Here is a 72,089-nt window from a genome sequence, read left to right as displayed (position 1 = left end):
CACAGCAACAAACACCCAAAGCAGCAAAAACAAAACAAAAACACAATAAAATAAAAAATAATAAAATAAAATAAAATTAAATATAGAGAAGAAAGACCGCTCTAACATTGAAAATCATGTTGCACATGAACCATTAATGGAATGGAAAATGATCACAGTGCATTGTTGGGTGAAAAACAATTGGTTATAAATAGTATGTTCAGAGGCTTCCCTGGTGGTCCAGTGGTTAAGGCTCTGCACTCCCAATGCAAGGCCAAAGTTCAGTCCCTGGTCAGGGAACTAGATCCTGGATGCTAGATCCTGGATGCCACAACTAAAAGATCCCACATGCCACAACTAAGAAATAGTGCAGCCAAATTAAAAAAAAAACATTTCCAATTTTAGGGAAAAAATATAGAAAGACAACACTGTGTAGTTTCCAGAATGAACATGCATTATTTTATAACTGAAACAAACCCTGTGTATTATTTGTAGCAGACACACGTAAGGTTTCGAATGTCTGGCATCATCCCACTTCCTTATAACATCTCAGTTTTCTTGTGGGGAATAATCTTTCTCCCTCTGGGAGGAGTCTTGGCAGGAGAACAGTGAGTAGCTCCCATAACCACCTCCCACTTATGGAAGCCAAAAGGACTTTGGCCACAGGGCTGGTGCTACAGGAAGTGTGCATCTCTGGGAAGATGGTCCTAGTGCGGTGAGGGCACTGGGGGTGCGGAAGTGGGTGGGGCTGGGGTTTGCCAGATCCCTGCCTTTTCCTCCTTCTATTGTGTTCCTGAGCTCCTCTTAGGCTTCCAATAAATTTGTTTCTGCTTAAGTTGGCCAGAATCTATTTCTACTGCTTGCAATTAAGAATTCTTACTAGTAGGTTATTTGTAATAACTGGAAAATGAATAAGACAAACTGCACTTAATGTAACAGCAGCTACAGGACCATTCTTTGCAGGAATAGTCTAGACCCAGGTGGGGCTGAGAGGGTAAGGAGAAAAGGCTAAACCACCTGGCTGTGCCCACCGGACGCCAAACATCTGGCTGGAGACAAAAATTCATGAAAAAACTTAGATGTTCTGACATATTCAGATGTTTGGCATCATGAGACAGCTGATTGTTATTCATTGATCTTTGTGGTTTGGGTTGACTTGGAATTTAGAACAGTAAGCTAAAATGAACAAAGCCCTTAAGCACGATGCTAATTACCCTCACATATTAGTAGGTACGAAACCTACGCCTGTATAACGCGTCATGAAACCACAGACCTGTAGCTAATATGCTCTCAAATTTGACCCCAGGAGGATGATCTGAATGACAGCGTTGCTGTTCTGCTTTAATATAGCAAACACTGTATATATTCATCTGCACTTAATTTTGGTAGCATGACACCATTTGTTTTTGAAAGATTTCGAAGTCATCTGCTATTAACATGATTACTGCCCTTGATACAGTGAGTTTACTAGGTATTAGTCACACATCCTCAGCGCTCATCTTGACAACATTTCAGGACTGTCGGCCTCTAAAATTTCTTGGCTTGCCTCAACTATTTTGCCAGTTTTTTCTCCCTTTCGTGGAGAAGATGCCCTCCAACTGTGAGTCTGACCCGTGCTTTGGACAAGTTCTAACACCTAGAGAACACAGTAGGTTTAACAGAAAATCATTATCTAGCTTTCTGGGAATATTTACTCTAAATATGATTTTCACTCATTATGAAGCTTTTCATAATTTTCAGTCAGTGCTGTTGAGGGCAATAGGAAAATTCATGTTACACAATTTTACTTAAACCAATACTTCTCACGTTGTAATGTACATATGAATTGCTGAGGGATCTTGTAAAAACGCGGACACCGATTCAGTGGGTATTCTGGTTACCTGTCGCTGGACAGCTGATCATCCCAAACGCAGTGGCTTACAACAGCCATTAAACAATTAATCATTTATTTTGCTCACAGACCTGTACTTTGGGCGGGGCTGAGTGGGGAGGGCTAGTTCCCATACCTGCTCAGGTGGGAAAGTTGGATGCTGAAGGTGGGAACTGAACTGAATCATCTCACTCTCAGTCTGGGGGTTGATGCTGGCTATTTTGGGGGGGGGTGCTGCACGGTGCGGCATGTGGGATCTTAGCTCCCCCACTAGGGATTGAACCTGTGCCCCCTGGAGTGGAAGCACGGAGTCTTAACCACTGGATTGCCAGGGAAGTCCAATGCTGGCTATGGCTGAGACCCCAGGTCCGGCATTGATCGGGAAACCCACACATATCCCTTCTACGTGGATGCTTGTCTTCCTCACAGCATGGGTGGCTGGGTTTCACCAAATGTCCCAACAACGCAAGGCGGAAGTGCACGGCCTGTTGATGACCTAGCCTCAGAAATCATACAGTGTCACTTCTGTTAGACTCGATTGGTGGAGGTTGTCCTAAAGGTCTTCCCAGGTTTAAGGGAAAAAGACATTGCCCCCGTCACTTGATGAGAGGAGGGTCAACCTTACAGCATATGGGATAGGACGTATCGTAGTGGCTGGATCTGGACAATACCTTGCCCAGTAGGTCTGCTGGGGCCTGAGATTCTTCATTTCTAACTTCCAGGTGATCCCAGAGCCACTGATGCTGAGCCATCACTTTGGGTTGCAAGGGTCCAAACCATCTGCATGAGGCCAGATCTTATTATACACAGTAGACACTTTGTACTGCTTTAGGAGTAGACAGAAGACACTGACATGTATATGTGAATATTATGGATATTCTTAAAAGATGCCTTGTAATTTTTCTTCCTTTTTTTGTTTCATCTTTTTTTTTCACACTATTCCTTTAGCCTAATTTCATGTATTCTTCTTTCTCCATAATCCCCTTAAAGAAAGAAGAATTGCTTCATAAAAATTTAGTTAGAGAGATAGATTCCTCAGATGTAGAATATTGTACCACATATTTCATAAAGGGTACCTGACATTATACTATACTGTGTTTTATTGAATGTTTATGGAAATAAATATTTATTATCGAAAGTCACAATTTGTTTCTTTTTTTACAATCTGTTTCTTAACAGCAAAATTTGTGATTTCTACAGCTACTTAGTTTTAAATTAATTTCTTTATAACATTGATTTTAAAAATCCTGGGGGAATAAATTAATGTAATCTCAAGGTTATGGAGAAACATGAACCAGCCCTGTGAAGTGATAAGAAAACTTTATGGGACGCCTCTCTATGGAATTGCTCAGATCCATTCATTGAGCTAACGGTTACCATGTAGCCTCAATGAGCTGGACATTGTTCCAAGTGCAGGAGATACAGGATAAACAAGATTCCTTTCTAGAGGGTAGGGCTGGGAAGAGCAAACTATGAACAAGTAAATAAATAAATCTCTTTTCAAAGTGTGGTCCATGGACCTTTGGGGATCCCCAAGACCCTTTCAGGGGTCTGTAAGATCAATGTCACGCATGTGTAAAATATTTATCCGAAGTACAAATGAATGATGGATTTTATTTTTTATAGTAAATATATATATATCTAATTTATTGGCTGTGATGCATCTTCATTGCTGCCCACAGGCTTTCTGTACTTGCAGAGAGTGGGGGCTACTCTTCATTGTGGTGCGCAGGCTTCTCATTGCAGTGGCTTCTCTTGTTGCAGAGCACAGGCTCTAAGTGCGTGGGCTTCAGCAGCCGTGGAGCGTGGGCTCATTAGCTGTGGCTCGCGGGCTCAATAGTTGTGGCACATGGGGTTAGTTGCTCCGAGGCATGTGGGATCTTCCTGGACTGGGGATCGAACCCGTGTCCCCTGAATTAGCAGGTGGATTCTTAACCACTGTGCTACCAGGAAGCCCAGAATGATGGATTTTAATAGAATGGAATACAAAGAGTTCATTGATATGATTTCAGATTCCACATTGCAATTAACTTCTCATAAACTGCTACTTGTCAAATTTTGGTATCATATCAAACATCCAGGGAATTCCCTGGTGGTCCAGTGGTTAGGACTCGGCACTTTCACTGCTATGGCCCAAGTTCAATCCCTGATCAGGGAACTAAGATCCTGCAAGCCTCCCAGCATAGTCAAAAAAAAAAAAAAAAGAACATCCAGTGACCTGAAAATCTATGTCTCCTTTTTCCAACTACACCACTGTATGGAGCCAGACTATCCTCACAAGCTTAAACCGAAATAAGATACTGCCACAGATTGGATGCAGAGCAGAGAGAACTGAGCTTTTTGTTAAACCAGGTACTACACAGACCCGCAAAGTGTAAAGCAATACCACCCTTCTTGCTTAATTTTTTTTAATTTTGGAAAATATGTTTGTTTTCATATAAAATATGCTCTTTATGTTTGCATGTCATGAACTTTTGCTGACATTTAAAACCACTGTAAATACTTTGTTTTCTTACTATTCATTTCTTTTTTTTTAAGCTCTTTATTGGAGTATAATTGCTTTACACTATTGTGCCAGTTTCTGCTGTACAACAAAGTGAATCCACTATATTCATACATATATCCCCATACCCCCTCCCTCCCCGAGACTCCTTCCCACACTCCCCATCTCACCCCTCCAAGTCATCACCCATCATCAAGTTGATCTCCATGTATTATGCAGCAGCTTCCAACCAGCTATCTATTTTACATTTGGTAGTGTATTTATGTCAGTGCTACTCTCTCACTACGTCCCGGCTTCCCCTTCGCAACGCCCCCTGCCCTTGTCCTCAAGTCTGTTCTCTACATCTGCATCTTTGTTCTTGCCCTGTCATTGGGTTCATCAGTACCATTTTTTTACATTCCATGTATATGAGTTAGCATACGGTATTTGTTTTCCTCTTTCTGGCTTACTTTGCTCTGTATGACAGATTCTAGGTCCATTTACCTCACTACAAATAATTCAATTTCATTCCTTTTAATGGCTGAGTAATATTCCATTGTATATTTGTGCCATATCTTCTTTATCCATTCATCTGTTGATGGGCATTTAGGTTGCTTCCATGTCTTGGCTATTGTAAATAGTGCTGCAGTGAACATTGTGGTACATGTTTCTTTTTGGATTATGGTTTTCTCTGGGTATATGCCCAATAGTGGGATTGCTGGGTCATATGGTAGTTCTATTTTTATTTTTTTGAGGAACTTCCATACTGTTTTCCATAGTGGCTGCACCAATTTACATTCCCACCAACAGTGCAGGAGGGTTCCCTTCTCTTCGCACCCTATTCAACATTTATTGTTTCTAGGTTTTTTGAAGATGGCCATTCTGACCGGTGTGAGGTGATACCTCATTGTGTCTTTGACTTGCATTTCTCTAATGATTAGTCATGTTGAGCATCTTTTCATGTGTTTGTTAGCCATCTGCATGTCTTCTTTGGAGAAATGTCTATTTAGGTCTTCTGCCCTTTTGTGGGTTGGGTTATTTGCTTTTTTGATATTGAGCTGCACGAGCTGCTTATATATTTTGGAGATTAATTCTGTGACAGTTGCTTCATTGGCAAATACTTTCTCCCATTCTGAGGGTTGTCTTCTTGTCTTGTTTATGGTTTCTTTTGCTGTGCAAATGCTTTTAAGTTTCATTAGGTCCCATTTGTTTTTTTGTTTTTTTTAAGAACTTTTATTGAGATACAGTTAACAGACAATAAACTGCATATATTTAGACTGTACAATTTGATTTCCCAATCTCCCAATCACTATTCATTTCTAATAAGATAAATATGAATAGATGTAAGTCACATCAAGAAAAGCTTCCTGGGGACTTCCCTTGTGGTCCAGTGGTTGACTCCCCTCTTCCACAGCTGGGGGCAGGGGATCCATCATGGTCGGGGAACTAAGATCCCACAGGGTGCACAGTGTGGCTGGAAAAAAGACAAAGAAAGAAAGGAAGGAAGGAAGGAAAGAAGGAAGGAAGAAGGAAAGAAAGAAAGAAAAAGAAGAAAGAGAAAGAAAGAAAGAAAGAAAGAAAGAGAAAGATAAAGAAAGAAGAAAGAAGAAAGAAAAAAGAAGAAAGAAAATAAAAAAAAGAAAGAAAGAAAAAGAGAAAAAGAAAAAGAGAGAAAGAAAGAAAGGAGAAAGAGAGGGGAGAAAATCTTTCTGCAGTACTCAATAAGGGCAAAAATTTCCCATGGGGTGGCAACCCCCCCATTTCCCAATTGCATCACCTGTCCTCGCATGTGGCATGTAAGATGTCAGGACAAATTCCATGCTGTGTGGTTTTACTCAAGTCGAGAAGTAGCAGGAGAAGGAGAAACTCCTGCGGTTGGCCTGTCTACGTAGTGGCGTCAGAAGGAGACAGTCCAGCTCTCCCAGGGACAGGTTGGACCCAGCAGGCAGAACCATGTGCCGAAGTGAAGCAAGAAGCTGAGGGTCTGGGGGTGGGTGGTACCCAGGGAACCAGGATGGCCTATGTTCTTGGGTCATCTTTCCCTGGCGGTACATATAGGTCTACCTCATCCTTCAAAACAGAAGTATGGCCTTTTATTATAAAGAGGACTCATAATTTTTTATAACTAACTCCTACTCTTGGGCACTCGGGTTATTTCTAACTCTTTGGCTTTGTAAACAATGCCGAAATGATGCGCAAAGAAATAAACACTGAGAAAATGAACACGATGATGGCAGTGGTGATTAGCGCTGTGAAAACCGTGACTGGAACGTAAAGCCCACAGTAGTACGGTTTTGGTCTGTTTTGTTCGCCACTTTATCCCCAGCACTTACCGGAGTAAAGCATCAAAGGTCTGAAACAAGATCCGACAGTGATGGGGAGGAGCACTCGAGGAAACTCCTGCATTTAAGCTGGGAATTGAGTGAGCAGAAAGAGCCGGCCTCAGGCCGCTGTGGGCTGCGGGGATCTCAGGCAGGCGGCAGAGGGTGTGCAAAGGCTCAGAGATGGAAACCCCTTGGCCGGAGGGTAGTGAGCAAAGGGAGAGTGGGGGAGGGGAGGGCAGGGCCCCATCAATAGGGCTTCTTCTTACCGCTGAGTCTTAGTTCGCACAATGGACTAGGACTCAGCCTTGAAAAAGAAGGAAATCCTGTCATTTGCGACAAGGATGAACCTGGAGGACATTATGCTGAGTGAAAGAAGCCAGACACAGAAAGGGAAAAACTGCATGATTTCACTTATACGTGGATTCTAAAGAAGTCAAATAGGGACTGCCCTGGCCGTCCAGTGGTTAGGACTCTGTGCTTCCACTGCAGGGGGCACAGATTCAATCCCTGGTAGGGGAACTAAGATCCTACATGCCCCACCACACAGCCAAAACAAAAAATTTTTTTTAAAAGTCACATACACAGAAGCAGAGAGTAGAATGGTGGTTGCTGGGGAGGTGGGGAAAATGCGGAGGTGTTACTCAAAGGGACAGAGGTGAGGGTGTGCAGGATGAGTAGGTATAGAGATCCAAATACAGCATGGTGACTGCAGGTAATAATACTGTATGGAATCCTAGGCATGTGCTAGGAGAGTAGATGTCAGGTGCTCTCATCATTCACGCCCCCGTGCGTGCATGCGCACACACACACACACACACAGAAGGTAACTATATGAGAAGATATCTTGCCTGTAGTCACATTTCACTAGATATACAGGTGTCAAATCTGCACCTTAAATATACACATTTTTATTTAAAAAATGCTTTTGCTTTGGAAAATAGAGCTATATTAGCTTATACTAAAATGTAATGGATTTATTGTTGCTATTATTTAATGAATAAATAATTATTTAGAAATTGTCCTGATTGATATAGCTCATAAACAAAAGCTCTTTGGAGGAGAAAAGGTGGGGAAGAGAGATAAGAAGTTTGGGATGAACATACACACACTACTATATATAAAATAGAGAATCAACAAAGACCTACCGTATAGCACAGGGAACTCTACTCAATATTCTATAATAAGCTATACGGGAAAAGAATCTGAAAAAGACTAGATATATGTATATGTATAACTGAATCACTTTGCTATACTCCTGAAACTAACACAACATTGTAAATCAACTATACAATATAAAATAAAAGTGAAATTTAAAAAAATAAAACATTTTAGCTAAGCCAAGGGAGGAATAAAAGCTCTTTTGGATTTTTATTAATTTTTAAGAACCCAAATTTGTCCCAAGATAGAGTAGTGCCATTCCCTTTGGCTTGAGAATGTTTATGTAGCCCAGGTCTGTCCAATGGGTGGGAGAGAAAGTCTGCTGGGAAGCTTCGGGGAAAAGTTTTTCCACTCCAAGAGTCACAGGAAGACATTGTCTTCTTCCTCTGGATATTGATGTGTCTGAGTTTGATGCTGAGATCTTCCTACTAGCTCTGTCACGCAGAAACACACCACTGAAGACAGGGGTGTTGTTTCCAAATTTCATCACTGCAGTGATTCAGCACACATCTTTCTACACAATATATCTTTGCACATTGGTGTATTTTAATAGAATAAATTCTTAGAACTGGAAGTTCTGGAGGACCGACATTTAAATTTTTAACAGATGACGATTTTTGATGTTGTCTTTGAAAAAGTTTGTATCAATAAGAACTTCTAGCAATGTTTATTTAACAAGCACTTATATAAAGCTTGTTGTGTGCGTACTAGGCAAGTATCCTAAGGTTTTCCCAAATATCGACTCACTGATATATGTGAGTGCCTATTTCTCTATACTTTTGCTAACTTAAAAAAAAAATTATTTATTTATTTATTGCTTGCATGCTGTCAAGTCTTAGTTGTGGCATGCAGGATCTTTCGTCGCAGCTCTCAGGCTCTTCAATGCAGTGCATGAGTCCTCTAGTTGTGGCGTGCGGGCTCAGTAGTTGTGGCAGGTGGGCTCAGTTGCCCCACGGCATGCGTGATCTTAGTTCCCCCACCAGAGATCGAACTTGTGTCCCCTGCATTACAAGATGGATTCTTAACCACTGGACCACCAGGGAAGTCCCATAACTTATTTTTCATCACTGCTCATCTGATAAGCAGAAAACATCTTCCTAATGCAAGTTGCATTTCCTTGCAAGTTACAATTAGTATGGTTGAACATTTAAAAATGTTTTCTTTGAATGATCTATTCATATTCTTGGTCTATTTTCCTTCTAGGTTTTCATCTTTCTTTTTCTTAATTTCTAAGAGATCCATGTATATTAGGGATATTAGCCCTTTAATATCATATGTGACAAAGTTCAATAATCACTTATTCACAACTCCAATAGCTCAGAGGCTCTGAAAATTAAGTTTTTTGTAAGTTTGGTGCAACTCTTTTGATAGCAGAACATGACCTCAACTGACATGACATTTTCCAGCCTCTGCATATTCCACTGAATGTGCATAGTGGTATATTTTGCTGAGGAGGAAAACCATGTTTGATTACAGGGTACTGGCCTAGGCCTCACTGGTGCTCGTATCTATATACTATGTATTATCTTTTCTGAATCCTTAGAAACTCGAAATTCCACAAAGCAATTGTGAACTTTATTCATGCACATAATGTCTCGGGCTTTTTCATTCACTTTTGGACATTTGAACTGCAGGTGCCTGTGGGGTCTTCAAGTGCAAATGGCCTGCAAGCAGTTGCATATATGAGTTAGGAATTTAACGGAGAAATTGGGGTTGGAAAAGTAGATTTTGGTTTTATGAGCATATAGATAATAAATTAAAATCATGAGGGAACCTGTCAAAAGGCATGCTTTGTATCCAGAAAAGCAATGGGAACATCCAAGTCCAAGAGATGGATGAAGGAGTCCCCTGGGGGAAAGGGACGAAGGGAAGAGTGAAGAAGAAAGCGTGAATTAGACAGGGCAGAGGTGCCATTGTTCTGGGCTGGGACCAAGGCTGCAGCCATGAGAACACGGTGGTGGAGCTGTGGGCTGCAGAGTTCTCAATGGAGCGATTGTCGGACATCAGATTGAACCCAACCCCTGGAGTGTGTGTGGGGGGCAGAGTAGGAAGGCTCTTTCATGGTTGCTTCTGTGTCCAGGCTCAGGAACCAGGACCCCAACATTCCTGAATAAGGAAGCATCTTTTCATCAGGCCTCCTAAGCAGGGATCTCCAGCCCTCCTTCCTCTCCTGTGAAAGTCCTTTTAAAGGGTCTGCAGCAGCAACATGGATAGACCTAGAGATCATCATACTAAGTGAAGTAAGTCAGAAAGAGAAAGACAAATATATGATATCACTTATATGTGGAACCTAAAATATGACACAAATGAATAATGAAACAGAAACAGACTCACAGACATAGAGAACAAACAGACTTGAGGTTGCCAAGGGTGGCTGGGGGGAGGGATAGAGTGGGAGTTTGGGATTAGCAGATGCAAACTATTATATAGAGAATGGATAAACAACAAGGTCCTACTGTATAGCACAGGGAACTATATTCAAGATCCTGTAATAAACCATAATGAAAAAGAATATGAAAAAGAATATATATATGTATAACGGAGTCACTTTGCTGTACAGCAGAAATTAACACAACACTGTAAATCAACTATACTTCAATAAAATAATTTTTTTTAAAAAAAGAGTCTGGGGACTTCCCTGGTGGCGCAATGGTTAAGAATCCGCCTGCCAATTCAGGGGACATGGGTTTGATCCCTGGACCAGGAAGATCCCACATGCCTTGGAGCAACTAAGCGCACTGAGCCTTTGTGCTGCAACTACTGAAGCGCACTTGCCAAGAGCCCATGCTCCACAACAAGAGGAGCCTGTGCACTGCCACGAAGAGTAGCCCCCACTTACCACAACTAGAGAAAGCCTGCGCGCAGCAATGAAGGTGCAATGCAGCCAAAAAATAAATAAAAGAAAATGCTATCTCCGAAAAAGAAAAAAAAAACCAAAAACAGATCTGTAGCAGTTTCCCAGCCGGGTCAGACCTCTGTGGGCCCCGCCCTGCAGCAGGCGGCTCAGAGCTTGGGGTGAGCAGGTGGTTCTGGTAGTGGGTGTGGGAGAAGCTCTGGCCCTCACCTCCCCCATGGGGCTGGAGCAACCAGAGAGAGGGCTCAGCTTCTTCCTGTTTATTCCTGCAGAGGGGCCACGTCGGCACCCTTGACAGGGGCATTGAGAAAGTCCTTGCCAATGGGCAGCCGCTTACAAAAGAGGGACTCCTGAGAGGCCTCAGGTCTGCCCGCAACTGGCCTGCTGCGAAATTTTTCCAGTTGGTCTAACAGAAGAAAAATCCATTTTTCATTTTCAGCTGAATGTTCTCAGCCTTAAAATGTGCGCCTTTTGTTCATTCTAATTCGCCTACATTTGCAGAAAACAAAAGTTCATTTTCAGAGCAGTGTGGAGGGGGGCTGTGTACAATTCCAGTTATTGTATAGAAAAGCTGGGTGCCTAACTTTTTATTCAGCAAGAAAAGAATATATCTAAGATGGTAACGTGGGTGTTTCCTGGAGCTCATACTGGTGATGTCTTGTCTGTCTCTCAAGAAACAATGGGCACTTATTTGGGATTTCTCAGATAGTTACAGTACTTTGATTTTTTCATTTCCAATGGCTCTCCACTGTTAAGTGGGTGAAAAAAATGAGTTCATTGCTTGAATATTTTAAATAGTTGGCATCTGTTCTGATTTTACCTAGAGTGGAAACATTTGAAAGTTTATAATGTTAATATCCTTCCATCAAGTTAATACTAACTGAAGAACATTAAATATTTCTGTGTGGATCATGACACAAATACTTCCAGTCCTGAGCTAATTTGTGTACACTAAAAACAAAAACAAAACTCCAAACCAAATACTTTTCTTCCAACACTACTGAACTGTACACTTAAAAACACTTGATAAATTTTACTTTATGCATATTTTACAATAAAAAAAAAACCCACTTCTAAATCTTCAAAATTTGTGTTCATTTAATGAAGAAAGCACTTTTAAGAACTGCTTATTTCAGTTTGAGAGAACTGTGGATTTGTTTTCATATAAAGTCTGATTATGAAGGCTTAATTTTAAATAAACCCTTCAGATGTGATCCATCTCTCTATATATATACTTTGAACTCAGAAACATTCTACTTAAAAATATGCAACGCTTCACGAATTTGTACATCATCCTTGTACAGAGGCCAGTGTTCGTTAATCTTTGCTGTTTTGTCCTAATTTTTGGCATGTGTGCTGCTGAAGTGAGCGCCAGATGTTGTAACTCTAGACCAGACTACTTGGCATCACAGAATTACAGAGCAAGGGGCCTAAGAACCACCTAGAGGTTTTCAAGTGTTTTTCTACAAATGGGCAAGTTTAATTATAGGTTGGGTCAAGAACCTGGGACTAGCTTCTTGAAGCCATCCTCGGAGGAGAGCCACCCTACGACAGAATACAAACTGAGCTCTGAAAAGTCAAAGACGCTCTAGAAAACTAGTTTCAAAAACAGTGGTTCCTCCCACCCCAAACAAAACAAAACTGTGGTCCCCTGCCCCACTTCACCTCTTTCCCACTCTCCAGAAGCAGCCACTTTCATTTCGTCTCATCTTCAAATCTCTGCTACTTATTGATTAGTCATGGCTAAGTGGGGCCAGTTGACTTATTCTGTGGAAGATGGCTGAACCCTCTTTCACCACCATCAACACATACACTAACCCTCTTCCTTGCAATAAGGTCATGTTGTAAGTTTATATTTACTAATCCACGTTTCCATTATTATGACGATGAAATGTCCCAATCACAGCTGTCATGTAATAGACTATGGTGTCTTTTCCTTTCTTGCTTACCTTAGGATTTTTTTTTTTTTTGTGGCACTTATTAAAAAAAAAAAAATAGTTTTTAAACATTACTTCCCATTTAGTTACTACAAAACATTGGCTATATTCCCCACGTTGTACAATACATCCTTGAGCCTATCTTATACCCAATAGTTTCTGCCTCCCACCCCAATCCTTATATTGCCCCACCCCTCACTGGTAACCACTACTTTGTCCTTTATGTTTGAATCTGATTTTTTTGGTTATAATTAGGATTATTTTTTGAATCAGTAACTCGCTTTTTTCCTTAGTGTTCTATGTACCAATCATTTAGTCAACCCTGAACTCGACTTCAGTTATATAGACTTTTTCTCAAAATCTTCAAACACATCAATCACTCTGATTTGTCTTGGAAACAGATCTCTGGCAGCCTTCTGACTGATGGACTCGCATCTGGACTGGCTGCTCTTGACGCTGTCACCTTGGTGCTTTCATTTTGTTGGTCTCTCGTGCATGTCCCACATCTTTCTCTTAATTTCTCATTTGGTTGAGCAACAGCCTCCCGATAAAGGATACATAAGTAAATTTTTTTAGAACTTGTGTGCTTGAAAACCTTACTTTGCCTACCTTTATACCAACTGAGGTTTGAGATCACTTTCCCTCAGAATTTTGAAGGTACCTATCCTTTTTCTTCTAATTTTCAGTGTTGTTTGATACATTCAGATTATCCTCAGACCTTTGCATGAAATTTTTTCTTTAGGGCCTTCTTTGTACTGAAATTTCACAATTACGTGCCTTAGTGTGGTTCTATTTTGATCTACTGTTCTGGGAATTGGAAACGGATGGCCTTCAGTTAAATTTTCTTATTCAACTTATTATTCAGATATGAAGCTTTGTGTTCTGGTCTTCTAATTTCTTTCCTATTTCCCAACTTTTTTGTGTGTACGACTTTGTAGGTAATTTTCTCAACTTTATCTTCTAAACTTTCTATTGAGTTTGTTTCTATTTTCAAGACTTCTTTGTTTTGTTTTCTGAATATTTCTTTCTTCTGACCCCTTGGTTTTTTGTTTTGTTTAGTGAGACAAACTTCTTCACTGTCAAAATCTTGAGGCTCTTTGTATGTTTTAAAAAATGTTTTCTTTCCCTTTCATAGTCCCACTTTCCTCTGTATTTTTTTTCTGTTTTGATTCTTTCATCGTAAAGGCTTTCTTCAAATGCCTCATGATCCTTGGGCTATCTGTACATATTTAAGGTGAGGACATGATGAAGCTGACAGGAAGCAATTGGTTCATATGAGTATGACTATTGACTGGCATCTCTGAAACGGTGCTTCTTTGGGTACTCCTTGTATCAGCTATCAAATTCTTCACAGAAAAATCTTCTAATCTCCTGGTTGGAAAGCATGAGTCTGGTTGCCAGCATTCAGGTGGCCAAGCAAGTGAAAAAGGTTGAAGTTCTAAATACTCTGATTACAGATGTTCATATTACCCTCTATCAGTTCAGGCCCAAGGGGATGAACTATAAATGGGTACAACTCCTTGTTGTACACTGGAGTGTAACTGGCACACTCTTTGTTTTCAGTACATCACCCCACCCTCAACTGCTCCCAGCGTTTCCATCCGGAGATCCTCTGTTTTACCCTTTCTAGAGAATGGACAGACTCATGCTGGGATGTTGGAGAGGCACTTGCCAAGCTGTGCAGTGTTGAAGAGGGGATCTGGGGGTCAAATTGAAAGGTCTAGATAGACTTTCAACTAGTCCTACTTCAGCCCACTTCCACTCCTTCCTCCAGAGGTAGAGGAGGTCACATTCATGACCATCTGGAGGTCCTCTGGGGGATACTGAGTTGCTCCCTGGAGCCCCCCCACTGCTGGTTGAGTCAGGGGTTTGGGGTCTGCTGAGTGTTGCTTTCCTGCTTGTCTCCTCTCTTGTTCTTTGTGGCTTTATGCTTTATAAATCAGTAAATAAATCTTTTATTTTAGAATAATTTTAACTTACAGAAAAGTAGCAAAGGTAATACAGAGAATCCCCTTATATTCTTCCTCCTAATGGTACCATCTCACATCACCACTGCACCTTTGTCAAAACTAAGAAATTAACTGGTAGGACTTCCCTGGTGGGCAGTGGACAAGACTCTGAGCTCCCAATGCAGGGGGCCCTGGTTCAATCTTTGGTCAGGGAACTAGATCCCCCACATGCATGCTGCAATTAAGGAGCCCATCTGCCACAACTAAATAAAATAAAAAAATAAATACTTAAAAAGAGAAAAATTAACTGGCACATTACTGCTAATAGACTTCCCTAGTTTCACAATGATGTCTTTCTATTGCTCCCAGGTCCTACCCAGGACACCACACTGAACCACTGCATCTAGTTGTCACATCTCCGAAGTCTCCTCCGATTTGGCTTTCCTGGTTTTCCATGAGCTTGACACTTTGGGAGAGTACTAGTCAGGCACTGGGTAGAATGTCCCTCTATCTGGTTTGTCTGATGTCTTTATCATGATCAGATCGGGGTTATGGTTTGGGGGGAAGAATAACACAGTAAAGTGTCATCACATATCGGGCTATACTAAAGTAAAATAACATAATTGAGACTGATGATTCATCTCTAGCTCTTAATTCTTCAGCCTACATATTTAATACTCAATGCCCAAAGCATATGCAATACATTAGGAAACAAAATATACACGAGTATAATGACATTATTTTTCACTATTCTGTCAAGAAAGAAGGCCACTTGGTCATATAAAATCAATCTAATATGTCACTGAGTTAAGTTTTAAGAAAGTCATTACATTTCAAAAAATTTTTTTCCTCTTTATTTAAACATGAAAGACATTTACAGCATGCAGGTTAACTTAAAATCATATGGCGTCTTCCCAAACCAAGTATCTTTGAATGTATCTTCAAGCACTGAAAAGAAACCAACATATTCCACAGGTGGACTCAGACTCTCTTCTATCACCTCCTGTCAAATTGAGAGCTACGCCCAGTAGTTTCTTAAATGAGGCAAATAATTTAATTGATCACCAAGAATAAATATGACTTGTATTTCACTGAGTTTCTCTTCTGAACCGTTTATCAATACCATTCAAAGGAACATTAATATTCAGTCCAAAAAAAAAGACACTGCACATTGAAATAAGTGTCAATGTTCCAGATGATCAGAAATTTTCATCTGTAAGAGTAAATGCTGTGTTTGATGACCTACCATAGCAAACGCAGTTCAAGGAAAACAAAGTTACGAAATTCTCTGTACATTTTGTGAAAGTTTGAAATTATAAATAGAAAAGAGCCATTAAGATATTTTAAAAACCCTAACAGTGTATATTCTGAACCACATGCTCGTTACAATTCATTGTTTGTCACACAGCACCAATACCACGATGTAGCTTGTTACAAGAATGATACTACCATATTCAGACAAAAGAGAGAAAAAAATGCCTGCTTCATTTAAGAATATTGCCAGAAGAGCAAGCTTTCCTTTGAAAACAAATACAAATGTCTATGTGACTACAGCCAAACATTTCTCCATCTAGAAAACTATCATCACAAACAGGCGGTAGCACTTTTTTTAGTGAACTGCATTGCTTCAATCCTGCTGCTCTACAAGGTTTCATCTCGATTTTTGGAGTGTTTCTTTTGATCAAGTCTAAAAACAACACAATCATTTTTAAGGTCGCAGATCATAACAGCAAGGATTTTTGACTGTTAAAAAAATAAATAAATTTATCTTTTAAATGAAAATTATTATAAAAGTGGAAATTACAGTAGTTAAGGAAATAGAAAAATAAGCTAATTATGATCTGAGTCCTCTGACCATGGCTCCAAATTTAATACAAATATCTGTATATAAAACTTTTTCAAAAAGTTAATTCTGCCACCCAGATCCTAACACAGAACTTTCCAACTCTCTCTTCTGAGTACCCTTAAATCCCCATTCTCTGCAAATTTCTGCTAACACAGCTGCAGCTCCCCACCCCCGGGTGATGAAGCAAATATTGGAATCTCTTTCCCTATTACTTCCAAGCTTCTACAATAAATTGTTGACTTAGTTTAACTATCTGAGGAAGAAGTGGCAAAAACAGGTACACTTAATTACAAAATTACCAGCTACCGCCAACAAAAATTTGAGGATTAGTGATTTGCAAATAATTTACTACTTCTAGACTAAACAAGAAATAAATTATAGTGTGTGACTTAGTGTAGCAGGTTAATAACACCTCAGGGATTTCATACCAAAATTTGCCTATATATGTATAAACTCACCATATATTTGTCCTGTCCTTCCACATTTTTTCTCAATTTCCATAGGCTATAAATTTAGGTCAACCAATACAGTACTAACAATATAAAATTATGTTTAATCCTATAATATCTTAGTTCACTTCACTATATTAAGATGACAAATTATTATCCGTCCAATTCTTATATTAATTAGCAGGCTCACCAGGACGAAGCAGCGTGTTCTCATTCCATCAGGCTATGTGGATTATAGCATTGGAAAGAAGAGAAACAAATTCCTTTTCCAAACTTTCTTTCTTAAACAAAAGCAAAAGATTTGCTTTTGATACTTTAAAGTATTTCTATTCAAGATAATTCTGCAACAGGCATTTCATGAGATAATTAAGTAGCCTTGCTCAGTCTCCGATGTCTAGTTAGGCAGTCTTAGTGCTCAAGGAGTTCTCACTGCTCAAAGAGTAGTTTTCAGAAGCAAACTTCAGAGATGATATAGTCATTTCAAGGGATTTTAAAGTACAGTACTGAGCTGATATAATTTGTGGGCATGTAGTGTTGTAAGTGGTAAAATTTAAGACATTTAATCTAAAGGTTCCATTTCCCCTAAAATAAGACATTGTTTTAATAAGAAAAGAAAAACAACAAGCAGTAGCAGCTAGGTAACTTAAACTGAGATTAAAAAATAAACACACAAAAACAAGTACAAAAAGCACAGTCCTATATGATACAGTTAGGTTGGCACAGTGAAGACTAAATTTAAGACATGAAAGACAAACTGTGTAATAAATAGGGCCACAGTTGTAAACTGTCGTTTTCCCCTCCTAAGACGCCAAAATTGCACTCTAGTTGTGTTGGGAAGCAGCAGAGTTTACAAGAAGAGTGGGTAGGAAACAGCTGTACAGGCCAGGTACAATTTATACACTAAAAAAAAGTTATAATTCTAAAGTTCCCAAGGGATACAGGCTATACTCATTGATATTATGTCCTCTTCATACTTCAATTACTTTTAACACCTAAAGATGGAAGAAAGCACAGAGAGAAAAATCTTTTTATTTATATGAAACTTGTGTTTGAGATAATCATGAAAAGAATTATATAAAATATACCAATTAGTTTAAAAACATTTAGCCAACAGCTTCAACCACTTTCACCAAAATTGAAAAGATGGCTCATCAAATAATTTGATTTCTTTTGCCTCCTAAGCAGAGATGTTTAGGGACAGTACTATACTGAAAGGAGGTCAGCCCTGCATTTGCTTTTACTCCCTCCAAGAGCTATGAGTGAGCTGATGTATAAATTATATTTTTTCAAAAAAGAAAAAGATGGTTAATAAAATGGCAGCCAGTAGACAGTGTCAGTGACATTAAGCCAAAGACCACTAACTAACTAGCAAGGTTACATACATGGTAGCTGTAAAAAATAAAAAGGGCTGGGGCAGGGATAAGGGAGAGGTACATGTGGTAGGGAAAGTGACAGTGAAATAAACAATCCCAGAGACTTCCAGTGGTTAGGATCTGGCACTTTCACTGCCGTGCCCTGGACTCAATCTCTGGCCAGGGAACTAAGATCCTGTAAGCCGTGCAGGTGTGGCCAAAAAAATAAACAATCCTAGCAGGTGTTACCTGGAGGCATCCTTGTATTCAACTGCCTATTTACCTCTGTGTTCATTAGAAAACCTCAACCTGCTCCAAAGCATTATGCAGCTAGAAGAACCAGTCATGTAAAACTGGGTACTAAAAGTATCAGTATCATTCATACATTCCCATCTTTCCCCAAAATAAACCCAGTGTTTTGAAATGTTTTTCCTAACAATTAAAAAATCTTTACAAAGTATTTAAGTTTTAAACAATTCATCACTTATGTAGATCATATACTCCTCAATCATGGCTTAAGAATGACTGATGCAAGACTTATTTTTTTTACTTCTCAGTATTTCATCTCTCTCTCTCTCTTTCTATTTATCTCTTAGGCTGCTGGGTCTTAGTTGCAGCATGCAGGATCTTTTAATTGTGGCATGTGGGCTTCTTAGTTGTGGCATGTGTACTCTTAGTTGCGGTATGCATGCAGGATCCAGGTCGCCGATCAGGGAGGGAACCCAGGCCCCCTGCCTTGGGAGTGTGGAGTCTTACCCACTGGACCACCAGGGAAGTCCCCTGATGCAAGACTTTTAAAAAAATAATAACCATTATCCTTTGGACCAGCAATGAAACAAACCTGTATATGATTATACTTTTATAGCTACTTCAAGTCTTGAAAACCTGGGTTAGCTAGGTTAGCCATCTCCCTTATGTGCTTAAGTGCTGTCATTACACTGGGATCAGCATTCTACTTTCAAGCTAAAACCCAGCTATATTTAACAAAGGCCATGGACTATCCTATCTCTCTGCAAATGACACAGGAGTTCACAGTTCACATGTGACTTTTACCATGAGGACAATATCCAAAACAGATAAACTTTTACCTGTACTTATATTTATCCTTTGAAAATTCTTTTGCCCACCTCCACTTCCAGAAAAGGCAGCTTGCATCTACTTAGCACTCGCTCTGTACTAGGTAATGACATCTTGTATAACTCTCAAGAATCACTTTCATTTTATTAATAAAGGGGTTCAACAAGTTACTAATCCAAAGGGGGAAAAACAGAGGCCATCTCTTACTCCGCAGGAAAACTACTGTAATGTCTGCTGATGTGACACAATATTAAACACATATCACCTACAATGCAGTCTTGTAAAAGTGTTTACAAGAATCCAATAAATGCTTTTAATAAATAGGGAATACAGGAACAAGGCAACTGCACATAGAAACAACCAAACACATGTGAGGTGCCACATGCTCAAGAAAACTGGCCTAGTCTCTTTATTAAGTCAATGTCATAAAAAAAAATGGGGGGGGGGCGGCGGCAGCAGGCAGTGTTATCTAGATTAAGAGACTTAAGAGGAATAACCTAATGTAAATATCGGTCCTGGATTAGTCTCTGGTTTAGAAAAAGCAGCTGTAGAAGACAAAAACAAATAAATAATTAGAAAAACGTGAATATGGATTGGTATAATATTAAAAATACTCTGTCAGGTGTAAGATGTAGAGAAATGTTTTATTTCAGAGATATATTAAATAGACCATAAATCCGTAATTTACTTTTACGCTTAAGAATTTTAAAAGGGGTCAAAACGAGAAAGAAATTAACTGTTAAAAAGTGACTTGCTCAAGTTCATAAAAACAGAAAAATCAGGATTCAAACTCCAATACCTGTACTCGTTTCACTGTATCACTCTCTCGAATCCTCTACTGTGTGGACAAAAATTGTTAAATTTATGGAAATGTAAATCCTCTTGAATACAGCTTAATTTTCTACCCAAACTGACAGCCAATGTTAGGCAAAAATGACAAAGTAAAAATGAGGATTAAAATAAACTGACTTTAGTATTGTCAGAAACAAAACCAGTTAACTATCTCATAATTATCTATTTTTAGTTTTCAAACCACCTACACACTTGGGACTGGCTAAAGAACTAAATTTGAGTTCCTGTCATATGATAAAATATTAGGCAGCTATAATCAGTCACGTTGTATAAGAAAGTGTTCAGAATATATTGCCAAGTTAAGAAAGCAGGCTACAAGGTAGCATATATAGAATAGCATAGTATGCTGGTAGTATGTTGTTAGAATATTCATCGACACTTTAAAGTTTCTAATTTAAAACTTATAATATGTAGAGAAAGCTCCAGAAGGATATATACAATATATTAGGTGGTGTCTCTGGGATGATATTTATCTTCTACTTTGTGATAATTCTTCACCCCTCTACAGGAACAGATATTACTTGTATTCAGGAAGAAACAAACAAGATCTCATATATCAGTTAGAAAAACCACTCACAACAGGTAAATGGGAAAGGACACAGAAATAATTCATAAAAAACATATGTATATAAATGGGCCAATAAATGCATGACAAAATCCAAATTCATTAATAAATCAATGAGATGCTTATTTTAGCCTATTAAGTTGGAAACCTAAAAACTATTAATACTCAATACTGGCAAAGATCCAACAAAATGGACACTGTCCTTGGCTAAGATACAATTTGGTGCAGTCTTTCTGAAGTGCAGTGTGTTAGTGTGTGTCAAGAGTCTTAAAAATGTTCATTTTCTCATAATTCCACTTATGGGAATCTTCTGGAAATAATTTGAAAATGAAGAGGTATAAAAAGATGTTTCATACTTCAAATTTCATGCATGGAAATGTCAATTTTGGAAAATTTCAAGTATGGAAAAAGTAACATAATTAAATGTCCAGTAAAATAGTTATAAACCATGGCATATCCATTAGACAATACCAAGAGCTTTTAAAAATGACCCAATATTAGGTTAAAAACAGTAAGAACACAAATTTGAATATATATATAGTATGATTTGAACTATGAAGAAACTAAGTGAGATCATGCTAAGTTACTTTTATAATCCCATACATTAAAAAGAAATCATGATACTAATGTGGGAATCCAAAATAGTGTTTAACCACCAATGGCTGAACATCTCCGTGGAGCTGTGATTCAAAAGCGAGACAGAGACCACAAACCGTGGGTGCGTGTGGAGCTTACACCTGCTTGCCTCCTCCACCTCGTACGGCCACTGGCTGGCTGTTCTGAACAAATGCGCCTCCTCCACGAATTGCACTTGGATGAGTTGGAGAAGCTGCTGGATGCTGACCAGGACGAATAGGTTTAGCTGGTATGAAAAACAAACACTGATTTTAGAATAAGTAACATACGACCCCAATGACTTGTTTAGTCTCTTCATTTACAACAAATTCCCAAATGTTTTGTTTTTCTTTGCCTTCTTGTTTCTCAGCGAATCCCTCTATCTCTCTTTCTTTTCAGTTACATCCTTTACTCCCAGGACCTATACAATCCTCAGCCTCCTGAAAACCTTATTCATGTATCAGTGCTTTGAGATTAAAGCATGAATACTGTGCAGGACATTTTCTTCCAAGTCTCTTCTTGCTTTAGTAACACTGCTCTACACAGCTGCTCCTAAACCTGGCCATTCTTGCTTGTCTAGTTCTGATTTGCCTCCTTGTCCTGTTGAGGTGCCTGTTCCTCAGTGCTCTTCATTCCTGACAGCACTACTCTTTGGTAAATTAGAAAATACAAATACCACCGTGACATCACATAACAAATCAATCAGATTACGTTCTCAAGTAAATAAAAACATTCAAACCAAAGCAAGGTTTAAGGGTTTTACTGTGTCCTACTAACCAATCTGTGCAGAATGTCCTCTTCTGGCCATATTCTTTGACCTGACTGCTTCCTTTATACGATCTACTTCCTGCTGATAGCGTTTGCGATCACGAGATGCATTTTCTTTGGCTTCTTTCAGTGCTGACTCCAGAGCTTTCACCCTCTCAGCTGTAGCTCTGAGTCGCTTTTCCAACTTAGGAAGCTCACAGCGAAGATCTGCATTATCACGTACCAACTAAAGGTACATAGGGAAAATCAGGACTAGCTTTAATGATGATTTGAAAAAATATAAACATTTGGTAATTTCTCTTGAAAGAGAAACTACATTTTATATCAAGGGTTTTCCATTTAGCTAATTTCAATAATTTAGGCAGCAACAAAGAATACATATACCCATAAATACCACACTCACATATGTTTCCTCCCAAAATGTAATTTCACTCAATATTGGGGGACTGGGAAGACTGTTCTTTCTCCCATGACAATATGTTATAACACAGTGTTAGGTCTCTTCATTAAGATACTAATCTGGTAGCAACAAATATCTTTTTAGATACAGTAGGACCTACAAGTAAAGATAAACTTGGCAAGTCCCTTAATAAGGCTAAAATTCCTCTAACCTCACTCTAGTGCAAACATCAGGTTTATAATAACAGACATACAACAATAAAGTATGCCAAGAAACTTAAAAAAATAAGCAACTGAATCATGTATCAAGCCTTAATAAAAAATAAGCAAAAAATCCCACAGTAAGCATTACTTTTAAAAAATATGAACTACCTCATTATTTTATATATTTCACACTCCAGAGCATTAAATGTATAAAGACAGAAAAAAAAAAAGAGGTATTTTAACTCAAAAGACTCGTAAACCAGAGATTTTAAAATGACCATGAATAAATTAAGAAAGCTGACAGACCTGAAACTCTACAAAGAAAATAATAACGCGTTTTCATTGGCCTCCTGATCAAAGGCTGTTAAAAATATTAACTCCCGTTACTACAATTGCATGATAAAATAATGGAATGGCTCAGGGTATGAAAATCCTTAGGACTCTGAAGATTCAAATCCTTGTGACTCCTCAGTTTTTTACTGCAGCAAACACAAAACATACTCTTTATTACCTGTTTGTGGACTTTAGTAAGTTGTTCGAGATTATTTTCAAGAAAGGAGATTTTTTGCTTCTGAGCAGCACTGCCTCCAGTGTCATCGGAATCAATCTCGGCACTCTAGAAAAGATTGGTAAATGCTATGAAAAAATACTATTAGATCAAATAAAAGATCTAAGTTTACCCCCAAACTGACATGACAATGTAAAGTTATTTCACTTATAAATACAATTAGACACAGTAAGCGCCATTATATAAATACCCACCCAGTATTATTTTATTACCTTTTTAACCCTGGTGGCCAGGTCCTGAACAAAGAGCTTCCGCAGGTTGTGTAAAGTCTGAAGTTCCTTTGCCTTAAATTAAGAAAGTATTATTTTTAGAAGTCGGTCCTCAAATTTAGTATAACCAGGGGAAGAACCCATTAAATATCCCCCAATCCTATTCATTTCCAAGCTTTTCTCACCACTGTCTCCTCCAAGCCCTTCAGGTCTTGTCTTGCTTGTTCTCGTCTATCTTGCATAACCCTAAACGGTGAAGGACATAAAAATACATTTTCAATTTGAGTCCGTGAATTCTGGATTTATTTAGCAGACATACTAAATCAAATATTTTTAATCTGACGGGCTCAATGCTTAAATTCAAATAAGTAAAAAAACATAGTTTTAAAAAGCAGTTTACCAATGCTGTGTCTTTCAAAGAAATTTCTATATGCCTTATAGTCTTCTAAATCTATGGTTTATTAGAAAAGAACTGTCCTAACATAGTAATGGAAGTGATGAAAGAAAATGTGACAGAATTCACAGAATAAGGAGTGGTTCTTTTTATATTTTAGAATATGCATTATCATGCACACACTGATCTTCATCCAAAATAATTCTGATTAATGGAAATTACAGAGATTACAAATTATTGAAGACTGAAACATTTTATGTATTCTAAGTTAACGTTATTCTAAACAAAATCATGGCTGAGATTCAGTAGAATCATTAAAAAAATCAACTCTGAGCTGGTCCTTTTGTCATGCCCATCCTAGCAAATTGTTCACTTACAAATTGTCTCTGATAAATTCAAGGTATGCGAAAGTTATAATCTGAGTTTTCTACCTGCTCAGATTCTAGAAAACTGTGTATTGACTATACTGTTAGTAAGTTAAAAAAAAGTAAATGGCAAAAACCTCTGTTCAAAAGGCAAAGCTAAAACAATAATGTTTCTTTTATGCAGGATCAAATCTGACAAAAATTCAGCTTTTGTGGCAGATCCCAAAACTTCTAAATTACTACATGTCACATTTTAGGTTTATTTTTATGATGGATCTTGAAGTAATCTGAATCGTGATTATCAGTGAAATATAAGACCTTGCTTTCGCTTTCACTAAAGTACAAGAAAGTACCGCAAGTTTTTAGGTATAAATCAAACCAACTCAGAGGGTTTAAGAAAAACATCCTTTAGCCTACACAAAGTGAAAAATTTATCCACTGGATATTTCTGAGAGTAATGCCTGTAATTCTCTAATTTAGTTTTTTATTTTTAAACTTGAATTAAAATATTTACTCACGTAAGTTCATGTAGTTTTCTACTCTTTTCCTGATCTGTAGCTTTCAGCTTCTCATGTTCTACTCTCAGACGTTCTTGCTCTAACATCATTTTCTGGTTTTGGCTGACAAAAAAAACGAAAAAACAAAAAACCTCACAACATCAACATCATCACTTTCTGAATGTTATCATTAAAAATGTTCAAACTCTTCAATTCTATAATCTCACCATTCAAACACAACAGGCCTCCTCTGTTAGACTGTGGCCCACAACGTCAGAAAGAAAGAGGGCCTGGATATTTTCAGCCATATAGTATTTTTCATAGTTTGGTTTGAAATCGTAACTTGATCCTCTATCTTTCATCTCCCTGAATTCTTGGTCCTAAATCCATTATCAATAAGTCCCATGTCCCAAACTTCGTCATCATTTTTTGTTACCCTCCTGTGGTTCCTACTCAAATCAGGATTTGGTCACAGATCTCAAATTTCTATAAATTCTTATGCTATATGCATATGGTTGTGGAAGTAGGGAAAATGTGTCCCAGAAAAACTAAAATGACGACTTCTCTGAAAATAAACACTTCTAAAACCCAGAATTTCAAATAAAGTTTTTCTCAGTTACGAATATTTTTAAATGTTAAGGAAATGATTTAGAGGAGACAGTGGTGTCTATCTGCAATAATGGTTGAAACTGGGAATATTTTTCTTTTTACAGAATATTTACATCAAAAGACCTAAGAAAAATTTTCAAAAATTTCCTTTGGAACTAGAAGTTCCATTCATAAATGAAAAGATTCTTTATTTTCAAGTCAAAAATTGTTTCAAAGAAAAATGCAGGCTTCTAATAAGGATATATCATCCACCAGTAACCTATTATTTCCTCTTGTCTAAATAGTTAATCTTTCCAAGTTAGTTTCTACTATTTCAGAGGAAAGGAAAGTATACTTACTCTTGAAGATCAGTAATAAGTTTTTCCTTTGCCTCGACTTCATCTCTCAAACTACTAATTTGTTTTTGATGAGTTTCTCTATGGCTTTGGATCTGTTGTTCAACAGCTTGCTGAAATCATTGGGGGAAAGGACGTTAAGTCAGATTAACCAAGAGTAACAATGATGGATTAAAGCCCTAAGAATCCAGCGCTACATCACACTTGCCTTGACTTCAGTTGCAGTCTGAACCTTATTCAAGTGCTCCTTTTCCATTTCGTGCACTTTCTCTGTTTGGGTGGGGGAGAAAACAGAAGAGAGGAAATAAGGCTTAGAGTTCTTGTTATAAACCAAGGGACAAGTGGGTTTTACGAGGCTATGTTCCTTAACAGTACTTGACTTTAAATTATCCAAATGCCACATAGTAAATCTTGCTCTCTAAGCTCAAGACATACTGACTAGTAACCTAGTTATATTCTTTGTGTTGATATTATGGTTTCCTTTACTTCCTTTGCTGAATCTTAGAATGGACAGGTTAGCGTGTGGTAGGGAAATGAGACAGCTTTCTAAGTCCCCTCTGTCAGCTCCACCCACGCCCCTCCCCCCCCAACACAACTTCATAACTTTGTGGGAAATTCCTAGACTGGCTACTCCCATATTCAAACACGATTTCAAAAACACGTTTCAGCACCAGATTAACATGTATTATTTGTTCACTTTTCCAAGTTATCTGTATTCCTACTAATCTCTATCAGCGTGAATATGTCTACTACAATCATACTAAAGTCAGTAAGAATTTATAATATAGATATAACTCATAAATAACAGGAAGTGAGTACCTTGTGCTCGAAGCTGGACTAGCTCTTCACTAAGGGAATCGACTGACTCCTCCAGCTGTCTTTTCTTTTGCTCCACATTTTGAAGGTATTCAGTCAATGATTTGATTTTGGCTTCATGCTTTTGGGAAAAACATACTGATATGAAGTGGAATAAAATCTCTCACACATACTCTGTTTTTCAGAATATTTGAAAGTAAGCAAGTTTTATCGATATATCTAAACATATAATACATTTACAGGACAAGATGTTTAAACCTAGAACGCTCGGGGCAAGAGTTACAACGATAAAGAATTTAATCAGTGAAGCGGTCATCTGCAGAGTTTTTACTGCTTATGAAACAAGGTGCCAAAGGCTGACACACAAGATAATATTCTTACTCTCAGCTCCAACTAACATCATTATCCTCTTCCCTCCTGGTATGATTCCCATCTTGGTAAATGGTCTCATCCACTAAGTTGCCAAAGCCACGAAACTGGCCCTGCAGTTCTGCTCACCCCGGAATTCTTCTAGATTCTTTAGTAGTCAAATCGGTCACAGCTCTCTAGGAAATTCCTATACTTAACATATACATGTTACCAAATATAACCCGGTTAAATCACCCATGTTATTATACTGCAGCTAGAGTAGGAAAAACTAACTGAATTAACCTTTTAATGTTGTTACTCAAAATGAGGAAACTCTGTTCTGTAACACATACTTGAGAGATACGAAGCTGGCACGCTGCTAACTCCTTTTCATTTTCTTCCATTTTTTTGTTGCTCTCAGTCTGTGTGCTTTCTAACTGTCTGCAGCGCTTTACCATGGTTTTCACTTCTGACTTCATTTTGCTGAGGTAGAGCCTTGCAACAGTGAACTCTTCGTCTATCATGCCAGTCCCCTCGGGCTGCTGCGAGAAAAAGAGAAACAGAAAGGAAAGACAAAAACGTCTAGTTTGTTTACCCAATTAGACTCCAAAATCTTAAAAAAAAATTAAATATTTTTAATATTACTCAAAATTTGTAGGAAGTCTGGAATTTTTTCTTTTATTAAATATTGTTTTTAATAAAGGGTGAGTAAGTAAAGCAGAGCTTAATTTTTGCTTTCCTTACTTTCTAAAACTTAATACATGCCTACAAGGAAAATGAATGGAAACGTAAAAACAAACAAAACTAATGAATCTGCCTCTTCCAATTTTCGGATTTCCTCCTCAAAGCCCCTCTTCAGTAAATTCACAGGAATCAAGGATGCCCACCCTCGCTGATTTTATTCATCATAGTATTGGAAGTCCCAGGCACAGCAAGCAGACAAGAAAGAGAAATAAAAGGCATCCAAATTGGAAGGGAAGAGGTAAAACTGTCATATGTAGATGACACGATACTAAATATAGAAAACCCTGAAGACTTCACACAAAAACTACCAGGATTGATAAAATAAATTCAGCAAGGTAGCAGGATACAAGATTAACATACAGAAACTGGTTGCATTTCTTTACACTAACAATAAAATATCAGAAAGGGAATGTTAAATAAAACAGTATCTTTTAAAATTGCATCAAACAATTAAAATACTTAGGAATAAACCTGATCAAGTAGGTAGAAGACTTACATAAAAGACGTATGTGGACTGGAAGAATTAATATTGTTAAAATGGCCATAATACCAAGCAATCCACACATTAATGAGATTCCTATCAAATTATCTATGACATTTTTCAAAGAACTAGGATAATCCTAAAATTTATATGGAACCATAAAAGACCCAGGATTGCCAAAGAAATCCTGAGGTAAAAGAACAAAAGCAAGAGGCATAACCTTCCCAGACTTCAGACAATACTACAAATCTACAGTAATCAAAACAGCATGATATTGGCACAAAAACAGACATATGGATCAATGGAACAGAACAGAGAGTGCAGAAATAAACCCACACACCTAAGGTCAATTAATCTCCCACAAAGAAGGCAAGAATATACAATGGGAAAAAAAGACAGTCTCTTCAGCAAGTGGTGCTGGGAAAGTTAGACAGCCACATGTAAATCAACGAAGTTAGAACACTCCCTCACATCATACACAAAAATAAACTCAAAACGGCTTAAAGGCTTAAACATAAGACATGATACCATAAAACTCCTAGAAGAGAACATAGGCAAAACATTCTCTGATATAAATTGTACCAATGTTTTCTTAGGTCAGTCTCCCAAGGCCATAGAAATAAAAGCAAAAATAAACAAATAAGAAAACTTAAAAGCTTCTGCACAGCAAAGGGAACCAAAAACAAAATGAAAAGACAACCTACTTACTGAGAGAAAATATCTGCAAATGATGTGACTGACAAGGGCTTAATTTCCCAAGATATACAAACAGCTCATACAACTCAATGTCAAAAAAATAAACCCAATCAAAAAATGGGCAGAAGACCTAAAGAGACATTTCTCCAAAGAAGACACACAGATGGCCAAAAGACATGAAAAGATGCCCGACATCATGAATTATTAGAGAAATGAAAATCAAAAATACAATGAGGTACCACCTTACATCGGCCAGAATGGCCATCATTAAAAAGCCTACAAGTAACAAATATTGGAGAGGGTGTGGAGAAAAGGGAACCCTCCTACGCTGCTGGTGGGCACGTAAGCTGATACAGCGACTATGGAAAACAGTATGGACATTTCTCAAAAAACCAAAAAGTGGGAATTGGGGGTTAGCAGATGCAAACTATTGTATATACAATGGATAAACAACAAGGTTCTACTGTAGAACACAGGGATATATATTTAATATCCATAATGGAATAAACCATAATGGAAAAGAATATGAAAAAGAATGTGTGTGTGTATATATATATATAACTGAATTACTTTGCTGTAGAGCACAAATTAATACAACATTGTAAATCAACTATACTTCAATTTAAAAAAAAGAGAGAGAAAAAAATAAGGAGCTTGAGAAGGAAGAAATAAACCTATCTTTGTTTGCAGATGACATGGTTATTTAAAGAAAAACTCCTGGAACTAAGAAGCCATTTATAGTAACATTGCAGGATACAAGACTAATACAAAGTCAATCACTTTTCTTTATACCAGCAATGAACAAGGGACTCAAAAACCTCTCTTTTTTGATGTTATTAACATTAACACTTAAAAGAAAAAAGAAATACTTAGGTATAAATGTAACACAATATGTATAAGATCCAGACAACAAAAGAAATCAAAGAACTAAATAAATGGGAGATATCCCATATTCATGGATAGAATGTAGAGCAGAAGTTTTTGATTTTGACATCAATATTGAGATGTCAGTCTTTCCTAACTTGATCTATAGATCTAATATAATCTTAATCAAAACCCCTCCCAGTTATTTTATGGATATTGACAAACTGATTCTAAAGTTAAATGGAAAGTAAAAGACCTTGAATAGCTAACATAATACTAAAGAACATCATAGTTGGAGGCCTGATACCACCCAACTTCAAGACTTATTATAAAGCTGCAGTAATCAAGGCGATATGGTACTGACAAAAGAATAGATAAGTAGTCATTAGAAAAGAACAAAGAGCCTAGGAATAGACATACACAAATATAGTCAACCTCTGACAAAGCGCAAAGGGACTTCAATTCAATAAATTGTGCTAGAAAAACTAGTCATCCACAGGTAAATACCTTTCAGAAAAACTACCTCCAAATGGATCACAGACCTAAATGTAAATACAAAACTAAAAAACTTCTGGAAGATAACTTCTCTCTTTCTGGGAGAAAATCTAGGTGACCATGGGTTTGGAGATGAGTTTTTAGATATAACACCAAAACCACAATCCACGAAAGAAAAACTTGGTAAGTTGGACTTTGTTAAAATCAAAAACTTGTGCTCTGCAAAAGACACTTAAAAGACTGAAAAGGTTAGCCAGACTGGGAGAAATATTTGCAAAACACATATCTGAGGAAGGACTATTATCCAAAACATACAAGAACTCTTAAAACTAAAGGTACAAAAACAAACAACCAAATACAAATTAAAACAACAAGATAACATCACACATCTGTTAGAATGGCTCAAATCAAAAAACTGATGACACCAGATGCTGGTGAGGGTGTGAATGAATGGAACTCTCATTCATTGCTGGATGGAATAAAAAACACTATATAAGCCAGTTTAGAAGACAGTTTGAGAGGTTCTTACAAAGCTAACATAGTCTTAACGTATGATCTAGCCATCATGCTCCTAAGTATTTTAACCCATTGAATTGAAAACGTATGTCCTCAGAAAAACTTGCACATGAATGTTTATAGCAGCTTTAAATTTGAAGTAACCAAGGTGGCCTTCAATAGGTACATACCTACATACAAAAAAAGAAATGAACTATCAGGCCACAAGAAGCCATGAAAGAACCTTAAATGCACACTGCAGAGTAAAAGAAGCCAGTCTGAAAAGGCTAATACCGTAGGCTTCCAGTTATATGACATTCTGGAAATGGCACAACTTTAGATAGTAAAAAGATCAATGTCTGCTAGCGATTCAAGGGAGAGAGATAAGTAGGTAAAGGACAAAAGACTTGTTAAGACACTGAAATGACTTCATGATACTGTGCTTCATGATACTCCATATCATGCAGTCATCAAAATCTACAGATGTGTACAACACAAAGAGTGAAGTGTCACGTAAAACACACAAAACAAGCAGAGCCCAAGCAGCATTTACTGATGATGTTCAACAGGAAAAGAGTTATATCCAAAACACAAAAATAATGAGGATCTTTTTTTTTTTTAAAGAAACTATTTGCAAGGCTGACTTGTTTTCAAAATACTGTAATGGTTTAGTGAAAAAAGCAGTTTAGATGTCAGGGTACCTGTACTATTATCACCGGCTCTGCCACTAGACATAAGCCATCTCACTCTTTATTTTCTCTATCTTTACCACTTTTTCACTTAAATGAAGATTATTTTAACATGAAACGGAAGGATTTTTCTAAAAACAAGTCACAAATCTACAAAGCAATTCTGAACACCACCTTTCTAGTGTTCAGAAGGAAATCTACTTTTCCATCCCATAAGATTCCCACAGAGCTCGATCAACCTCACATTATTTCATCATAAACAGGACAGGGCAGGTTGCTTAGTCTGATGGTGAAGAAAGAGCAAGCACATTGCCCAGCACTTAATACCAACACCTTCCTCTGTTTCGATGAGGCGAGCCAGCATTAAGAAATGACACGATTACGAGAACCAAGTCTTGCCACCATCAACAAACAGTAGCTTTGAATAACAACCAACAGAGGGAACACATGCTCCACAGTGAAAACTTTCATTTCCAACTCTTGATAAACTGGGCTGCTTAGTTGGCTCTCACTATAAAACCAAGTGTTTTTGTTCTCTTTGTTACAATCTATCCTTAGACTTTAATCAAGAAAAAGGAAGACCAAAGGAATACATACTGCAACATACAAATCTTTCATGTTATGTGCAGGTTTTTGCAGTTAAAAGTCTTATTAATTTTTTTTTTGGTCTAAGTTTTAAAATTTACCAGGTCACAAAATTTTTTTTTACCACACGCTAGTGCTAATATAACCAGCGTTGGCATCCTGAAAAAGATTATTAGAAAAGAAAAAATAAGTGTGGCAAAATTTTGATAATTGATTAACCCTAAGGTTCATGATATTGTTCTCTTCACTGTTACATGCTTGAAATTTTTCAAAATAAAAAGAGGATTAATTAGCAGTACTCACCTTTAATCTTTTTAAACATTTAAAGCAACCAAAAGCCAATTCATTCATAGTTTACTCCTTGCGCTTATCTTCACTGTGGTTTCAATTACAACACTTCCTATATGGTAATTTATTAACATAATTTCTAAGTGCAAAATCTTTACATAGAGGAAAAAACCAAACATGGGGTCCAAATAAATGCTACTTACTGAGCATGTCTCTCTGAGTGCCCTTCATTCTCCCCCTTGTTCCTCGATTTTTTAAAATGAAGTTAATACCACCTACTACAAATGGCTGTTGTGAAGAAATAATGGGTATGAAAAGAACTGTGTGAAAAATAAAAGTATGAGTTGTGTACAGATAATCCTGCCTAATACTGGGTAGTTATAGTTACCTTTACATCATTGTTTCCTACAGCAATCCCTATTTCTGCCAGGTCTTTTAGTAAAGATGCCATCATCTCTGCTGCTCGTTTTTTCTGGTGATTGGTCATTTCCTTAAGTTTCTGAAGCTCAGCATCTATACTTGCCAAACTTGCCTAATAGAACCGAAAACAAAAGGTACTGTTAAATTTATTAAATGAAAGAGCAATTCAAATATTGACAAGTATTTCAAGTTTTCACCTAGTACTCACAAAACCATTATTTTCTGCTTTCATTTTCTTGAATTCTCTACTGAGCTCTGGGATAGCTCTCAGCTCAAACTTAAATATTTTACGCCTAAGAGACGATGTAAAGTATCCATATTATAACTCCATTAAGAGCAGATAGTTTGTATTGTTTCACTAATTTTTGAGACTGGGTCATGTTTTCTACCTAGAAACGTAAAACTTCCAAATTAACTAGATTTGTCATTTATTACCATAATGTGGTATGTTTTTGGAAACTGAGTCTGAGAAAATAAATGTTAGAAGGGAACTGACAGTTTTCTAGATGGTTAGTATGTTTTCTTTATCTGCCTTTAATATACTACTTAGTTTCTGAAAAGAATCCACCTGATAATCACTACCAGTTTTGTACTATGACACAAGCAATTATCCAGGAGACAGTGATGAAGCAGCATTACTACCTGAGTTTAATTACTATAATTATAAATTTAAAATAATAGCTGGCTTACCAGCAACAAAGTCATCACAATTTTGAAAACCCAACCAAATTTGACTGCTTTAAAACTATTCATTATACCACAGATCAGATACTGCATTCTTAATGCAACTTATTGACTTTTAGTCAATATCTTTTAGTAAAGATACCATAGTTTCAGCTGCTCATTTCTTCTGATCACTTCTTTAAGTGTCTGAATATTGGCAGACTGTGTTCACTCAGTTTGATATACAATATAATACCATGTCTAGATTACCAGACATTTTCTCTAACAACTGAACAGCAATATTGTAAGCATATAAAAAAGATGCAGAACACTAAGGGTTTCTAACTCCTTACCAATACAGTGCTGATATATAAACTGGGACACAGACAGAACTGTCTTAAAGACTGAAATCAGTGACCAAGGACCAACTTACAGTTTACAGAGTTGTAAGAAACTCCTATTGTTTTTTCCAAACAGAAATTAGGCTGCTAACGATGCAACTCAGTTAAGAGTTATAAAGGTGTCTTGATCTCCAAAGTATCAAGTTGTAACTTAAAGCTAACTATAACTTGGGAGGTTAAAAAGGAAAAGGAACTTTTCCAGGGGCAGGAAGCCTTTTAAAAATGCCATGTCATGGTGTTGACTGCTTTTCTTTAAACACCTGACACAGATAGGGACATAAGTAGCGGGCACTGTTCCTGGGTCCAACTCTAAATGTGACCCCTAAAGAAGAAGCTAGCATTAACAACAAGGAGACTTTAAGAGAAAGAGAGCTCACCCATGGTGATACTCAAAACACTGTAGCAGCAATCACAGCTATATATTATCTCTGGGATCACTGCTGGAGGGCTGCAGGTCCTGCTTACAGCGATGAAAACAAAATCCTCATCCCCTGGGGAATCAAAAGGAAGAGCCTACTACACTGTCCTGGGAAGGCACTGGTCCAGGTGTTGGGAACGTAACAGTGAAGTTACCTGAAGTTACATATCCTGCTATTTTATTTTTATGTGCACATTTTAAATTTGTAGTTTGAACAATTAGCTAATAACTTTACTGAGCAACTAGAAGCCAACTTTTACTTTTTTTCTTTTTTTTTTTTTATAAATGTATTTACTTATTTATTGGCTGCATTGGGTTTTTGTTGCCGCACACAGGCTTCCTCTAGTTGCGGTGAGCAGGGTGGTGCTTGGGCTCATTGTGGTGGCTTCTCTTGTTGAGGAGCAGAGGCTCTAGGTGCTCAGGCTCCGGTAGTTGTGGCTCACGGGCTCTGGAGCACAGGCTCAGTAGTTGTGGCACAGGGGCTTAGTTGTTCTGAGGCATGTGGTATCTTTCTGGGGCAGGGATTGAACCCATGTCCCCCGCATTGACAGGCATATTCTTTTTTTGTAAGAGGTTTTTTTTTTCCATTAATTTATTTATTTATATATTTATTTATTTATTTTATTGGCTGTGTTGGGTCTTCGTTGCTGCACACAGGCTTTCTCTATTTGTGGCGAGCGGGGACTACTCTTCATTGTGGTGCGCAGGCTTCTCATTGCCGTGGCTTCTCTTGCTGTATAGCACGGGCTCTAGGCGCTTGGGTTTCAGTAGTTGTGGCACATGGTCTCAATAGTTGTGGCTCACGGGCTCTAGAGCACGAGCTCATTTGTTGTGGCGCACGGGCTTAGTTGATCTGCGGCATGTGGTATCTTCCTGGGGCAGGGATCGAACCCACGTCCCCTGCATTGGCAGGCAGATTCTTACCCACTGCGCCACCTAGGAAGTCCGGCAGGCATATTTTTAACCACTGCACCACCTAGGAAGTCCCTACTTTTTTTTCTTTTAACAGCAGAATAATATTTGGAATAGTCAACATGTTTTAAAATAGCATTTTAATTACATATTAATAGATGTTTAGAAACTAAAAAGATAACCCTCCTCCTCCACCTTTAAGGCTTCATATACGGGAGGAAATAAAGTTGACCCCTGAGTTCCTTAAGAACTGACGTTATCAGTCTTGAGCTTATACAGAAATAAGTTCCTTAAGTAATTTTTAAATTAAGAATACTTGTACTAAAGTATTCAGAAAGAAACTATATCCTACCGATTTCTGGTTCAGCTCATCACTAAGTAATTCATATTCCTTAGTTTTGTCTTCAACTTCCTGAGACTTCTGATCATAGTTGACAGCAAGTTCCTCTAAGGCTTGTAAAACTTCCTTCACTTCTTCTTTAGAGGCATCGTTTTCCGCCTGAAGACGATTCAGCTCAGCCTGCATGTTATCTTGATCCCTTCTGGTAGATGCCAGAAGCTATACAAAGGAATGAAAATGTATCTTTTACCCACAGTACACAGGTTTTTAAAACATATACAAGTTAAACAAAACAAAACCCTATTTCCTTTATCATTTGCACATCACAAAGGGAATGAAATGTGGATGTTATTATGCATGGTAACATTTCTTCATGCCTACTACATGCAGGCTCTGAGCTCAACACTGGGAGATGGAAAGGAAATCAAAGACGCTGCCTTTGAGAAATCCAGTGGAAGAAAGACAGGTGCATAAATAAATGCAATACAAGATGAAATGTAGAACCATAAAGGAGACAGAACACAACAAAGTGCTTGGCAGTATAGGAAAAAGGGGGATATTTCTGGACAGGTATTCAGGGAGAAGGTGGCTAGGATACGAAGATTTTTGTCATGTGCAAACTAATGTAATAGAGAAAGGCATACAAGGCTCATAACAGTGTGCACAAAAAAAGAAAGAAATCAGTAATGTTTTAAAAGTTTAGATTTTCTTTGGGCAACAGAGAGTGGTATCCGAGCTACGCCTCAGGAAAACATGTTATCAGCAAATAAAAGCTGAATTGGAAGAGGCCAAAAGACTAGTCAGGAGGATACTGCAATCACCCAGGGTTGGTGGCTTTTATGTAGGGGCATCTGGAAATGTACAGGAGTGTTTCTAATGGGGCAAAATGCCAATGGCACTTAGAAGTGGGAGCCAGAGATGCCAACTGTCCTATAATGGGCAGGACACAATATAAATGAAGAATTACGCAAATGTTACTAGTGCCCCTCTGAGAAACAATGCTAGAGTTGAAATAAGTATAAAGATGATCTGACCAGGATTAATTTGACTGATGGTGGAAATCTTTCACTGAAGCTGTACAGTCTTTGCTCCCATCCCCAGAACAAACCTTACACAAAGGACCATTTTCCAATTATCCCCCATTCTGCCAAGTGAGATAAAATGAGGGCCCAAAGTCACAAACTAGAGAAGGAACTTGAAAGAAAGAAGATGAAAGTGAAGATGACAGAAATGAACAACAGGCTAGATGAGGATAGAAACAGTGAAGGGGTAAAAAACGATCTTATTCATTTACATTCTTATTTCCACATAAAAGTCATACCCTAAACTATAAATTACTAAAAACAAAGCCAATGTGATTCAGAAATCAGTATTTTCTTTAATAATTGCTTTAGGTATATATCTGTGTTTAAGTGTTTTTATACTCCTTCCCTCATCATTTCCATCTGGAAATACTCTTCATAAAGGGAGGGCGAATCTAAGCTTACTCGCCCTCAGTATAGTTAAGTCTTTCCCAAGGATCAATAAGAAATGTTTTGGGGAAAATAAGACAGAACAGCACTGTACAAGGAAAGTAAAAGACAGAGTTAAGAAGCCTAGTAGATGTATATGAAAGAATAAAAAAAAAAAAAGTCATCCCCTCCCCTCCAGTTAGAACTCAAACTGAAAGAAAAACTCCACCCCAAAAAACCTTAAGAGGAAGTCAATCTTTGCTTCAGTCTGTATGATGTACTGGTCTCAAAGGATATCCTCAGTGAAGCATGAACATATTCAAAAGTTTAAAAAAATGCACTTGAGTATACGCCAAGCTCTGCAGACGCCTTCATCTTCTATGTTTAAGTCATAATGACCAACTATAAAGCTTTTCTGGAAGCAATAAGAAAGGTATTCAACTTACCTCTTCCTGATCCAACATCTGTGTCTTCAGTTTCTCTACCAATTGGCTCTGCTGATTGATTTCTTCATCCTAGAATTGTTAGTAACAAGTTAAGAAAGTAGCTCACAACCTGGTTCTGTTTCCTAACACAAACTGTGATCACTACCCATCGCCCAATATTTCAGTCATTTTCTCCAAATTCAACATAGCTTAGTCTAACCTCTTATGATGGCGCTGAAACAGATGGAATTTCAATTATCAATAACTGTAACATACTTACACAATAAGAAAAAAGGCGTGTTTATGAAAGCTATTCATTACATACTTTAAAAGCTAAAAAATAATAAACGTTTAAAGCTTTTCATTGAAAATAAAGCCAGGTAGCCACTTCAAACTTACCTACCATCTCTGTTTAAAATACATTAAAAACATCACCAAATAACAAGAAACAAAAACAAAACCAGAACAATTTTCTTTTGTTCTCTTTACTGTTGTTATTCCCACCCTCTCTATTTGGTTCAAAATTGTGCTATTTTTCACACTATTGATAAAAATCAAAGCAGAAGATATTATTTCCACTTGATTCTGTTCCTCTGTCTAATCTGTTGCATCATTTCTATTACTAGAGCTCTCAGATCCCTGATTTTAAGAGGTCATTTCATTAAGGCTCTCCAAGGACCCACACCAAATTTCCTTTTGAAAGTTCTTTTAGCTTAAAGAGCAAAAGAAGATACGTCTTATATACAGTTTCTGCACAGAAACAGAAATTCTGATTTTATATTTTTTGCTAACACAACAATCTTGAAAAAGTTAACAGAAATCTAGGAAGATGTATATAGGTCACAAGGACCCTTAATACTGAAATTAGAAAATAAAAATACCTATATGTCAATAATGTTCTAAAACAAAATAGAACACAAACAACATCTACCTTGTCATCAAGTTGTTTGTACAATTTAGCAAGTTCTTCTTCACACTTTCTTCTTTCAGCATCAGTAAAGTTTCCAGTAACTCCAATTGTGGCTGCTGGTTTATCATTGGTAATAGTAATATCCTTATCCACTGTGAAAGCTTCCAAGTTGGCTTTCTCTTTGTCAAACTGTTCATCAACAGGCACTGTCTCTCCTAAAATAAGACAACAGAATGGTTAATAAAACCTACCTGTCTAAAACTAATTTCAATTTTACTCCATTTCAGCAGCTCTTAACAACTTTATTTGCTCAGCCTCAAGATCTGAAAAGCTGAAATTACCTTTGACACTCCTCCATCTTCTAAAAGCCAGTCACCAAATCTTATCATTTTAACTGATTTCACTGTAAGCTAAGCATCTCGTCACCTTGAGACTTCTATAGCTAGCTAGTTTGCCTTTATGCCTCTATTTATTTCAGGTAAAACCAGAATTTAATGTAAAAGACTTTATTCATTTTCATCTGATGATCCCTAATGCCTTTTAAAATTATAAAATGGCCCTAAATCTGTATTTAACAAACTCAAAACGACAAATTCATAAGTTATTACCATTACGCCATCGGTTGAGTTCATTTTCAAGCCACTGAATGGTGTTCCGCAGGGTCTTATTTTTTTCTTTCTCTCTTTCATACTTCTTTTTCCACTGCTCTGCAGTTAACTCTACATTGACACAAACTGTGTTCTTGATTGTTTTAGCCCTAAGAGAAGTAGTTGGGGGGGGGGGGGGGAGGAAGGATGTGACAATTATTTCAATACCTGTATCTCTGTAATACATGCATATGTGGCTAGGTAATTTAACTTAACAATTCTTGTCCAGTTATCTTTGACTAAATCCTAAGAGCTGTAATTAGTATAATGCTTATTTACAACCCATTAAATCTGGGTCAGTCCCAACATCTGTGAACAGCTTTAAAAAAAAAAATCAACAACCTGATGAGGATAAAAAAACACGAGCCCATTATTTTCCCAATTCATTTATAAGGCTGAATTAAGAAAAGCAATTATCAGTGATGGTCAAAGACAAAGTCAACATTACTGATTTCCCTAGGCTAACCATCTCATATATGGTTATCTCACTATGTGAACAGGTCACATACCTAAACACACTTAACAAAGGATTATATCTGTCAGGTTTTGCTTTATTATCTGATTCAAATGTTTATTTTCTTTAACGCTGCACTGAAGGTTCTCACATAAATGTGACTCAAGTTACCATTTGACTTTAATGTGTACTAAAACTTAAGTCAAATCCAAGCAGCCTACAAAATGGACCTTGGTTGTATCATCTGCCTCTCAATTAGAATTGTATCTAGCACACTAACAATACACACTGATTTGAATATCTACCTGAAACTTTCCTAGATTTAATAAATAAAAGGCCTATCTACATTTAAACGATATTTTCTTAACAACAAACCTCTGACCAAACAGGAGTGTAGACTTTGTTTCAGATTCATTGTACGATGATGGAGAGCAGCAAATTACAATAGTGGTTCTACAGTTCCCGCCTAACGAATCTTGAAGGATTCTTGTCATTTTACTATCTCGATATGGAACATACGTCTACATACAAAAACAAACAAAAACACAAAGAAGACCAATGGGTTTCTAGGCTATAAAATTTGTTGTAGAAATACGCTGCTTTACAATAAACTACAAAGTGATTTCAGTTGTTTTAAATGCTTAGATTAAAATGGGAACTACGAGGGACTTCCCTGGTGGTGCAGTGGTGAAGAATCCGCCTGCCAATGCTGGGGACGTGGGTTCGAGCCCTGGTCCGGGAAGATCCCACATGCCGCGGAGCAACTAAGCCCATGTGCCACAGCTACTGAGCCCACATTCTAGAGCCCGCAAGCCACAACTACTGAGCCCATGTGCTACAACTACTGAAGACTGTATGCCTAAAGCCCATGCTCTGCGACAAGAGAAGCCACAGCAATAAAAAGCCGGTGCACTGCAACGAAGAGTAGCCCCAACTCTCTGCAACTAGAGAAAGCCCGTGTGCAGTGTGCAGCAACAAAGACCCAACACAGCCAAAAATAAATAAATTTATTAAAAAAATAAAATGGGAACTAGGATATACATATTAATACTATAAAATAAATCCCTAAAAGACAACTTATTCATAATACTAATTCAGCGAATCCCTCTCTCACTCACACCCCCATGCATCTATACGTATCTATCTGTAATTCCCTATTAGATAACAACAGGGAAATAAAAAACAAGTATACTCACACTACCCTCAGCCAGAGCAGAAATGACATTTCCAAGAGCAGAAAGGGACTTGTTGATGTTCTTAGCTTCATCCAGCACAGCACCTTCAGCTCCAGTTTTACTAACCTATACATAAGATGTCAAAAGAATGAAACAAAATTATGAGTTTAAGTGATTTTCTCTGATTTTCTAAAATGTTCATAGGTCATCAATAACTAGTAAAAAAGAAAACGGAAAGCTTCATGATTTGCCAAGTATATACCTTAAGCTATCCTTCCTTACTGAGTATGACTCTTCTGAGAACATGGTCAAATAACCAGGTGCATGACAAAAATGGGATTAAGGAGATATGAAATTTTATTTTTAGGCATGCTCTTGAGATTAACCAATTTACACATACACTTGTAGTTTAATTAATTTGTTAACCTCCTCTGCTGCACTGGAAAAGAGAAACTGAAAAATTTACTAAAGCATAATGTTGATGTTGTAATTGTTAAAGAGACTGAATTTATATATATAAGCAAACTTGCTTCTAATAAGAAATATAAAATATATATGTTAGAGAAACAGAATAATATGTTAGCAACGATGGCTGAAGAAATGGCCTCTCGGTATTCACAAAATTAGAGACAGGTTTTGAAGGACGTATATAATACTTTTGCATAAAACAGAGCAGGTTTGTCATTTTAATTGGAAGAAACAACAAATTAGCAGAACAGCAAAAAATGGTCACACAGGTCAATATTAAAACATCTGAACTTATTTTGATTGTGACATAAACTAGAATCAGATTATGTAAGACTGTAACAATCAAATAATCATCCAAAAGAAAGAAATGAGCACAACAAAATCTGAAAGGACTAATGGATAGTTACCGGTTTTCAGAGGGAGCCCATTGCTAACATGAATAAAATAGATACCAAAAATTAGGAAAAGGATACCTAGCAAAATTCTTAATGACATACTTTCAGCACATTCTCAATAAAAGCATACACCTTAAGTCAAGGATAACACTTATTTGCAGAAATGGACTATGGCCCAAATGACAGTAATTTATAACGACAAAGCATTGGCATAAACGCTTATAACTCAAAAATACTGCCAAATCCAATCTGATATACATTTTCAAGATATAACAATGATTAATGCATAAGCCCAAATCTGAGCTAAAGTTCATAAAAATGCTTAGATTTCTCTCAGAATATAAAGATTTTACCTTTTCACTACCAGCTAAATCAACCAGATAAAGTTTTCCACTCAGCTTTTGTTCCGTTTGCGTGTTCTCTTGTTTTACATTAATAAGAAATATACTGTGGCTCCTAGAGCTATGTTCATTCATGTCTGCAAAGAAATCACACAAACAACTATCAACAAACACGCCTTCCCTTACTAATAATTTCCAAAGCAGTATTTCACCTAAGAAAATCTTACAATTAATCAACTTGATAAAGATATTTTAAGGCAGTCTGTACCTTAACTAGTGTTAATAAATACGCTACTTACTTGTAACTGCTACGTGTCTGTTGGATTTTCCTTCATCTATGGTATCCATAACTTCATCTGGACTACATACAAAACGCTCTGTACACCCCTGTAAAGTAAATTTTTAAAGTATGTCACTATCCTTACAAAATGTTATTATAGGGCTTTTCTAAACATCCTGTGTTATATGTACCTTTACATAGGGAACTCGGTTTTTATCTTCATGGACTGAAAGATTGGTCTTTGAAACTGAAAAAGAAAAGTAAGTAACATTAACAACATTTTCCTAAACTCTAACAGTGGCTGTGAAATAGTTAATTCAACTGTTCCTCTCCCCAGGCAGCCTAAGAACAATATGTAAACTTGAGAAATATGAAAACATCACTATAAAAGCAAAGAGCCTACAGCAACAGCAGGAGATTCATTTGGAAACCAATATAGTTAGGTCCAGGCCAACCTCTGCCATCCACATTTTGGAAATAAGAACACTAGGTGAGAGTGGTTCAATGGTCTGCAGAGGACAGGGTGTCTAACTGACAGCTGACAGAAGACAAGTGCTCAGGACTCTGGCTCCCAGACTCCGGTCCAATGCTCTCATTACCGCTTACGAAGTGCCCACAAATATATGCTTTAAATACAAAAGGCCTTCAATCAAAACTTTAAAAGAAACATTTTTCAATGTTTCCTATAATTTAAATCAATTTCTCACATTTACTACTAAGTGGTCTCACATTTACTACTAAAAAAAGTAGTCTGTTGTACTTAAAAATTATCAAAGAGCAAGAATTTAACTTACCATCTAATAGGTCCCTTATCTTATCCAAATAAATTTCAAAATATGAAACCTAAAGGGCAGAGGAAAAAGGAAAAAAAAATCAACCACTTAAAATTACAAAGTAATTTATTCACTTATTCATTAAATATTTATTGAGGTCTGAGTACCAGGCACCATCTAGACTATGGGGACAATGCAGCCACAGCTCATATTCTAACAGGAAGCCCTAAATCTGCTAAACTCCTTATGTAACTAAAGTGCATTTCCATTATGTATCTTCACCTAAAATTAGACTAATTAGGTCTAATTAGTCAGAACTTTTGAGCTTTGCAGCCAAAGTCCTTTATCTTATAGAGGAGGCAGCCAAGGCAAGAGAGACTCAGCTTACTCGTTTACTATGGCAGATGAAGGAACTCAGTTTACTAATTCTAATCATCTTTCAACTATATTTGTCTGTAAAATAATTTTTAAAATATTTAAAAATAGATTTCTTTTAAAGAAAATGTAACGAACAGAATTATTCTGGGTATAAAATAAAATATAACCTTTCCTCAATGATTTTTACCTTAATATGAAATTCCAAATTTTCATCCATGGAGTAAATATAATTAAAAATATCTTGCACTATTCTTGGAATAATTCCCATGCCTTCTGGATCATGAAGTTTACCCTAAACAGAAAACAAAATTAGTTTTTTAAACAAACTGTAAAGTACAAATTAAAAATCAAAACTTTTAATCTACAATTTACAGTCAACAGCTGACAGGAACTCTGTTTCCATTTTCTGATGAAAAAAATGTGGCTGTACAAATATCTAAAAAAAGCCCAATTCAACTGTTACATATTTTGGTAAGTTACACATAAATAATATATGCCAACCATACGGGTTACCAGCTGATCTTAGCCTTTTATTTAATCATTAGATTCAGATTACACACATTTGTAAATGAACACATTCTAGGAAAAAGTTTGTTAGTTGCTTGCCATATCAATCTGCATTGTTGCATCTACCTCAAGTCAAATTCATCCAAGTGCTAGGAATGTGCTTGTTCTCTGGCTTTATGGAAAAAAGTAACATGAGTGACACTAAAATAAGCAGTCATTTACTTTACATGAATGCTCAGATAAATGAGAAAAGCAGATACTCTATAGCAGTGGCAGAAGATTACAGGCAGTTTTTTAGAAGCAAAGCTTGAGCAGGTTCACATTTATTATTAATAGCAGCTCTGATAATTTTAGAGACCTTCTATCAGAGAAGAGGGGCAAGTATTTGGCTGGGCATAGAAGTGGGATGGACACATGGATGTGACCAAGGAGAGAAGGAAAAATTTAAGTGCTCTGAATAGAACTGAAAACACATAAACATTAAAAATTTCAAAATTTCCCATTATAAGGTGACAGAGAATTCTTATTTAATTCTAAAATATTCATAATTTTGTGGTTATATGGATAATAAAACAAAGCTAGATATGATTTCAAATGTACAATTTCACAATTCAAACTCAAGAACTGATTATATTCCAACAATGACGTTACTCGTATATAATCTGTATGAGACAAAGCAATAAAGAATAAATAAAGCTGTTTAAGCATGGTAAAATAACGAATGAATGTACTGTGTGTGCTGCAAACCACATTCAAGTACGGACTATAAAATGTTACCTCCATTGTGTGTGTCTTCCCAGAGGATGTTTGTCCATATGCAAATATGGTTCCATTGTATCCCTCAAGTACATCTATGAGAAAGTAAGAGCTTTTACACATCAGGGGATTTTTTTTCCCTAAAGCAAGGCATTAAAGGAAATAAGTGAGAATATATTGATAGTGATTTCCTTAGTGATCACCCATCTAAGGAATTCCCTTCTCTCCAGCCCAGATCACTTTCTGCTGTCAGTAAGAAACAAATGTTAAATCCCATCGCTTATAATCATCTCTCCTGTCAACGTACATCTCACATGTCATTACACCTGAATTCCAAAGCTTTACATGACCTAAAAGAAAAAAAAATGCTCTGTTTACATACAGATGTGAAATAGCTTTTAGAAGCAGGACTGATTGGTGGTTAACTGGTGGTTAAGCCTCACAAACCCACACAACATACCTCCTTATACAAAGTGTAACAAGCCCAGTCCTACCTCAAAACCAATTATCAGAGAGTTCCTGTGGAATTTAAAAACAAAACAAAATAAACAAACAAAACACACACACACAAAAACCTTTTCTACCCTTTGTGTACCCCAAGGCCTACCACTAACACCACTAACTTTTAAGCATCTTCCTTTATTAGGCCAAAGCTGGGATGGTGAGGGATGTGAGTGAACAAGGTGACCTTTCCATTTCCTGTTTTCAGGGATTCAGTTTTTTCTGTTTTGTTTGTTTGGTTGGTTGGTTTGGTTTTGGTTTTTGTGTGTTTTGGTGAAAAGGTACTATAAAATTACATTCTATTCTAGAGGAAGCCAAAGTAAAAAGAGAAGCCTCTGTTGGAAACAGCAGATGGTAACAGTGGAAAGTAAACTTGCAATAAGCAAGTCAATTCTTGTCTTTTTTTTTTTAATTATTTTAAAAAAGAAAAAATTTTTTAGAAAGGTCCCAACATTGGACACAACTAACTAGATAACAAATTTGCTACAGAAACATTTCTTAATAAGAAAAAGGTATTAGTACTTACTTCCCTAGAAAGATTTATTTAAGAGCTCTCAAACATTTGAAAGTTTCATTCAAATCTTTTCAGTTTTATGAAGGGAAGAAAAATAATTTCAAGAATCACATTTAAAATAGATAAGATTGCAATATTTCTGTCAGTAATTCTGAAGGAGAAATCATCTGGGGGAAAAAAGCATCAGACCCTTTCCAATCCACTCCCTTTATATATAATTGTTCTCCATATGTCAGTATCATACCCTCAGCTTAAGATCCTTTAATCCATCACATAAAACCTAAGGATAAATTCCAAAATTTTGTTAGATCTATACATGAAAGGTTCATTCATGATATGATCCAATTACCTAGCAACTACCACAGTAAGTACTTAATAAATACTGCTAGGTGAATGAATAAGTGACTTTCCCAAGATCATATTAGTAGCATATGTCTATGTTGTATTACAGTAATTTCGTGTTAAGTGAAACACATTATATGGGGGCGCGTAGGATAATCAATGTATGCAACATGTTTGTATTTGGGACTTCAAGCAAAACTTAAAATTTTTATATGATTACAGGGATTATGGAATAGTCAGTGCTCCAGTATTTACTGAGCACCATGATCTAGGCTCTCTGTTCTGGGAGCAGAGGATATAACAATGGTTAGGTGATTTTTAGAGGCTCCAGGCTATCATTACAGTAATAACAGTGTTATCAATTAGGAAAACAATCCCTTCTCACCTACCTTCAAATCCATTCTTGACTTTTGCTTTCCATAGCGATTTAACCGTCAACATTTTATAAAAAAGTGTACGAGTAGCATAGACATATATATACTACCAACTGTAAAATAGATAGCCAGTGGGAAGTTGCTGTATAACAAAGGGAGATCAACTCGATGATGGGTGATGCCTTAGAGGGCCAGGACGGGGGGGGGGGGGGGGAGTCGCGGGAGGGAGGGAATATGGGGATATGTGTATAAATACAGCTGACTGACTTTGGAAATCAAAAACTGGTACAAGAGTGTAAAGCAGGGAACTCTCCTGTACTGTTGGTGGGAATGTAAGCTAGTACAGCCACTATGGAAAACAGTTTGGAGGTTCCTTAAAAAGCTAAAAATAGAACTACCATATGATCCAGTAATCCCACTACTGGGCATATACCCAGAGAAAACCATAATCCCAAAAGAAACATGCACCATAATGTTTATTGCAGCACTATTTACAATAGCCAGGAAATGGAAGCAACCTAGGTGCCCATCGGCAAATAAATGGATAAAGAAGATGTGGCATATATATACAATGGAATGTTACTCAGCTATAAAAAGGAATGAGATGGAGCTGTATGTAATGAGGTGGATAGACCTAGAGTCTGTCATACAGAGTGAAGTAAGTCAGAAAGAGAAAGACAAATATTGTATGCTAACTCATATATACGGAATCTAAAAATGGTACTGATGAACTCACTGACAAGACAAGAACAAGGACGCAGATGCAGAGAATGGACTGGAGAACTCGAGGTTTGTGGGGGCGGGAGGTGAAGGGGAAGCTGAGACGAAGTGCGAGAGTAGCACAGACATATATATACTACTAACTGTAAAATAGATAGCCAGTGGGAAGTTGCTGTATAACAAAGGGAGTTCAACTCGAGGATGAATGATGCATTAGAGGACTGGGACGGGGAGGGTGGGCGGCAGTCGAGGGAGGGAGGGAATACAGGGATATGTGTATAAATACAGAAGATTGAACTTGGTGTACCTCAAAAAAAAATAAAATTAAATTAAATTTTAAAAAAAGTGTAAAGCAATTATATTCCAATAAAGAGCCCAAAAAAAAGGTCTAAACATATAGAAAAACGGAATGAATTTTACAGTGAACACTCCATGACCACTACCAAGATTCATTTTATCATTTTACTATTTGCCTTAATCATGTATCTATCCATCCATCTTACTTATTTAATGCATTTCAAAGTGAACTGCAGACTTCAATTCATTTCCACCTAAATACTCCAGCATGCATATACCATTGGCTAGAATTCAACGTTTTGCAGTTTTATTCTTCAGAGGTAAAATTTACATACAATAAAATGCACATACATTAAAAGTAAAGTACTTGGGGCTTCCCTGGTGGTGCAGTGGTTAAGAATCCGCCTGCCGGGCTTCCTAGGTGGCGCAGTGGTTAAGAATCTGTCTGCCAATGCAGGGGACACAGGTTCGATCCCTGCTCCAGGAAGATCCCACATGCCATGGAGCAACTAAGCCCATGTGCCAAAAAAACAAACAAACAAGAATCTGCCTGCCAACACAGGGGACACAGGTTCAAGCCTTGTTCTGGGAAGATCCCACATGCTGCAGACCAACTTAGCCCGTGCACCACAACTACTGAGCCTGCGCTCTAGAGCCCTTGAGCCACAGCTACTGAGCCCACGAACGGCAACGAAGAGTCGCCCTCCCTTGCCGCAGCTAGAGGAAGCCCGCGCACAGCAACAAAGACCCAATGCATACAATAAATAAATAAATAAATAAATAAAATTTAAAAAGTACAGTTCTTAAAAAAAAAAAAAAAATCCACAAACAATACTCATCTCTTTGAAGATCCCAAAGAGCAAGCATCTGTAATCAGATTAAATGAGGCCCTTTGGAACTGCCTCGTTTGCCTTTTCAGCTCCATCATCCACCATCCTTTCCCGCACACTGCTGTTTTTATTGGTAAAAATGGTGGAATCTGACAATCTCATATGGTTCAACATCACAGTCATACCATAATGTATGTTTTCCCCCCACACAGGTGATACTTTTCTCATGTGGGCTGCCTTAGCCCACGTGCATCCCTCTGTCTGGAGGGCACCCCCTCTCTCCTTCCTACTCCTGTGCATCCTTAAGACTAGCTTAGGCTTTATGTCTTCTCCAATCCAATTCCACAACCCACCCCCGAATGAATTAGGGTTAAGAGTTCCATCCTACATGTTCTTGTAGCACGCACCTGCATTTAACCATAAAACCGATCACTGTGTATTGCAACCATCCATTTACTTGTCTGCCTCCCTCACCACTCTGTAAAATCCCCGAGGCCAGGGCTGTGTTTAACTCCCAGCTCAGTGCTGGCCTCAGAAGGAACCTGAATGCTTGTCGAATAATTACTATTATCAGTAACACACAGCATCTTTCTAAAGCATCTCTCCCCTTTCATAATATACTTTTGCCCTTCTTGTGAGAAACACACAAGGTGAACTATGGACAAATACTGCTTTTATACTTTGTAGACAAGAAAAACATATTTAACAAGGGAGGCAACAGTTTATCACCTTTTAAAAGTCACTTAATCCCTCCGAACTCCAGTTTCCTCACCAGCAGAATGTCTGCTCAGGGGAAGGCTGTGAGAATTAGAAGTCATCATATAAAATTATTGCTGCTAACATTTGAAAGCATTATGTGCCAGGCCCTAATAATCTTTCACATATATTAATGTATTTAATCCTCACAAAACCCTAGGCAAGGTACTATTTTACAGATGAGGAAACTGAGAAACGTGGCCTACTGTAGTTCCACAGCTAGTGAGATAGAGCTGGGATGCAAACCCAGTCTTGGCTCCAAAGACAAGCTCTTAACTACTACATTATATTCTCAAGGAACAAGGGAACCAAAATAAACACATGACAGGCTACATCTGGGAAAATGAAGGTGGATACAGTGACAGACAGTCCAGATCAGGAAGCAAAGGTGGGAAACTGGGGACTCTCCAGAGGCCTGGTAAGATGCCTTGCACTTAGCAAACAATGAATAAATGACACCTACTTTATACTGGGGAAACCAACTTGCAGACATCACTCAGGTTCAGAATTCAAGAGAATACAAGTGGATAAACCAGGTTCAAAAGGAATCTATAAAAAGGAAAACAGCCCTATATATATGTTAAATACTTGCACAGAAATTTACGAAACAATGCAACCTCCGTGGACTGTCAGGGGCCCAGAGAAAATGAGCTGCTCTCACCTCATTCCTGGCAGCTTGCTCATGAATCCACATCTCAGCAGAAATACCAGCTCATCCATCATTTTTGTCAATCCTTGCCTACCGGTTTCTAACCATGGCCTTCTACTGGATCTATGTGCCAATGAGTGTCCCAAGTACAACCTGCCATGTATTTAATTGGTTTTTCTGTCCTCACACTTCACCTAACCCCCATCCATCACTCCCCTTAAATCTATGTATTTATTGGTAACTCCATCACATACATGTCTTGTCTAGGACAAGTTCCAGTAGCTATTACATCCAGGCTCCTCCAAAATGGCAGAGAGCACATGGATGAGGATAAAAGGAAAAAGTCACAGCCCCATGATACTTTTCTATAAACAACAAAGCTGGCACAGAACCTGAACAGAGACAGAGACGGAACCTTCTATTGTAACAGCTGCTTGAAGTCTAATTTTGTAGAGTGAAAATACCTTATGTTATGAGTTATCCCAAGTACAATTATGGCTGATTAAACTAAGAAAACAGGGCTTCTCTAGTGGTGCAGTGGTTAAGAATCTGCCTGCCAATACAGGGGACACGGGTTTGAGCCCTGTCTGGGGAGAGACCACATGCCGCAGAACAACCAAGCCCATGTGCCACAACTACTGAGCCTGCGCTCTAGAGCCCTCGAGCCACAACTATTGAGCCCAGGTGCCACAACTACTGAAGCCCATTCGTCTAGAGACCATGCTCCGCAACAAGAGAAGCCACTGCAATGAGAAGCCCGCGCACTGCAAGGAAGAGCAGCCCCCACTCGCTGCAACTAGAGAAAGCCTGCGTGCAGCAACAAAGACCCAATGCAGCCAATACATACATACAAAAATAAAATTTATTAAAAAAAAAAAACCTAAGAAAATAGTTCCTTTCTTAGAAGATAAAGGAAACAAACAGCAGTTGCTGTTATGTGCTTACTTCATACCAGGTCCTGAGTGAAGTACTTTTTCATCAATCACCTTTTAAAATTCTCACAGTACCTTTCTTCCGCACAAGAGGAAATGGAGACTTAGAAAGGTTGGGTAGCTTGCCACAAGTCACAAAGCGAGAAAGTGGCAGAATCTAGACTTCAACCTAGGTTTGATTCCAAAGCCTGTGCTTTTTTTTTTTTAATTTATTTACTGGCTGTTGGGTCTTTTGCTATGCGGGGCTTTCTCTAGTTGCAGCGAGCGGGGGCTACTCTTAGTTGTGGCACACGGGCTTCTCATTGAGGTGGTTTCTCTTGTTGCAGAGCACGGGCTCTAGGCGTGCAGGCTTCAGTAGTTGTGGCACACGGGCTTAGCTGCTCCGCAGCATGTGGAATCTTCCCAGACCAGGTATCAAATCCATGTTCCCTGCACTGGCAGGAGGATTCTTAACCACTGCACCACCAGGGAAGTTCACCCCCCCTTTTTTAAAGTTATTTATTTGGCTGCGTTGGGTCTTAGTTGCAGTGCATGGGCTCTTAGAGCGTACAGGCTCAGTAGTTGTGGCACTTGGCCTTCTCTCCAGGTGTGGCTGTGGGCTTTAGAGCATGCAAGCTCAGTAGCTCCGGCGCACAGGCTTAGCTGCCCAGCGGCATGCGGGATCTTAGTTTGCTGACCAGGGATCAAAACTGCCTCCCCTGCACTGGAAGGAGGATTTTTTTTTTTTTAGCTCTTTATTGGAGTATAATTGCTTTACACTGTTGTGCTAGTTTCTGCTGTACAACAAAGTGAATCAGCTGTATTTATACATATATCCCCTCATCCCCTCCCTCCCACGACTCCCTCCCACCTTCCCTATCCCACCCCTCTAAGTCATCACCCAACACTGAGTTGATCTCCCTGTGCTATGCAGCAGCCTCCCACTAGCTAGCTATTTTACAACCGGTAGTGCATACACATCAATGCTACTCTCTCACTTCGTCCCAGCTTCCCCTTTACCCCACCCTCTCCAAGTCCGTTCTCTATATCAGCATCTTTACTCTTGCCCTGCCACTGGGTTCATCAGTACCATTTTTTTAGATTCCATATATACGCATTAGCATATGGTATTTGTTTTCCTCTTTCTGGCTTACTTCACACTGTATAAGACTCTAGGTCCAACCACCTCACTACAAATAACTCCATTTCATTCCTTTTTATGGCTGAGTAATATTCCATTGTATTTATACGGCACATCTTCTTTATCCATTCATCTACTGATGGGCATTTACGTTGCTTCCATGTGCTGCCTATTGTAAATAGTGCTGCAGTGAACATTGTGGTACATGCATCTTTTTGGATTATGGTGTTCTCTGGCTATATGCCCAATAGTGGGACTGCTGGGTCACATGGTAGTTCTATTTTTAGTTTTCGAAGAAACTTCCATACTGTTGTCCATAGTGGCTGTACCAATTTACATTCCCACTAACAGTGCAGGAGGGTTCCGTTTTCTCCAGCATTTACTTCTTCTAGATTTTTTGATGATGGCCATTCCGATTAGTGTGAGGTAATACCTCATTGCGGCTTTGACTTGCATTTCTCTAATGATTAGTGATGCTGAGCAACTTTTCATGTGTTTGTTAGCCATCTGCATGTCTTCTTTGGAGAAATGTCTATTTAGATTGGAAGGCGGATTCTTAACCACTGGACCACCAGGGAAGTCCCCCAAAGTCTGTGTTCTTAACCATACTGCAAAGAAGGGAACTGCTATTTAGAACTCGATTCCAAACAGTAGTAATGCAAGAATCTGCTGGTAAAAGGAATCAAAATGTTGAGAAAAGGAAAGAGATTTCAAGAAAAGAATGATGTCATTTTACAGTTGTAAATAGTAATGAAACAAAAAAAAAGGTAGTAGGAACAAGTACCTGAGATATCAGCACAACAGACTGCAGAATTCTGAGAAAAGTAGGTATGACCCTATTGTTAAGAGACTACATAACTGAGAATGTTCAAGAGACAAAAGTCACTAAAACAGTATGAGAAAGGTAAAAACACAGGATAAGTGAATCTCACAAAAACAAGACAAAACAAAAACTAAGGCCCTAAAGAGAGCTTTAAAATATTCAGAAAAAGAATAATGAGCAGACCTGCACTGCCTAGAAAAGGTGATTACGTCAACAAATGACGTATTACCGCCTTCTACACTATCCGTAAAATGAACAGAAAAAAACACTGCCAAGAGGGGCTTTCGGGTTGAGGTGGGTAGGAGGGCCAAAGAATGGTTTAAATGAGCTCAAGTTTCTAGTTGTAAGAGAATTACATCCCATGGATAAAAATTTCACAAAAGCCACAGAGAACAGAGGTTAAAGCAGATGACTAACTTGTAAATGCTATACTCATTTTCAAAAAGCAAAAAATGAGAGTCTGGGAAACTCAGGCAAGTATACCAGAATTTCACTAAGGAGAAGCTATGGCTGAACTAATCTCATTTCCTGTTTTGGTCACTCAACTAGTACTCTGGGGAACACCAGAGTCAGGCATTATGATTTCACAAAGGGATGCAAGCTTTTCATCATATTCTTGTGGATATGTTGCCAAGCTAAGAACTAGACAACTGTACAGGTAAGAGAACCTGAAGCTGGTTAAACACCGAATGTGATTTAATAACTGCCAACAAACTTATTCTGTTTTTAGAAGATTAGACTAAGGACCATGGCCCATGAAGTACTTTATAAATGATTCACAGTAATACTTTCCAAACTCCAGTGTGCATAAATAAAGACCTTAAAAAAGAAAAGCCTTCAATATCCTTGTCACCATAACAGACTTATCAAAATACGCTGATAGCCAACTTAGATCCCTAGTAAGACAACTGAAAAAACAAAACTCAAAATAGGATTATGAGCTACAATGAACAAAGTGGAATCTGCACTTTAAAGGTTTGCACTCGGATGAAAAAAACTCCAATATTCAAGTATGGATTGGGGTCTAATGCTGGCTGCAGCAGATGTGAAAAAGATGCATACATTTAAACTGCCCATGAATTCATGAATCAATAACCTTACATTATTAAAAAAGCTAATCTTTTGCTGTACTGATGACAAAAATATATCAAAATCAAAGAATGTAGTATAATCACGTTCCATGATGGACAGATCCATTTGGAAAACTATTTGATGCTTACAACGAAAGACGATACTGCTTCTTTCTTGCAATTGTTTACAGAACCACCAGTTAATTCTCCCTCCAGGCCACCGTCTCTCACCAGTTCCATTCCTGTTGTAATTCCTGGTGGTTTCATGTCCAGGTAGTGGGGGATCCCATTACTAGATGTCCATGTACTAGATTATACCCTGGCCTGTCAGATCCTTGACCTAATTTTCTCCACGATCTTATCCTTTTCTCCTTCAGATGCCAAGTCCATGGTCACACTCCAAACCTTTCATTACTAACTGCACTGTCTTCTTAATATCACGTATCCATTTTCTTTCACTCCTTCTATTACCCTGATTCCAACAAACCTTTGACTCCACTGAGACTGTAACACACTAATCTTAACACCTTTTTTTTTCACTGTCCTTAGATTCCATGGTTCACCATTAGCAGTACTCTCTAGACTACATCTTCTGCCCTTCCCTCCCTCTTTTGTACTTGCCTGGAAAAACACAACTGGGTAAATTCAACTCTCTAGCAGCTAACCTCAAGTGGGCTCTCAATGCTGCCTGACAAGTCTGCCACACTCCCCTAATTCGTTCACTTCCACACTGCTAGACGACTTCGACTTTGTACCTTTTCCTAGAATCTCCTCCCCCATCCTCACTCTCTGTGATGACTTTGCTCCCTGTATCAGAGACAAAATGGAATTAATATGAAAAGAACAAGTACATTTTTCTTCTATCACAAAGACCTACTTCTATCCATAAACTCCAGTTAGTAGGTGAAATGTCTGTACTCCTACTTAACCCTAAGCTGTCCACTTGATACTGAATCCCAACCCCCCTACGCTGGTGCACACTATAAGAAGACAGATGTTGCCTCAATCTCAGAAGTACTTTTTAACAATTAGAGCTGTCAAAAGTGATATAAACCATTTCACAAAGTGATGGCTATTTAATCATAAGATCCCTCTAAGATATTTCTGTAGTAACTGGAAATAAGTCCAGATAATCACCTAACACCCTCTCAGCTCTAGGGTTCTGTGGTTTTATAAAATATAAACTTGAAAAATATCTTCGTATGGGTTAATAGTATTAACTGGAAGTACACATTTTTCTCATCCTTGGCAAGCCCTGCTGAATTCCTCAAGGGTTTCTCATCTGACTACAAGGTAAGTCCCTGGGGAAGGAGTAACAATGGGATGGGAGAATGACAGACTGTCACTTCCTAGGACTTTATAGAAACTTGTCTAGCAGTTTTGTCTTCATTCTCATGCTGCTGTATTTCTAGAACTGCCACCTTAGAAACTCTCCTGGGAATATCTAATAGAAATGCATCTTCCAAGGACATGCAGGTAACACTCTAATTCTCATAACACCCTTTGATAGGTAATGTATATAAATTAGTTCATGGAATACAACCAATACAACTATATTTGACCTTTTTATTATTTAAACAACTTCTGCAATTAACTAAAAAGAAAGGGAAAGTAAAATGAAAAAGAACACTGGGTAAACAGGAGAGATCACAAACAAAATGTGACTTATCACTGGGACAACTTAGCAGGTTAAATATATTTACCTTTAACAATCTTCTTTGCACAGTCATTATACACTTGCTCTTGAGATGTGTTTGACTGGAACACTCGGTCAAATGCATAAGGCTTGGACTGAAAAACAGAAACAAAGGTTTCAACTATACAAACTAAAGGTGAACAGACATTTCTAAGCTCTTTAATGATGTCATCATATATTTAACTTTAAAAATAGTATACCTACTATGCATCACTTCACATCATAGAATCTTTGTGGAAAGGACCTTAGGGCCCAAGAACAAATCCACCAGGATAAACTCCACAAAAACAAGTTACGTCTGTTTTAGTTTTTGTTGTATTTCCAGGGTCTGGCACAGAAATTAGCACTACTATGGTGGGCACTCATACTGCCAAGTGAATTTTTACTTAATGAGTGTCTTTTATGGAAGATATTGAAACTTTGTTTTCAATACTAACAACATCTTACAGATAAGGAATTAGAATAGGGAAAGGTCCGAAAGTCGTAAATGACAAAATTAAAATTCAAACCCAAATCTCCTGTCTTTTGGTTCGGGGCTCCTTCCACTATTCCATCCAGCTTTGCAGTTTACTGCAACAGCATTTCAACTGTTCATCCACTTAACAAGTATTTATGGAATGCCAATTATGCTGGGCACCATGCGAGAGTGATGACTAAGACAGATTCGCTCTCTGCTTTAGTGGAACGTAAGTAACAGTGGGGCAGACATCATACAAATAACTAAGTGCCAAGAATTCCAACTTGTGCAACAGAGCGCTACAAAAGTGCTATTTGAGCACTCAGAGGAGAACCTGAGACTGGGGAAGGTAGAAGAATGCCAGAGAAACACTCTGGAGAAGGGATGTTAAGGAGCTGATGAGGAATAAGCAGCATCCAGCTCACTGTTAGTCTCTTCGGTGTCACTCCTGAGGTAAGGTGAGTGAGGGAAAGTACTCCAGGCACAGGGAACAGGATGCCTAAAGATCCTGAGGCTGAAAGGAGCTTGTGGCATTCAAGAAACCAAAAGGTGTTAAGTTTGAAGTTCAAGGATGCAAAAATCAAATGCAAATGTCAACACGGTGAAAAAGGCAAGTAACATCTTAGTGTTATTTTGAAAACAGTTTTGATTTTGCGGGTCCCTTAAAGAATCTTGGGAACACATTTAGAGAATTGCTGATAGCCTGAGAAGGAGCCAGAGACATGAAAAAAAATCAAGAATATAATGTCCATGCAAGTCAAGGAAGAATTTTCAAGGAGGAAGTGACTGTGTCAAATACGGTTGTGAGGTCAAGGCAAAACTGAAAACTATCCAATGACAAATATCAGATTGGAAAGGGCTGAAAAAAGAACAGGAGGTAACTGAACAGAAATCTGGCTGTGGCTCAAAGAAAGCTATTTTTTAAGATGGGCAAGACCTGAGCAAGTTTAAATGCTGGCAGGAACAATCTAGTAATCTAAGAGAGGAACTAAGTCTCCAAAGATGAGAGAGGGAGCAAGGGGGTTCTTGGTATTGAAAGAAAGTGTATGTAGGCTCTCTAGTCTCTTTTAAAGTAAAGGAAGGGCACTGGGCCCCAAAATAAACAATTGTGACCCCAGAAATAATCCTTAACATTGTAGAATACTTCCTAGGTATTAGCTAAAAAAGACCATACTTTTTAGAAACTATACCCCACAATTCCCCTCCCCAAAGCTTGGAATAACAGTAATGATGAGGCAAACAGCCCCTAAAGGGCTACCCAAAGCCATTCCCAGTTCCCCATCCCCTTCTGGCCTCTCATCAGGCAGGCTGGGAGCTGACCACCTGCTAGCTGAGTCTCCTTGCTACTAGTGACCACATGACTCAGCTCTAGATTCTATGAAGTGATGGTCTGCCGGCAGGTTTCAGAGAAGGGTTTTGTTTTCCTGATAAAAAGGGGCATCATCACAGCTGAAGCTGCCCCTTCTCCTTTCTGAAATGAATGTCTGGAACTGGAGCATCCATCTTGCAAACGTGACAAATACGATGATGACAAACCAATAACTAAGGATGACAGAGGGTAACAGAGTCAGCAAATAGAACTAAAGGCCCATCACCAGACTTCCTATGCGAGAAAAATAACCTCTCATTTATTTAAACCACTATTAGTTGTTTGTTTTCCCTCTGCAGCTGAAAGCATTCCTGAAGGATAAACTCAGATGACCTCACTTTGGCATCAATTAAATGTAGGCATCTCAATGCCTGATTATTCTTTGGCTGCGACATACATAAAAGTGTCCTTTTGCTAAGAGTCTGAGACATTAACACTCAAATCTACAGGTGTGGCTAATAAAGGAAAATCTATTGTTTTACTGATTGTACAAGATGTATTCATGATGAACAATTCTGAAAACACAAGTACAATCAAAATAACAGAAATAAGCCACAATAATATTTTTTCTACCAAAAAGAAAGTAATTTTCTCTCTTCATTTATCCAGCAAACATTTATTTAGTACCTATAAGGTACCAGATATTGTAAACGAGTAACACAATTTTAGACACGATATTAATTAGGACAGAGAATAGAGTTCAAAGAATAATAAAGGATAAGGCTGGAGAGATTTTTGAATACTAAGCTAAGCAGCTATATACTAGGATCAAATGTAAGTGATCAAGTAATGCTAACTGAATTGAAATGGACACAGCCTCTAGGGTTAAAGAACTCATGATTAATCTAACTTTACTTGCAAGAAACAGGTTAATCAATAGAAAATAGGTAATAATAGCATGGCAACTGCCTCTCTCCAAAATAAGGCAAATAATATTCTATTAAAATAAACATTTAAAGAATAAAAACAGCAAACACTACTTAAGTCCTATCTCCATTTTCACACCAATAAAAATAAAGCTGGGATTGACTTTTAAGTTATATCACAGTTAAATAAAAAATTAACTTAAGTGCTTAGCATTAAGTTGACAAAATAGTCTTATTTTAATTCCAAAACTGAATTATAATTTTCCTAAATAAAGCAAATGTTGATTACAGACCTAACCATAAAGTAACTAATTGGCCCTAGCTTCCTGGGATGAAAAACGAGACTTGTGAAACATAAAAACTATTCCTAATGGTCTATAATCGAATTACAGACCTTAACTAATAATCTTTCAAATAAATTAAAGAAAGAAAAACTCATGATCTGGACATCTTTATCTTAAAAAACCTGGTTCTTGGCCTGGAAGTATACATTATGCAGCCTTTATACACACGCATCTTCAAGAACACTCCAACTCACAAAATGCATTCACATCTGACTTAGGCTTCAAGGGGATAAAACCAAACAGGAATAAGTTTATTTACCTTAGACTTCTTAAGTGAAGTGGTTCCTGTTTGAACTACAGGGACCTGGCTGAACACCACATTTGGTTACAAAGGACACCCTTCTGGCAGGAATGTGTCTTTCTCTGGAATTCTGAATAGTGATTTTCAGATCACATGGGATTACATCATATTAGATCTTCCTTAATTAGATTCCTTGGACTGTGGGTAAACACTCCACAACTGTAAAGGTATATTATGATGGCTCCTTCTCTTTTAATTTTCATATATAAGGTAATCAGGATCAAACACCAAATCATCATTCATTTGAAAGGGGAAATTGTGTTGCACTGGAGGTGCGGACCGGGGTCTAATGTCAATGAACTGCAACAGCTTGTTTTGGGTTCTGGCAGCCTCTACAGTATACCATATAAAGAATGATGATTCGTAAAGACACTTAACGATACAAATATGCATGTTCCACTTTTATGATGCATAAACACATGTGGGAATAATTTTTTCTATTGATTTTTAATTTGGTGTTTTCAGCAGGCTCCTTTGAACTACATAAGGTGTTTCCCTTCTCCCCCGGTTTTTTGTGGATAACAAGTTTGCTTATCTAAAGCAAACAGTTCTATCTGTATCATTCAAAATTCTTCCAAAAATAATGCATTTATTTCATTCAATATGTGATATCTATAGCACTTCACTGAGCACTTAATTAAAAAAAAAATCTGTACAAAGGCTGCAAAGCAGAGAGAAACACTACAAGACTACAAGATCACATTGCCATGGGATCACCTTATATTAAAATCACCAATTATATGAGTAACAGGAAAAAAATTTGGACAAAATATTGGAAACTGAACTTATATGAAAATCAGAATCCTAAAAAATTATTTTCTACATGAGCACTGATTATACTTACAATTCAGTTAACACTGTAAACTAAAATCATCTTTAAATTTTGATTTAACCAGAAAGCTGTGTACAAAATGTTTTTAAATTGTTTAAGATAATTTAAAATGATGCACTGCAGCAATTCCTTCTAAAACTATTTACTTTGAATCAGGATCAGGATCCAGTGAAATGAACAAAGCAAACCAAGAGATGACTTAACCATGAAATTTTCTGATTCTACTTCTCCTAGCTGCCCTTATAAATTCCCAACTTTTTAAAAAGAGGAAATAATGCAGTTTAAAAAATTGGGAAAAAAAACCTCAGAGTAATTAATGACTTACTATATGCAAAAAACTGGCTTCTGAAAATAATGAACTAAACATGTTGCCTTACATTTTTTAAAACTATATCACACTCAGTTGTAATGTATTTTTGCTTATACTTAAATAAACAACAAAAAACCAAAACCAAACGACTAAAGTGCTTACCAGTTTATCTAAAGGCCAACTAACCATTCATTCATTACTGATTCATAACTCAACCACTCACCCATGATTTCTAATATTATCACTTAAACTTATTTAATTACTAAGGAAACCTAAGTAAAGAACTTAAAATAACTTTATCCAAAGGAAACAACCTAAAATAAATGCGTGCTTCCTGTGGTAATTGTTTATTTTAACTCTTTCCTCACATTTATGTCATATTTGGCCTGCATTAGAAGGCTGCCTTCTAACCTAATCATAAAACATTTTGTGAATCCTAAATCTTACCATTCCAACATGTAATCTTGATGATACTTACAGGTTTCTGTAAATATGCACACACACAAAAAATCTCAATAAATAAGACATTCTTAACACAAATCTAAAAGGAAAATAGCTTTGATGTGTCAACCACTGCTGAGGTTGAATAATCATAAAAACTCAATGAGAAACTAGAAGCCTATTAGTGTTTGCCAACTAAAAAACCCTGGCCTTGCAAGCGTCCTCTGATCCACGTAAAATATATCATCCTAAAGGAAAAGGATGACTATTTTCATGCTTAACTTCTTGGCCTCACCATGATGTCATTTATAGCAAGAGTTTTTCTGTGGACTTGTTAACAAAGAACCAGCCTGACAGTCTTCACACAGTAGTAGCTGGCAGTTGTTAGGAACCTAATGACTTGTTTGCCATAATCCTCCTCAGCATCGTGGAGAGATGACATTCATTTTCTACAGCTGAACTTTGGAGACTTTCACATAAAAACGCTAAAGAACTTGAGTTTTCTCACGTCAATTATTTTAATCTTCAACGTTCCATCTCCTGTGATCCCTTTGTCCCATTTCTAAATTAGACTATCCAAACGTACGCTAAATATGGAATACCATTAGAGAAAAAGTTAACATTAAAATTGTGTAGCACGATAGCAACGTAGAAGCAAGTTCTGCCAAATGGCATCACCAAGAAAGAGGAATTTCATTTGCAGTCACAGTTCACTGTTCTGTGGGCAGTATCTGACAATCCACTTCAATCTCCTTGAACTGGGAATGCTATTTTCAGAGACCTTTCAATACCAGAGAGCAGACCTCAAAAAAACAGACAAACAAAAAAAACAACTTTCTGATCTCTCAGATCTTAACTGTAGAAGTAGAAACCTGATACTAACAAGAAATTTTGTTAGTCAAATTTTATCTTGGTCAAATTTTATCTTTTTTTAAAAAAACCTTGGTCAAATCTTGGTCAAATTTTATCTTTTTTTAAAAAAACCTTGGTCAAATCTTGGTCAAATTTTATCTTTTTTAAAAGGCTTTTATAATACTTTCACACGTACACAAAACGTTAACACTCTTTCCCTGTTACCCCATAAAACTCAATGAGTGAGACACTGAACTCAACGTGAATCGGATAGACCCGATGGAAGATGAAACAAAATCGAGCTCTCCGATTTCAAAAGAAAACTACTATTTTTTACAGCCCTCGATTCGCCATTTGTAATTGTAAACTCAAAAGCGGGTTGGATGAACGCTGAAGGTACTGGTATAACTGCAATTGTTACAGTTTTCCTTCTCCCACGGGGAAAACAATACGGTCTAACGCATAAATATTTCTCTAAGTATCATTGCTATTTAAGGTACGGTAGCGCAGATCTCAGAACTCAACGTTCCTGGCGGAACCCTGATCTCACATATTTTATGAATGGTAAATCGCGGGGTGGGGGGGGGCGACACTTGGACAGCATCTGCATCCAGACCTGCACACGCACAGAATGTGCACTCAACTTGCTCCGCGCACGGCTCCTCCCGCCCCCCAGGTGGGGGAGTGCCCCGGACCCAGGGCGGGTGCCTCCCGTCCCGGGCGCTGCAGACCGGGGTGGGGCGACCCAGGAGCACCCGAGGAGGCGCCGCGCCCCTCCCCTGGGCCACGGGACCCCATCGGGGTGGCTGGGGGACCCCACTGCTCGCCCTGCGTTCTCACTCCCCACTTCCCTGAATTCCAGGCGCTGCCCGGCCCGAAGGAGGGGGCCGGGGTAGGGGCGGGGGCACTCACCGCGATCATGACCGTGTCCTCTGCCTGAAACTTGGCGATGTACTTATCGCCGCGGTTCACCTCGGACTCGTTGAGCGGTCTGAAGCGACACATCACTTTGATGTTGCACTCGGCCGGGTCCGCCATCTTCCCGGCTGCCGGGGCCGGAGGCCGGGAGCCACTCCCCGCCGCTGTCTTGGAAGAAGCGGGCCGAGCCGAGGGGCTGGGGTCGCGAGGGCCGAGGGCCCGTGGTCCGCGGCGTCGCGCTTCCTCGGCGGGGCGGCCGGGACCGCGGCTGCAGCGCCCGCGCCGGCACCGTCGCTCGCAGGCTCACTTCCGACCCGTCATGGCAGCCATGGCGGCGGCGGCGCCGGGCGGCGGCGGCTCCTCAGCTTCTCCCTCGCCGGCGGGGCAGGCTGCGGGGCTGGTGGATCCTGGAGACCGGGAACGCGGCTCCCTCCTTCCTCCTCGGAGAGAGCAGGCCGGGCCCACCGTCGGCCCGCCCGGCTGTCCGCTTGCCGGCTCGCCGGCTACCGCCTGATCACTCCTGAGGCCGCCGACGGGCGACGGGCCGCTGGATGGGCGGTGCGGGTAGAGCAATGCGCACGCGCGAAGGGCCCGGCACCCCGGCGACCAATCCGCGCCCGCGCCGCCGCGCCTCGCCGGGGTCGCAGGGCCAAGTTTTCCGACGCGCACGCGTAGAAGGACCTGTGGACCCCGCCAAGGCTTCCCCGGAGTTATCCAATGCGCTGTCGCTTTCTTTTCTTTAGAGGACAGGGGGTTTGTTAAAACTGCTTGATGTTGTAGTTTAAGTAAAACACTATGTTCCTATAAGGAAGTGTTTGCTTTCTATTTGGCCTGGAGATACATTGATTCCTAGCCCACCTTTTTAGAGCGCTTTGCCAGAAAGGGGAAGATTTGAATGAAGGGCGGTACCTGGCTCTCTGATTCAAAGGGTTGCTCATTCTTGAGAGACGGGGTTGGAGAGACAGGACTAAGACAGAAAAAGGAAATTTCGTCTGAGGAATAGAAGGTGCTGAAGAAATGTGGAACAGTAGGGTGAGGTGGGTGAAGGCGCTCGGGGAACTGGAGGTCCCAGTGACCCCGTAATAACCGTTATGGAAGTCATCAGTCTCTAGACCTGGAGTGTAAAGACAGAAGAACTGCAAAGACAACTAGAAACGCTTCTCCTGGCCCCCAGTTTTTGTTTGTAAAATGCAGGAGTGTGCTATGAAAGCCTCCAACGTTCTCTGTCCTCGCCCGATCATCCCAATACCCCCCAGAAATGAATCCAGAGTCCACAGGTTCAGGTTTATTGATCCACGACAATGGGTGAGAGTTCACACCTAAGGAACCTTGGGCATCTCACCAAACATGGAAAAAGATGGAGTTGTTACAGGACTTTCGGGGAAGTGTGGAGTTTAGGTAAAATTTAAATGAAGTTGTGTTTTGATCGGTCCCAACAAAGCAGAGCTATGTGTGTCGTCAGGTCTGGACTGCAAGTGGACCTAAGCTCTTGTTTCCTTGGAACTACAAAGTTAAGATAGATGTGGAATGTTGTCTCCAGAAACCCCTTTTCCACAGCTCTGCACCTGGCTTGGAAATCAGTCAAGGCTACCTCTCTGTGTCTTAGACTCTTAGGTAAGAGTGGAATGTTTTCTTCTAACTGATGTAATTTCAAGGGGCAGTTTCTGATAGTCTTTGATTTTAGACAACAGTGTTTTCAGTAAGAAAGCAATAGTCACGCAAAGAATGAGGTTGTTGTGGCAGGTAGGTCACCAGTTTTCAGCCTTCGTAGCAGGATCTCATAAAGCTTCTGTCCTCAGCCCTCTGCTCTTTGCTCTTTGAGTTCACTTCTTCAACAACTGTTGGAATCTCTTATCTACAGCCCTGACCTTTACACGTGTGTGATATTCCCATATCTCCAGCTGCTTGTAGGCCATCTTGTTTTAAGATGCTCTACTTTAACCTCAGATTTAGCATTCCAGAGATGAAGTTAATTATCCTCTGCTCCCTGCCAGTACTGAGTGCAACTACTCAGCTCTCCATTTTTGGTGGCCAGCACCAGCATTCCTCCACACTCTGAGGCTTAAAAAGTTCGAGGCACCTGTAATTCCACTGCTTCCTTCATCCCCTATACATGTGGAAGAGAAACAAGGGAATCTGCTCCATGGAGTAGAGGATCCAAAGAAGTGACTCGGGAGGTTTCATGGTTTCTGGTGAGGGGATGGAGGTGGATGGAAGGGCAAAGCCGTGAAGCTCTAGGAACTTCTGCTGTTCAAGGTCCTTTTGTTGCCTTTCAACTCTCACCCCTTCCCTCTTCCTGCACGACAGATTCTGGAAGCTCAGGCTTTTTGAAAACAAAATCCAGAAAAGGAAGTGTCTGCAAGAGTCTTCTGCTTTCAGATCTGACATACACACTTCTCCTGGGTGAGGGAGCACAAAGAACCTGACTCTGCACAGAACCAGGAAGGAGAAAAAGGCTATGTGAAAACAAAGTATTTCTTTTTCTTTCTTTTTTTTTTTTTTTTTTTTTTTTTAATTTTTTTGGCCTCACCTCGCAGCTTGCAAGATCTTAGTTCCCTGATCAGAAATTGAACCCCGGCTACATCAGTGAAAGCATTGAGTCCTAATCGCTGGACCACCAGGGAATTCCCCAAAACAAAATATTTCTAAAATATTTCTAAAAATTGTTCCTCACATGAGTGAGGAATATCAGGCCATAGGGTTTGTTATATTTTCATAGGGGAACGAGATTGATTTTTAAAAAATGGTTCATCTCAGTTTTTCTTCCAAGTAGATAAAAGACTACCATTATTCAACATTAGCAGTGAAATAGTAGGTTTCTTTGAGAGTACAGTTTGAAACTCATTAACATACCTTTTTTCTTGTGAAAATGTGAGTGGTACTTTCCCCTTCAGATTTAGAACATTAAATCTCCGTTGTGGAAGTTAACCTCCAAAGATGGTCCTCCAGTGAACCATGCCTACTTGGATCACACTGTTGTGTAGCCTCTCTCCTTGAATCTTTTTTTTTTTTTTTATTGGCTGTGTTCTGTCTTTGTTGCTGCGTGCAAGCTTTCTCTAGTTGCAGTGAGCAGGGCTGCTCTTCATTGCAGTGTGCGGGCTTCTCATTGCAGTGGCTTCTCTTATTGTGGAGCACAGGCTCTAGGCATACAGGCTTCAGTAGTTGCAGCACATGGGCTCAGTAGTTGTGGCACATGGGCTTAGTTGCTCCGCAGCATGTGGGATCTTCCCGGACCAGGGATCGAACCTGTGTCCCCTGCATTGGCAGGTGGGTTCTTAATCACTGTGCTACCAGGGAAGCCCCTTTCCTTGAATCTTGGCTGGACTTTTCACTCACTTGTAACCAGTACAAGGTGGTAGAAATGTGATATTGCGTGTTATCTGAGATTAGGTGAGAAGAAAGCTTGTAGCTTCCACATAGTTTTCTTGGAACACTTTCCGGGGCTTCTAAAATGCCAAGTGAGAAGACCAATTACCCTGAGGACACCATGCTGGAGTCACTAGAACCCAGCTGATCCCAGCCTTCCAGCCATCACCACCCAGGCACCAGACTTATGAGGGAAGCCACCTTGAACTGTCCAGACCAGCACACCCCCCAATTGACTACCAGTGAGTAATTCCAGTTGGCACCCTTGGAGCAGAAGAATCGCCCAGCTGAGGCCTGCCCAAATTCCTGACCCGTGAAATCATGAGATGTTATAAAATGGTTATTGTTTTAAGCCACTCAATTTTGAAAATTTGTTACATAGCAATAGATAACTGGAATAATAACCTACAACTTGGAACCTAAAATTTATCTCCTGGAAATAATCCTATAAAATGTTACTTATGTGTAATACAGGTATTTAGGTTGGACTGTATTTTAGAGTAATTATAAATAGTTGAAGGGGCTCTGAGAACATAAACACTGTTTATAACATTACTATGAGAAAATTTGTTTCATATTTGATGCAAAGTGACTTTTTAAAAATGGTCATCTTGAATAGGAAATTAGAGTATTTCTCTTTTTCAAATGTGTGCGAGAAATACCTGTTCCTTTCCATTTCCACTACTCATTCCCGGTCCACAGCCCTACTACTTCATGCCTACCTCCTCCAGCAGCTCCCAGCCTCTTTCATGTTTGATCATTCAGGAAATATGGGTTGAACTCCTACTTTGAGCCAGGTGCCGCCATAGGTAATGATGGAAAAGACTAAACAATTGCCTCCCATATCCACTAGTTTGCATACAATATTCAGAGTAAATTTCCTAAAATATTGCTTTTATTATATCATTTCATTGCTTGAGCATCTAAAACAACTCCATTTTCTCTCAAACAAGTTCAGATTCATCTACTTAAATCCCAAGGCCTTCTTTCATCTGACTTCCCCTATGTAAGCAGGATTTTCCCACTGTTCTACAACTTACTTTCTTGACTCCTGGCAACTGGCCTTTTCACTGCCCTCGCCCCTTACAATTTGCTAATTTCAAGGCTGTGTTGATCCCACCCTGAATGTCTCTCCCTTACACCCATCTGAATCCTACCCATCCTTTGTCAGGTCCCCTCCTGCAAATGGTTTTTCAGCATAGAATTGTTTCACAGATCAGACAGAAAACCCCTGCACTCTATTTACTCTCATAGTTTAATTCTTTAGGACATAGATTTGAAAATATTTTAACCAAAATAACACACGTTCATAGTTTAGAAGTAAAATCACAACAATGGCAGACAGAAGTTCTTCCTCCACCCAGTCCAATGCCCATTTCTATTTTTCAGAGCAATCACTTTAACTCTTTGAGCAATCTCTCCTGGTATTTCCCTTCTTTCTTTCCTCCTTCCTTCCTTCCTTCCTTCCTTCCTTCCTTCCTTTCTTTTTTAAGACTTTGCCAAATGCCTTCATTTATTTATTTTTTTCTCTATTGAAGTATAGTTGATTTATAATATCTTTTTTGTTTCAGGTGCACAGGACAGTGATTCAGACATATATAAAATACACATATATATTCCTTTTCAGATTCTTCTCCCTTATAGGTTATTACTAAATATTTAGTATCTTATACTCAGTTATACCCTGCGCTATACAGTAGATCCTTGTTGGTTATTTGTTATCTATTTCATATGTAGTGCTGTGTGTATGTTAATCCCAATTTATCCTCCTAATTTATCTCTCCTCCCCGTCCTTTCCCCTTTGGTAACCATAAGTTTGTTTTCTATGCCTGTGAGTCTCTTTCTGTTTTGTAAATAAGTTCATTTGTATCTTTTTTTTTTTTTTAGATTCCACATATAAGTGATATATGATATTTGTCTTTGTCTGACTTAGTATGATAATCCCTTCATATTTCTGAATAACATTCTTTTACTGCTGCTTCTTGATTTATTATTTTTTATTATTAAATGAAGTTGTAACTCCTTTGCACTGCCCGTCATCTGAATCAACATGCACACTTTCTTCTTCCCTTTATCGTCCCGATGTATTTCTATCGGCATTTTGTTTGTTTGTTTGTTTGTTTGTTTAGCTGCATTGGGTCTTCATTGCTGTGCTTGGGCTTTCTCTAGCTGTGGCGAGTGGGGGCTACTCTTTGTTGCTGTGTGCAGGCTTCTCTTTGTGGTGGCTTCTCTTGTTGCGGAGCACGGGCTCTAGGCCTGAGGGCTCAGTAGTTGTGGCTCACGGGCTTAGTTGCTCCTCAGCATGTGGGATCTTCCCAGACCAGGGATCAAAGCCATGTCCCCTGCGCTGGCAGGCGGATTCTTAACCCTTATGCCACCAGGGAAGTCCTGCTATCACCATTTTAAAATTAGTATGCAGTGTTTACATTCTAAGTAAAATTCGTATACATTGTTTACATTCTAAGTAATCACAGCTTAGCCATATAGTGTACTATGATTACATTTACTATCTAGTACAATTTTTTTTGTCTTTTTTGGAGTTAATAATTGCCTCAATTTCCCCAAGTTGTTTGCTGCTGACACATTCTAAATGCCCATTAAAAAAAAAAATACAGCTACTCTTGGGAATTCCCCAGTGGTCCAGTGGTTAGGACTCTGTGCTTTCACTGCTGAGGGCCTGGGTTCAGTCCCCGGTTGGGAAACTCAGATACCATAAGCCATGTGGTCAAAAAAATAAATAATTAAAAAAAAAATAAAGCTACTCTTGATAGTTTGAAGGCATTTGTTCACTGTCTTCTAGCTCCTGTGGTGGAGAAGTCTGACTCCTCCTGCCCTGATCATTTGTTTGTGATCTGCACTTTTCTTCCAGGCAGCTTGAACTATCTTTTTATCTATACTTCTCTTTTCTTCCCTATTTTCCATTTCCTTGGGTTTTATTCTTTTTGAGAGATTCTCTTAACTTTATTTTCAACTCTTGTTTTTATATATATGTGTGTATATATATGTGTGTACATATATATAATTTTCTCAATTTTTATTCTCTGAATAAATGTTTTTAGTGAAATTGGTTCTGGCTTCATAGAACAATACCTTTTCTTCTTCCGAGGCTCTGTTTTATTTTTTGGTTTTCTAAATTTTCTCTGGTTTGTTTTGGTCTCTGCCACTCACATTAGAGGATTTCATCAAATGTGTGGCGGCCCTTGGTGTTCTACTATACTGAGTGAGAAACTCAAGCACTTAGAAGCTCTGTACATGTGAGTAGGGTTTGGAGGTTGATGGTTTTCACCACTGTGTGGGCAGGACCTGGCAATTTCATCAGGGAAATTCGAAATGTCATTTTACATAGACGTTTCTTTTGGACTGATTAGTTTTCTAAGAGAGGAATTCTCCAGTTTCTTGAGAGGTGAACATAAGTCTGGTGGCCAGTTTTCTTCAAGGTGAGTGGGTTTTGGTGATGTTAACATTCAATTTGTAGATTTTTATTTTGTCTGCCTGTTTTCAGTCAGGCCACTCACACCTCTCTTCAGCTGAGTCTGGTGTCCCTGAATCCACAGGCTTTCTGGTTCAGCTTCTCCACAGTGAGCTTCCTTCTATCTGTTGTGCTGGGGAGGCCACAATCTTCTGTCACTTTGCTTGGGGGAATTATACTTTAACAGCTCCCTATATAAACTTCAAACTAAATCTTCCTCTTTTCAGCTCTACCCTGCGCCCCTGGCTCCTGGTGTCTGCAGGCTTTGGTATTCTGTGTGGAGAATTGACTGACTTCTTGGCTTTCTGCCCTGCAAGCTTAGGTTTTAGCAATTGGGGGGCTTTTTAAGTAGTTACATGCTTCCATCGTTTTGCTGAAATCCTGTTTGCTGATGATCTTTCTTCAAGTTTTCTCTACATTTGTGGTGTTAGGATTTTTGTATTTCTGTGCTTTTACTTTAGTGGAGCGTCAGGGGAAATCAAAGATAAATGTGAATATTTGGCCTACCATATTTAATTGGCCACCATTAAATGGTCTCTAGCTGTTGAAACGTGTTGTAACCCCAGGGATATAAGTTCCTGGAGGGTAGTAACTGGGACTCATTTTCTCAAACAATGTTTAGCTTGGTGCCCAGGATTTCATAAGTGCTAATAAATCCTGTACTGATTGAAACTGGAATTCAGTAGGGGCCTATTAATTATTGTGTTCAAGAGGTGGAGTGATACAGATGTGAATAATTTCCCACTGAGGGGGACTTCCCTGATGGTGCAGTAAAGTGGTTAAGACTCTGAGAACTCTGAGCTCCCAATGCAGGGAGCTAGATCCCACATGCAGGCTGCAACTAAAGGAACCCACCTGCTGCAACTAAGGAGCCTGCCTGCCACAACTAAGACCCAGTTCAACTAACTAACTAACTAACTAAATAAATGTTAAAAAAAATTTCCAGGACTTGCTAGGTGGCGCAGTGGTTAAGAATCCGCCTGCCAATGCAGGGGACACGGGTTCATTCCTGCTGTAGGAGGATCCCACATGCCTAGAGCAACTAAGCCCATGTGCCACAACTATTGAGCCTGTGTGTCACAACTACTGAAGCCTGCATACCTGGAGCCCGTGCTCCGCAACAAGAGAAGCCACCACAATGAGGAGCCTGCACACTACAATGAAGAGTATCCCCTGCTCACAGCAACGAAGACCCAATGCAGCCAATAAATAAATAATTTATTTAAAAAAATAAAATTTTAAAATTAAAAAAAAATTTCCCACTGAGGAAGTCCTAGTCTAGTGGGGGAGTTAGAATAAGTATAAATCACAGGGATAGGTTCTGTAAAAAGCAGTGCTGTGACAGCACAAAGAATGGATATTTGGGGTAAACTTCCTGACATTTTGAAGTTGATATTAGGGATGACTGTCAAGATCTAACTTTTTGATTTTTTTTTTTTTGGCTGCGCCATGTGGCATGCAGGATCTTAGTTCCCCGACCAAGGATCGAACTGTACTCCCTGCAGTGGAAGCACAGAGTCTTAACCACTGGACCGCCAGGTAAGTCCGACTGTGAAGATCTTTCACAAAATTTGTCAGAACTTTGGGCTGGATGTGCCATGATTTGATCAGGTACATCTTGGTCATGTCTTCAACACCCAAGGTTTCATTCTTATTCAGAGTCACTCAGTATTAACAATGTATTGTATTATAGGGAAATACACAGAATTGAGAAAGATACTGAAGTATCTCCTGTTCATTCATATACTTACTGTGATTTGACAAGCTTGTTAATTCTATTTCCTGGAAACCAGACTTGTATATATTCTACAGTTTTTTATTTTTTCTGACTCCTTTTGAAGTTAACATATATACAACCAAGTCTGTACCCATAGGATTAAGCAGTCTGCCAGGGGAAAACCAGCAGGCATTTAATTGCAGCCAGTCCACTCACTCAAGCCAAGTTAATTGAGCAGTAATCTGCAATGACATAAAAATGGTTATCTTTAATCCTCCCAAAGAATTTTGCCTTATGTCTTAGTTGGGTTTGATGGGGGAAAGTCTCTGAGGCAGAAATTTGCTCACAGGAGGTTAATTGAGTAGTGCTGTCGACAGCAACTGCCTGCAGGGGACAGAGGTTGTAGGATTAACCAGAGTTAACCTGTGATGCTGTTGCAACAGAGGCCTCAGCTGATTTTTTAAAAAATAAATTTATTTATTTATTTATTTATTTATTTATTTATTGACTGTGTTGGGTGTTCGTTGCTGCACACGCGCTTTCTCTAGTTGCGGCGAGCAGGGGCTACTCTTCATTGTGGTGCACGGGTTCCTCATTGCCGTGGCTTCTCTTGTTGTGGAGCACGGGCCCTAGGCGTGTGGGCTTCAGTAGTTGCAGCACACGGGCTTAATAGTTGTGACTCAGGGGCTCTAGAGTGCAGCCTCAATAGTTGTGGTGCACGGGCTTAGTTGCTCCACAGCATGTGGGATCTTCCTGGAGCAGGGATCGAACCCGTGTCCCCTGCGTTGTCGGGTGGATTCTTAACCACTGTGCAACCAGGGAAGACCCCTTAGCTGATTTTATGGGAAAGCTCTGGAGCAGGGATGGACCATCAGAGTTGTTCTAATTGAGACAAAGGGCTAATCATTGGATGTTAGCTACCCCTGGGGAAGGGGCCTAACCCAAGGTGAGGCAGCTTCCTCTGAGGGGGGCAGTTCCCATGGATGTGATGAACCACCATCAGCCTCAGACAAGAATGGGGAATTTGGGAGCTTGGATGCACATAACAGTATCCACTACACCAATGTTTTGGGTCACTTATGAAGTCTTTATATTATCTGTTTCCGTAAAGACTCGATTTTTAACATAGTAAGAATAGTCTGTGCCCTTCCATCAGCTGCTCTTTTCTTTATCAAAAAACACAGCAAAAACCAAATGTCTGAAGAGCTGAATCGCAAGGCAGAAAAACTCAAAATCCATTCTCAGTGAACACCTTCACGGAGTTCAGATACTTCCAGCTTTCCTAGCTGGTCAGTGGAATCAACTCCTTCCAAGTGTGTTTCTTCATGTTGAAGAACCTTTGGAACCTTGAACCTTGATGTGTCACCACCGCCCACCTGCCTTTCAGTCCTGTTCATTACTGTCACTCCACAAGACCAGAAGTCAGGACAAATCCTATTCTGAAAGGTAATGAAATGTTCTCTTTTATTTTGGAAGCCCTGACATATGGTAATTATCAAGAATAGAGTCTGATATTTTATCACATCTTAGTTATAGACAGGATTAAAGTAGGAGAATGTTTAAGTCAAGAAGATGATGTATCTCTTACTCTAATCCTAATCATGCTATAACACGTCCATTCCAGTTAAGCCTTTTGCAGGAGTGTCCTACCTTTGGGTTTCAGCTGTACAAATATGCAAAGTAATCAAGTTTCTTACAATTGCAAAGCTGTATAAACACAATCTTTATAAGGGTTATGGTCTTTTTCAAGGTCCCGGAACTGTAAATATATCATGTATGGGTGGTAATTAAATAAAGCTGGCAGTAAAATGGTGTTATAATAGCTTTTTGGCTAGATGAACTTATTAGGTTTCAAACCTTTTATTCAACATTTAAATGGATGTGATTAAAGTTTCTAAAGGTGATTTGTACTCAGCCTATTTGCAGTTGGTAGTTCTCATACTTATGAGGA

At 38.7% G+C, this 72,089-nt stretch overlaps 1 protein-coding gene and 1 pseudogene across 1 annotated transcript; both read right to left on the bottom strand.

Moving 5' to 3' along the window:
• Positions 1-11,926: 11,926 nt before the first annotated feature.
• Positions 11,927-12,039, bottom strand: LOC130852741 (U6 spliceosomal RNA; annotated as a pseudogene).
• Positions 12,040-15,384: 3,345 nt separating this feature from the next.
• Positions 15,385-61,717, bottom strand: KIF5B (kinesin family member 5B). Its single transcript, XM_057730403.1, has 26 exons — positions 61,581-61,717; positions 54,904-54,991; positions 44,294-44,367; positions 43,197-43,301; positions 42,653-42,701; positions 42,050-42,105; positions 41,878-41,965; positions 41,591-41,715; positions 40,396-40,500; positions 39,575-39,720; positions 38,707-38,855; positions 38,120-38,313; positions 37,210-37,278; positions 35,325-35,531; positions 32,547-32,690; positions 27,175-27,363; positions 26,477-26,594; positions 25,866-25,927; positions 25,661-25,770; positions 24,735-24,836; positions 23,643-23,703; positions 23,461-23,532; positions 23,192-23,296; positions 22,087-22,303; positions 21,408-21,556; positions 15,385-17,840 (listed from the first exon to the last, which is right to left on the bottom strand). Exons 1-25 carry the CDS (start codon positions 61,704-61,706, stop codon positions 21,426-21,428), a joined length of 2,892 nt encoding a protein of 963 aa, XP_057586386.1. The 5' UTR covers positions 61,707-61,717; the 3' UTR covers positions 15,385-17,840; positions 21,408-21,425.
• Between the last annotated feature and the right edge of the window lie 10,372 nt (positions 61,718-72,089).

This window comes from Hippopotamus amphibius, chromosome 4 (genome assembly GCF_030028045.1).
Source record: "Hippopotamus amphibius kiboko isolate mHipAmp2 chromosome 4, mHipAmp2.hap2, whole genome shotgun sequence".
Lineage (NCBI taxonomy): Eukaryota > Metazoa > Chordata > Mammalia > Artiodactyla > Hippopotamidae > Hippopotamus > Hippopotamus amphibius.
Note: the sequence above shows the minus strand (reverse complement) of the source record. Positions and strands in the feature narration are given on the sequence as shown.

Bases quoted from the DNA above. Each gene is read 5' to 3' on its own strand.
- KIF5B (XM_057730403.1), bottom strand. From the start codon at position 61,706: ATGGCGGACCCGGCCGAGTGCAACATCAAAGTGATGTGTCGCTTCAGA. The intron at 25,928-26,476 runs GTACTCACTTCC...CCACCCAAACAG, and splicing joins AGTCCAGCTTCGAGCACAAG to AGAAAGTGCACGAAATGGAA. The intron at 21,557-22,086 runs GTTAGTAGGACA...TTTTCATACCAG, and splicing joins AGGACATTCTGCACAGATTG to CTAAACCTATTCGTCCTGGT.